The 72,089-nt window shown below is 41.1% G+C and overlaps 2 protein-coding genes across 2 annotated transcripts; both read left to right on the forward strand.

Moving 5' to 3' along the window:
• Window positions 1-10,464: 10,464 nt before the first annotated feature.
• Window positions 10,465-40,897, forward strand: ube2j2 (ubiquitin-conjugating enzyme E2, J2 (UBC6 homolog, yeast)). Its single transcript, XM_034166995.1, has 7 exons — window positions 10,465-10,601; window positions 12,291-12,421; window positions 17,246-17,286; window positions 36,774-36,876; window positions 37,038-37,176; window positions 37,263-37,343; window positions 40,173-40,897. Exons 2-7 carry the CDS (start codon window positions 12,291-12,293, stop codon window positions 40,461-40,463), a joined length of 786 nt encoding a protein of 261 aa, XP_034022886.1. The 5' UTR covers window positions 10,465-10,601; the 3' UTR covers window positions 40,464-40,897.
• Window positions 40,898-52,516: 11,619 nt separating this feature from the next.
• Window positions 52,517-53,497, forward strand: LOC117507187 (E3 ubiquitin-protein ligase RNF182-like). Its single transcript, XM_034166997.1, has 2 exons — window positions 52,517-52,876; window positions 53,016-53,497. Exons 1-2 carry the CDS (start codon window positions 52,609-52,611, stop codon window positions 53,117-53,119), a joined length of 372 nt encoding a protein of 123 aa, XP_034022888.1. The 5' UTR covers window positions 52,517-52,608; the 3' UTR covers window positions 53,120-53,497.
• Window positions 53,498-72,089: the final 18,592 nt, after the last annotated feature.

Raw genomic sequence — 72,089 nt, forward strand, 5'->3', positions numbered from 1 at the left:
AGATGAGAGAAGAAAAAAAACACAATTATTGCATTCTCTGCCCTTTATCCATCATCCTGATTGGGGTTGCATTATTGGAGACTGCAGTTTTTGACATTGGATTTTCTCAATACCACAACTTTTAAAAATACTCAGATTGTTTCCTACTGTTTGATGCACCATCAGACTGTAGTCTCTCACAGCACCTGCAGATGACACAAAACCCCCAAACCCTTTGACCTTAGTGTTCCCTGTTACAGGTCACCTCTCCTGTGCTGATGTCTTTCGCAAATTTTCTGTCCTCGCGTCTCTCCAGCCCGAGAAGTTGAGGAGAAGGAGCATACAGTTCAGCCACTGCAAGACACTACAGTAACTACTGATCAGTACTTCATCTGACTGTTGTACAGGGAGATAAGCCCTGTTTGGAATGGCGAGTGATGCACACATTCATGGTGAAGATGTGGGGCTGAAAGATGGACATTAACATGAATACAGTTCGAAAGATAAAATGTTTAATATAAAGCACACTTTTGATCAAGGTCCCGATGACTGACTTTGGTCATTGCAACATGTTAATTACGAAAAGTCATATTTTTTAACTATGTGCAGACTTTAAGCTTACTGTGTTGCAATAGTAAGTGATATGTAGTCAGTTGTACAGTCAAATCAAGTTGTAGAGCCTCACAACATACTGTGATTTAATTTTTTCAGCTGCAAGTCTGAGTACAGTTGAGTTTAATTATTGATTTGTAACTGATGACAGAAATAAAATAAAAATCAAGGAAATGTGCATTTGTGGATTCCCAACTATTTTCATTTTAGCTAAAATATGGAATTTGAGTATTGAAATGTATACCGCATTATTTGTGTGATCATAAAAATTTTGGACAATGACCACAGCGTTATTGGGTAAAAACAGCAAAAATTGTCATAAAGGCTGATTTTGGTTTGTACATGGGCCAAAAATTGTAGTTACTCCAATTTTGATAAAAAGGATGTAAATTATTGGTGGAGCTAATGTGATTTGGTGGTGTTGTCGTCATACATACATATACAGTGTGTGTATATAGGTGGTTCCAGTTTCCATCCTGATTCCAAAAATGAGGAAATCAGACCCAGTTTATTTATAAATTTGTATTTTCTACTATTCTTGCAAACTACACCTTAGTTAGGACGAGTCCTGTAACATGAGTGCTTGTTTGCATGCACTGCACTTATACTGCTTATACCACTTTTCCACAAAACAAAAATACATCTGTTAACATCTCAACACGGTCTTCAGCAGAACATTTACATAAAGAGGAGATTCAGAAGGTGGCTTCTGCTCAAGGAACGGTAGCTCATTGTCTCTACAAATTGCACCTGCAGGTCCACCATCACCTACTTTCAACACATTATAGGGTATTGTGTGTAGAATTTTGTGAAAAAAAAGAATTTCATCCATTTTGGAATAAGGCTGTAACAACAAAATGTGGAAAAAGTGAAGCACTGTGAAGACTTTTCAGATGCACTATTCCGGTGTTTGCGGTTAACATCATGCTCTGGCGGCTTCTCAAAACTGTGAAAAATCAATTAAGTCTTTGTAAAATAAAAAAAAAGGCTCAAGACTTGGAAAAGTCACTGAGGAAAAATTAAAGTTAAAACTATTGGCATTGAGCAACCCGTTCTTACACCCTGTCTGTCTGCTTTCAAATGCCTTTCATATTATAAACTGCATGGCTGCCTGCCTCGTTTGCTGCGTAATCCGCAGAGAAATGTAGCGCAGAGTTCTGGTTTTGTGCTGCGTCCTAAGTGGATGGAGCCAAAGCGAAGCAAATTGGAGGAGAGCGCCTGTCCACGGTTTCTGCCGCACACAGAGAGAATTCGGTTGCGCTCAGCTCGGGATAAAGGTGAATCCTGTCTGTGTGTGACAGGACATTCTACACAATTCAGAAAAACGTGGTGAAATTATAGGCATTTATTTATAATGTTATGAATGAGATGTGCATTTTTTGGAAGAAAGTCAAAGTGACTTTAGCCCATGAACCCCTCCCCGCTTGTCCCTCCCAGAGGTGAACTGACCTCTGCGCGCGGCGTGCCCCTCCCTTGATTTTTTTGCCTCCCCCCCAAGAAGTCGTCCCCATGCTGCCGCCCCTTCATAAATGCCACCCAGGGCAACGGCCTGCATGGCCCATATGGAAAAACTGCCATTGCAGGGCTGGATCCAGAGTGAAAATCTGACAGATGCATTTTTGCCCAATGATAAAATAAAAGGGTGATTCTTAGACTACGGGCACTTACTATGTCCTTTGATCATATTGTATGAAAAACAGAAAAAAGGGGAAATTTCACAATTTATAGTTATCTTTACAATGAAAGTGTGTTAAGAAATTTGTTCTAGTAGTCTATGATGACTTTTTCACCTTTTTTCAGCATCATTATATGCAAATATTGCAATTGAATAAAATATCAGTTAAATAATCAAAACATAATTGGGGTATTCAATGTCATACAACTGTTGTGATTTTTTTAAACAAACTGTAGTTGTCCCACACTATTGCCGTAATTTCCACCACAACACTGTAATGTCCCTTTTAACAGTTTGTATGAAAGATTGTTTGGGTAGTTTCTATGGAGATAAACAGTGACATCAGAGCACATGTATATAGCGCCAAATCACAACAAACAGTTGCCCCAAGGCGCTTTATATTGTAAGACATGGTGTGGTGGAAATTACATTTACAAGGCCAATAGTGCCCGTAGTTAAAGAATCACCCAAAAATCGTACGCATCTTGTTATTCAATAATCTTCATTCTTTTAATCGTGTGCAACATACACTGTCACACTTCTTTTAATATATTTATTATACTTCATGGACCATAGTAAACACTTCTTGTATAAATATGATGTCCTAAAAAAACAACACTATAACAAAAATTGATATTGTGGATCCTTGATCTCTGGACATAAACAGGAATAAACAAAATCTGTAGTTTTTGTCAAAAGCATTTTCTTTCAGACATTATTGGCATGGATATCTTTCCATATTTCCATATATCTGAACTGAGCTCTTACAGCTGATGTGCTGCATGTCAGGATGTATTTGTAAAGAAATACAGCACGTCTCATTTTGGGTGGAAAAAAACATTTTAGTCGATTGTAGTTTCTTGTCTGTATTACAACGTTTGTAATACGTGTCATTTTATTTAAAGCAGCAGTTCATTTTGAAGTTAATTCTGACCGGACTCTGTCTCAGCAGAGAGCCGCGCAGCATTTGTTGCTGTGCCAACAGAACGGAGGACGATTCTCATTTCTTGACTACAACAAGACAAGAGTACCAGTTAGTGACTTTAATCCACACAAAAGGGACTCTGTATTTGAATGGCTTTGAGAGGGGTTAAGAAGCGGACTTGCCATTTCTGAAGGGCAGCGAATCAAAGGACCAACGAGCTAGTGGATCGAAGCATTGCTTCAATGGTTCACGCTTCAAAGTGGAGTCATACTGCAGAAACAGACCCGCTGCAGACCAAACCCTGAATATCCGACTTTATTTGTACGTCCGTATGACTCTGAAACTCAGAAAAATCCATATAATTTATGGACAATCCGTATCTGACATGTATGGTCGGAAAACCACCGAAAATGCCTTTCAAACACACTATTGTCTGAAAACTATTTATGAACCACTCACCTTTTCTTGCTGAAATTAGCGCCCAATTTTTGTTGCACAACTTTTTTCCTGGATGCCGTGATCATCGACTCAACTGGACTGGCGCTATGTTTGTTTGATCAGGTTTGAATTTTCCTGTGTACACCTGCGTGGTGCATTGTAGGATCAAATCAAAAGCTGTGTTCACCGTGGGGACATGTTTGGCATTATTTGGGATGATTCAAGATTTTTTTTTTTTTTTTTTTTTACCAATGACGAACGATGCGTAAAAAAATCTGACCGATGCAACTGCATTGGTCCAAACCAGTCTGGATCCGGGCCTGCATTGCTAAGTGACTCAATCTGTCCCCTTTTTGTGCCTGCAAGAGTGTGTTTTTTACAATAATTTTCCAGCAGCTGGCAACTCTTTTTGTTGTCACATACACTGACAAAATAATAATAATAATGATAATGAAATTTAAAATTAGGCTTATCATCATCATAATTAACTGGTTTATTTGAGGAAGAAAACGAATCACATTTGATTTCATTGGCATGGGAATGCTAGTAACATTTCAGTTTAGATTTTTGTTTGATCCACAGATGAAGATCAAAAACTGTGAGAAAAAAGGCAAACACGACATGATCAATTTCTGTCAAACCTGAAACTTTTGCAGATTAGTTCATGCTAAGTATTTACACATTTAGCTTAATATGTACAAACATCAAGCTAAATATTTAGCTAAATGTTGAGACAAATATGTACCTTAATAAAAGAGCTAATTGTTGTGTTGTTGGAAAAAGGTGCTTTGCCCTCTTCAGGTCGTGGAGTGTCCTTGCCTCAAGTGGAGGAGTTTAAGTATCTCGGGGTCTTGTTCACGAGTGAGGGACGGATGGAGCGTGAGATCGATAGACGATCGGTGCAGTATCTGCAGTGATGTGGTCGCTGTATCGGACCATCGTGGTGAAGAGAGAGCTGAGTAGGGGGCAGAGCTCTCGATTTACCAATCGATCTACGTTCCGATCCTCAGCTATGGTCATGAGATTTGCTCATGACCGAAGAACGAGATCGCGAGTACAAGCGGCCGAGATGAGTTTCCTCCGCAGGGTGGCTGGGCGCTCCCTTAGAGATAGGGTGAGGAGCTCGGTGTCGAGCCGCTGCTTCTCCACGTCGAAAGGAGTCAGTTGAGGTGGCTCGGGCATCTTTTCCGGATGCCCCCTGGACGCCTCGCTGGAGAGGTGTTCCGGGCACGTCCCACTGGGAGGAGGCCCCGGGAAAGACCCAGGACACGCTGGAAGGATTACATCTCTCGGCTGGCTTGGGAACGCCTCAGGGTTCCCCGGGAGGAGCTGGGGGAGGTGTGTGTGGATCGGGAGGTCTGGGCGGCTTTGCTTGAGCTGCTGCCCCCGCGACCCGACTCCGGATAAAGCGGAAGAAAATGGATGGATGGATGGATGGATAAAAGAGCTAATTGTTCCTTCCTGAAAGACAGATTAATAAGTAATAAATGTAAGACATGTTATTATTCAAACTGGCAATTCATGGATGTTTTGTTTTGGAGTAATATTGTAGTCTGCGGGCTTTTGATGTGAATTTGGATTGCAATTTCAGGGGCACTTCTAAAATATTAATAATATAATAATAATAAAAAATGGCTGTGCAAAATTTTCTGTTTTTTTTTTTTTTTTTAGATGGGGTTGGGGGGAGCGCTCCGACGGAGTGTCACCCAGGGAGTAATTCAGTGTAGAACCACCACTGGCTAAAGGATACTCTGACTACTCGGGCCATAGCCTGGGTTTTGGCCAACTGGACAGAGCGTCTGCGTCCCTGGTTTTGCGTCCTGAGGGAGCAAGTGGGAGGAGTTACAACAGAGACAATGCAGAGAGCACTACCTCAAGAGAAGCACAACACAGAAGAGAGCCGCTACACAAAGAACAACAATTTGGAAGTTTCCAAATTCACTCTTAATTTGAAAGACTCAACAAGGAAATTGTCTTCAAATGCAGATGATTTGACTCATGCCTTACAGTTATTTGGGAAAATTAGTGGAGACATTCAAAAACTTGAGTATCAAAAAGGGAACAGTCACGGAGAAAAGGGAGGAATAAAACATGAAGAAAGAGCAGAGACAGAAAAACTAAAAACAGAGATTGGCAAAGACCTGAGAGAGCAGTTCTGTGTTTCCGTGATCTTTGAAAGGGGGTTCGCACATGGCCATAAGGTCTTTTTAGACCTCCCAAGAATGGTTTGAGGCTCACTGCTAGAAATCCGGGTGTTTAAAAATTAATTTGGGAATTACTTGTGTTGACATGTATCCTGAGTCCAGGCTGATTAGGTAAACACCCTGGTGTCAACTTGGTAACCCTGTGAGTTGAGCAGTGTTTCACTCACTCACTCATCTTCAACCGCTTAGTCCAATTAAGGGTCGCAGGGGATTGGAGCCTATCCCAGCAGTCATAGAGGGTGAGGCGGGGCACACTCTGGACAGGACTGGTCTGTCGCAGGGCCACATATAGACAAACAAACACATTCACACCTGCACACACACCTACGGACAATTTTAAGTTTCCAATCCAACTAACCTGCATGTATTTTGGATGTGTGAGGAAGCCGGAGCACCTGGAGGGAACCAACACAAACACAGGGAGAACACGCAAACTCCACACAGAAAGGCCACAGGTAGGAATTCAATCCATGACCTTCTCGCTGTGAACCATTAGTGCTAGTGCTGGCCAGCAGTTTTCCAGTATGTTCATAAAGTAGGGGGCAAGTAACATTCCTCCGTGGAGAGACTTTGAAAAATAGTGATTTTCCATCCGTGGACATTAGTTACAAATGTAACCAAGTGACATACTCGTATATCTTTTGGCTTCAGGGATTCAAACACCATGCTCGCTTCCAAGGCCAGCGCTCCACCAGGTCAGCCAAAGGGGGGGAATCTCCCACTGGCCAAGTAGTAACATGTGTGTATTAACATGTGTTATTATAACATGTTATATAATGTTGTGTGTTTACAATAACGTGTTATATAATATAACGTGTTATTGTATTAACATGTATAACATGTATTTTACCTTGACACAGTCAACATGAAGTTTTTTCCTCAGAGGGAGTTTTTTCTTACCACTGTTGCTCTGGGGATTAATAAGGTTAGATCTTACTTGTGTGAAGCGCCTTGAGCCAACCCTGTTGTGATTTGGCGCTATGTAAATGAAAAAAAAATGAAAATCATGGCAATTCTTCAGTGGCGAGGAAGATGGTCTCTTAGTCAATTCCTGACAGACGCAGACCAATGTTGCTGCGGGGGCTTCTGCCAGTCAGGATCTTGTTGTCTCTCCTTCCTCTTTCTCTTCTCCACTGTGTTATTAATCTGCACTTTTTTCAAAGACTTCCATGTGGCTCATTGCTCACCAGTTGGCTCGATCACCCGTGTGGTTTTCCCAGGTCTTCCAGTCATGGAAGCAGTTCTTGAGGTTGTGCTTCAGGGACATGAAGATCTGCTTGGGAAACTGGCTATCATCCAGCCTAACAACATGACTCACCCATCAAAGCTTGTTCTTAATGATGACAGACTCTATGCTCTGCAGCTTGGCTTCAGCCAGAATGTTGATCTTGGTATGGTAGTCTTCCCACCTGATGTGGAGGATACACCTCAGGCAGCATTGGTGCAATCGCTCAAGGCTCTTCAGGTGGCGGCGGTAAGTAGTCCAGGTCTCAGATCTGTACAGCAGGATTGGTATGACAACAACTTTGTAGATGAGGATTTTCATCTTGTGTTGAAGGTCTGTGTTGTTGAAAACACAGGTGCACTTCCTGGACACTTAAATCAGCATTGGATCTTGTCATTGATGTCAATGTTTGATGGCACATGGCTGCCCAGGTATGGAGAAGGGGTCACATTCTCCAGGACCTGTCCTTGCAATCTCACAGCAGGAAAATTTGGCTTGACTATGTTGGGTAGAAGCTGGGTATTTGTCTTATCATTAGTGGTTTTTGATGATAAAAGTTATAATAAAAATAAATGGATGAGATTTATTGTCATTGTCATTACAAGTGCAACAACAACGAGATTACATCCACACTCACATTACCACAGACAAACAGCAATTAATCCACAATTATTACTTGTTTACCGTAATAATGGCACACATCAGAATTAAGACCACACATATACATTTGACAATGTGCACTAAAGTTGAAACAGTCAGTTATCCAAATTAAGGCGATGTGAGTGTGTGGTAGCCACTGCAACTGGAGTCGCGCCGTCGCTAGCTTTGGGATAACGGGGACCTACTGCAGCTAAAACCGTGCAGCCCCCAGAGGGGAAAGGGGTGGCGTGAGTGGTGGCCGAGATGGGGTGTGTGATGGGGGACAGGAGGTGAGGTTGAAGGGAAAGTGGATCATGCTTCAGTCTTTGTCCATGTGTGAGTTTGTCTGTCCTTGTGTACTGGAGTAAGAAAGACAGGGAGGCAGCCAATCTTCCCAAGGCCATAGAAATTCTTCTGGAGGATAAACAATGGGCATTTTATCCTTGACAGGCTGATAAGCCTGCCGTGTTTGTGGTTGAGCAGTGAAAAACAAGTAGCACAATGCACAAGTAGGTGATATCAAAAAAGCACATTGTGTTTCATCACTTTGAGAAATTGATCTTTATTAAGTAAATCAAAATATAAACTCACTGTTAACCTTTATGAAGAAACAACTTGTCACTTGTTATTATGTATGAACTTTTATGTACACTGTCAAAGAAACATGACTATTATTTATGAGAGAATTTATTTCTGCTTGATCTTTTTCCAGTGATGGAATTGAGCTGTCTGCTGTCCTGTTCAGAAAATTTTCTTGTGGGCTTTGCACCCATTAATTTGAAGAGAAGGAATATGTACATAGTGTCTAAGTCCCTTCATTTTCACCCCTTGTTTTGCTTGGAGTCGCCACAGCGGATATGAGGTGGATCTGCATGTTGCTTTTGCACAAATTTTATGCCAGATGGCCTTTCTGACACAACTACATCACACGGAAAACACACGGGAACCCGCCCGTCTTTGAAAAAGTGCAGATTAATAACACAGAGGAGAAGAGAAAGAGGAAGGAGAGACATCAAGATCCTGACTGGCAGAAACAGTGTTTGAGCAGTGTTTAGGGTCACTGTCAAGGTGATAATCAGTGGAAACACTGATTGGTGGGGCCGTTCGGTCGGCGACACCAGATTGCCGTCATTGGCATCCTAGTCCAAAGTGCAAACCATTACGCCACCACCTACCATCTGTTGGCTAACTTTTAAAATGAATCAATTCAATGTCTAACACGTTGATCAGGGCAATAAATCAGGGCAGTTTATTTTGTGTCTGCTTGGCTGAGCACACAGTGCTCAGTGTGGCGCTCTTGTTGGAGCAACATCTCTGCTATTTTGGCATTGTGGGATAGTTCGCCGGACTACTTTTGCCTGACCCAGTGCTGAATTTGCCGACATGAGAGTATTGAGTGTGAGTATTGACTTACAATCATTTAGGTGTAAAAACACACGAGATACACAAGTTCTTGTGCCAAATATACTCCTGATGTTTTTGTTACCCATGAAAATGCAGTCATCTCAGGTCTAGGAACTACTTTTTGTGCAGAAATTCATCAAGCCGTGGGCGCATACTAACACAGAATATACAGGAACCAAAATGAGAGCGTCCACTGTTGGCTTGCCATAAGCTAGTGCCGTGCGTGAGAGTACGGGCCGAGCAGATATAACATCTGGCTTGCTAAAATGGCGGTGCTGCTCTGTTGCCTCATACTCTCACGTGTGCCACTAGCTCAGGCAGTGGACTCTCCAGTTTTGGTCGAACAACAATAAACAGTTTCTGTATATTCTGTGTTAGTACGCACCCGCGGCCTATGTGCTTGATGAATTCCTGCGCAAAAAGTAAGTCCCAGATAATTGTGATATATTCCTGCGAGATAATGACTATATTTCATCTAAATCAATTGTAAAATTTACCAGTAATAAAATTCTAAAGATAACTGAAGTTTTAAGAGCGGCCGTAATAAATATTTTCGAAACTTAAAGTTTTGGAGCAACTTCACCTATTATCGCTAAAGCACACTGTAAACATTGACGCAATGAAGTTTGGTGCAGAAGAGTTCAGAAATATACAACTGGAATGGTTTGATTACCATTTACAGTTGGCGATGAAAGACTTGGGTGTTAACTTTGTGTTAAAGTCACAAGAACTTGCACTGAACGAAATCTATCTGGGAATAGACACATTCTGCATGTTGCCCACAGGTACGCATTTGCTTTGATTTCATTTTCATCAGGAAAATCCTATTGATTTCACCACTCATAACACTATGTAACAAAATTTTAATTTTGCTTTGTTCCTGGGTACACAGTGTGTTTTCCTAACCTGTTATGCCTTAAATAAATAGAAAATAGCTGTTATTCCACAGAAACTTTGCTTCTGTGATCAGGACAATGATATTTTGAAATTTGTCTGTTTTCAAGTATATTCTCGATTCGCCTTCACTACTACTGAGTAGTCTTCTAGAATATCCTTTAACTACTAGAACTGTCCAGAATTTTCTAGAAGTTTCCAGAATTATCTAGAAATTTCAAGAAACTTTTAGAACTTTCTAGAACGTTAAAAAAAATAAAATCAAAGTTTGTGCTGAATGTAGTCATTTTTCCATAGACTTTAGACATAAGCAGTTGAAATATAACACTTAGAAGCCAGGAACAAAAATTGTGTTATAGTGTAATCATATATGCTGAGCAGTGTGCTATTGCATGCTTGACTTTGGCCAGAGAGGGCGATCTTCCGTAAATCTAGTATGTTTGATCTTAACACACATGAAGAAGAAAACCCTTCGCGTCACTTTCCCCCAGCTGATGCGTGGCTCGGCTAACTTGGTGTCATTGGCTTAGGTTTGAGAACACAAACATCAATTTTATTTCGGGTCGAGCTGCGGGTGTCTGTTTTCGTTGGGGGGCTTCTACAGAGGTATGTCTGAAGTACACGCTCTGTACTATGTTCAGTTCAGTTCAGTTCAGTTGTAAAGCTGCTTATGTTAGCTTTGGCCTACGTTAGCCGCTGCCGGCTAAAGAGCTAACTTTAGCTCCTAGTAATCGGCTACTGTTGTCATCTTTTGCAGCTAAATGTTTCCCCTGTTTGTTTACAATCTCTGGCTCAGAAATTGTCCGGCATATTTTGTTATCAAAGTTGTTGATCTGAGTTCTAAAGATAGTTACGGTCAACGAAGAGCAGATTAGCAGTTTGTGTGGAATGTTGACAACACTGTAAATACATTAGAAGGTTTCACAATAATACAGAGGGAGTGATGACGTTAACACCTGAGCGACTTTTGGAGTACAGAAGTCGAAATTAGCTTGCTTTGAACCACTCAATTTTATCTATTTATGATGCATGTAATTTGTCACACAGCAGCGCTCTATCTCCGTTTATTGCAGTTTAAATGGATAGAATGTAACTTTTACGAAACAAAAAACAAGCAAAACATTTAATTCCACAAACTGCCGTAGCTTATGCTTTGTAACAGGCTTATGCTACGTACAGTATGCAAATGTGAAATACTCCAAAATTCTGCTAGTTTGAAAGAACACACAAAGCCACATGATTCAAAAGGTCATAAATGTGAGAATAAATCTCTGAAAAGTTGGTGTAAGATCGCAGCTTGCACCATGAGTGCAAATTTAATTATCTGCTTAATTTTCAAAAAGTTTAATACTTTCAAAACTCTAATTTCTAATATTCAGCTCCCTATAAATAAATAAAACACTGGTTTTCATATCATTATTTACAAGCCTGTAAAATTAAGAGAGGTTGCAGATTATGCAGAACAAGATCATTGGCTTTCTCATCTCTGTACAACCTGAGGCCCACATAGGCCTGGCTGAATTTAGAATGGTCAATATGTTGCCTGTTGAACTCAGAGTTCAACAGTTAAATTAATTCATGTGTTTAATATAGTGAATAAGCAAGCCCCGAATTACTTGGTCACTTCTTTTAAATTTACAGCTGCGCAACACAATATTAATACTCGGTGAAGTACCTTGTCTCTGGTCATTCCTCAGGTGAAGACCTGCGGGGCTTCATCCTTCAAGTACACTGGAGCTAAACTATTTAATGGTCCGCCTTGTCAAAATAGTTTGTGAATTGAAGCCTCTCTTTAAAAACAGGATCAGGCAGTTTTTATTCCAGGAATTGGCTCAACAAGAGAACATTCAATTTTATTATTGAGAAAAATAAAAAAATACTATATATTTATGTTTGCATGTGAGTATTTTGTTGGGCCACAATGGAAACAAGCTTTGCTTTTTTGTGTTACCCTGCATTTTATGTATTTGTGTTTAGTTAATACATTTTTGTAGTATTTTATGCATGTTTACATTGTGTGTAATCATACTGTACAGCGTCGTACCATGTATTCTGCGTGCACTTCTGTGCACCAATCCATCGCATGCTTACTGTATGGTTCAATGCAAATGCATGTATTGTGACACCCCTAGTATTAATGGTTTCATTTAAAATGCCAGCAGTAAATAAAAAATACTCATTGACACAGCTTTACAAGGAACAATCTAAACCTTTCGTGCATTTGTAACAAATGAGACCAAGTCACGTTGAGTTGCTGCATTGTGTCACCATGTTATGTGTTCTGTAAATCCGCAGATGAACAACAACGGGAATAAGAGAGCTCCAACCACAGCCACTCAGCGACTTAAGCAGGATTACCTCAGGATAAAGAAAGACCCTGTGCCTTATATCTGTGCAGAACCTCTCCCCTCCAACATCCTAGAATGGTAAATTCAGTCTACACGTCCTTATCACCAGCAAAGCCATCACAGTATAGGTTGCTTTTCATTATTGTAACTTTGTACTAGGGATGAGCGAGTACACCACTGTATCTGTATGTGTTCAACCATCTAAATGATCTGTATTTGTACTCGTAGTGGGCGTGACCTAAACCGGAAGTGGGCGTGGTTTAACACCCATCCCACACACACACCCCCCCCAAAATGGCTGGGGCTTTAATCAGTACATTAAGTCTGAAATTGATATGGATTGATCAGAAGTTGCTATATTTATTGTTTATTTGAAAACTATTTACAGAACAGCCTCAAAATTGAGATTCAAATCAATGTTTTTGATCACAAAAGTAAGAGAACTATTTACAGAACAAGTTTTAACTCAGAACATGAATATTCTTAAGTGTATGAATTAATATTTACAGAACAGCCTCAGAATTGAGATTCAGTGTTTTTGATCACAATAGTAAATTAACTATTTATAGAACAAGGTTTTTTATAAACTCAGAACATGAATATTCTTAAGTCTGTGAATGAATAATAGAACAGCCTCAGAATTGAGATTCATTGTAGTAGGAAATTATGAACTACTAAGTATGCACGAACAAGAGTTGTCATACTCAACACAACTTCCTTTTTTTAAATTTTATGATCAAACTTTTTTTCAATTATTTATTTGTTTTTACTACCTAATGTTCTTGGCATTTTTTTTCCACAAAGTTAAACAATATTGATTAAGGTGTGTGTTTGTGCGTGTGCATGTGTGTCTGTGTGTGCATGTGTGTGTGACTGAAGGAGAGAGAGCGGTTGTTCGACTAACCAGTTTTTTATGAACTGCAGTGAGAAAGTGTCAGATACTGCATGCAGCCATATTCAATAAAAATATTAATATAGGCTACGTTGTGTGTTCAGCTATACGTGTGTATGTGGGTAAGTGGTCTGTAAGACTGTTTATTTTTTAATGATCTGTGTGAACTTGGTGATTCATGCAAACATCCAGTGATGGCAAACAGGGAAATATGTCAGCCTTGTTCACTGTATTCTTCTCAAAACCACCGCGTTCAGTTCGAGCAAAGTTTTCCAACTTTTTTTACTGACTTTTTACTGACTTCAAAGAGCAAACAGTTGAAAGAAAAATAAATACATAAATAACCCAACGCAGTGACCGACACGACAGGAGCCGTTTTCAGCTCTGTCTTGTCAAATGCTCTGTGTATGACACGAAACAAGTTCACCAATTAACTTTAAATATCAAACTGAAAAAGAGGTGAGTTGAAGAAAACTTAAGAGTACTGACAGAGCAATGTGAGGCAGAATCCACCCAAGCACAGAGAGAGATTGTGTGTGTGTGTGTGTGTGTGTGTGTGTGTGTGTGTGTGTGTGTGTGTGTGTGTGTGTGTGTGTGTGTGTGTGTGTGTGTGTGTGTGTGTGTGAGAGACAGCGAGAAACTGCAGACAGACGTGTCTAGGGAGGGGCGGGCGCTGTGTGTGACTGGCCAATCACAGAGCATGAAGACAGTCAGTTAGCCAGTGAGAATTTTCCTTCAGCACGAGTACAGATATTGATGAGTTTTATTCGGATCATGCTCGTGCTTGTCAAAAATGCTTTATCCGTACCGGATACTCGTCTGAAACAAGTATCCGGCTCAACCCTACTTTGTACCCTTTGATCGTGGTGAGTAGGTGCAAAAACATGTAATATGAAGGTAGCATCATGGTCTGTGTTGGTGTGGGGGAGTTGGGGGTTACTGGTATATGCACATATTTTATTTTTCTCCTTGACTTAAAATGCATATTGGATTATCAGTCAATTCTGTTAATCTTATCGTCTGAAGAAGAACAATCCCTCAGACATGTTTTGTGGAAACGGTTCAAGTGTGACAAATGAAAAGCACTGTAATTCATCTTATGGTTTTTAACACCTACAATACTTGACTATTGTAATCAGTGGTGGGCACAGCTCACCAAAAAGTTAGCTTTAATAACTAATCCGCTAACTGAAAAGTTAACTTTTAGAACGCTAAACCAATAAACCGCAAAAAAAAAAAAAAATTAGTGTAAGTTACAGCTAACTACTAACCACCGACTTTTAGTACTGTCGGCTACTGATAAGCCACTTTTGAGTTTAAGCACCACCGAGGCTTCTGAGTAAAATCAAACGCGATTACAAACCTAAAAACGAACAATGAGCCAAAGCTTCTGTCTTACATAGTCAGATGGCTGTGAGCTCAATCCTCCCCCAGCAAAAGAGAATGGAGCGGGCTGGCTGCTGTTGCTCCAAAGGAAAAAAAAAAACAACTTTTCACATGCAAAAAGACAGGCAGTGGGGAGGAGACATGAAATGCAATGCACTTTTCACTCATGGTTTTACTAATAAACAACTAATTCCAGACCATTTATCGATATTAATGGTAACTGTCATTTTTACAAAGTGAAAATATTGCACATATCTTTTAAAGTATTGCGCGAATTCTGAAGGTTTTAGCTTTAACAGACACACGTGCCGGAAGGCGTTATGGGAAAAATGAGTCTCCTTCACTGGTTGGAAAGAATTCATACTATTCAAGGAGAATTTGCTGATGGTGATAACAGATTGTTTGACCCTCAGCTTGTACCAGCACTGATCCCAGCTCGCAAAAACGAGTTCAACTAACTCCTTGTCTAAAGAATTTATTGGCAACACTCCACATTTGCGGGTTTATGCAGTTTTATGGCAGTCACTGGATTTCATGTGCTGCCCCACCGAGCAGGGTTGCATAGCTGTAGCCATCTTGCTACCCTTTCTTTAGAACAGAAAGGTAAAATTCACAAATACTGGTTTGCAGTACAGTTCAAGATACCAAAGTAATGTCCAGTCTCCCACAGTAGAGCAGAGAGTTCTGTTAAGGTACCTTGACACCTGCGCAAATTTGATCCGCGCACTGCCGTGCCAGAGTAAACTCGTAAACTTTGCGTGGATGCGTGCAAGTGCACTAAGATTTTGAAATGTTCAAAATCTTAGGCATGCATTCATTTTGTGAACTAGATGTGAACATTGCACAAACAATTCAAAAACACTGCGACTGTGAGTCATTGCAGCGCATCAAAGCGCAGCTCATCTGAACGATTATGACAATGTTATATCTATAATAAACATAATTTTACAGATACTCATAAGAAGGAATGAAAATGCAACTGTTTTACCAAGCCATTACAATATAAATATTACAAATAATTACCTTTGAGACTATTCCAAATGCTTTCTCCATGTCATGAAGCGCACAGGAATAGCTGCAACTGTAGAAAATTCCTCTGTGATTCCAGAGCGATTAGTGGTGCTCTCATCAGCTAAAGTCTGAGAGCAAATGATTAATCCGCGACAAAATAACTATTTTATATAACGCAGCGTCCAGCTGCACAAACCGCAGCATCCAGCAGAACACAGTGTGTCACATTGGCATGGCGAATTGCGTGGCACTGCAGGTGTTAAATGTGTGCAAGTGTCACTGTGCTTTTTAACTCTGAGGTAGAGATTTTTCAGAACCTGTACCAAACCCTCCCCTTAAAGTAAATCATCAGTATAAATATTTGTGGTGTCCCTAGACTGGGTGTGTTGGCCTCAACAGGTATTCAGTGTGGTTTAATAACATCTGCTTTCTACCTGAGCTGCAATATGACACATTTGATACTTCAAAATTGTATATGTTATATGGCAAAAATGCTGCTCAAAGGCACTTTTTGGCCCCTCTTTGACGTAGATTTTCCATATGAAGGAGACAGAACACCAATTCAATCTTTTGAAGTTTTTATTACTAGAATATGAAGATTGACAGTAAAAAGTTTCACAGTGGTGCTATTTATCACACATGGTGAAAATATGGTTGAAATTTCAGATTTGCCCCTAATTAAAATCTGTCCTGCAGGCACACTACACAGCCGAGTACTTCAACAATGGTTGTAAAATGTTAGTAAAGACCCAGACCCATACTCACTGATCAGATACTATGAATCATGATTTATTGATTTATATGGCATACAGAGAGCTTTAAAGACATGGGTGAAATCAAGATTTTTATTTATTTATTTATTTATTTTTATAGAGAAAACAACCCTCCATACATTTTTTTTTCACACTCAGGCTAGGGCTAAAAATCTAATTGTTTTGTAAACAGCAGGGAAAAATTAAACAATGCTGTGAATTTAATGCCTCTAGCTGTTATATTGAAAAAATTTTGGCCCTGTGAACCTGAATGATGGCCATCAGATGTAGGCCTAAACCTACCCCCATATAATGGGGTGTAAAAGCAAAATGCATACACATATTATAGAAAACCTGTTTTCTACCTTCCTTTGGGACCAAATGACACACAGTGATGGACTATGATGCAAATCAAAGGTTGGTGCTGCTGGAACCTTTTTTGGATATTGGTTGATTTGACATGGAATGACCCAATAGTCAGCTTATTTGACATTTTATTTACGAGTGATATGCACTTTAAGGATTTGCAAACTTGTTTGAATGGGATTGGAGAAACTAGGCAGAGGGCAACTTTTGTCTGTTGCTTCACCAGTTGTATCCTGATGGTAGTGTAGCACAAAAGAACATTTTAAAACTTTAACAAATTAAATATTGGCTCAAGTCTACCCATTGTCTTTTGGCAAATTGCGGCTGAATTTGTGCATCATCTTTTTAACAAAATTCTTATTTGTGCGAGTGTAGCATGAACCTGTCATTGTTCCTCATAGAAATTGATTCATTTGCCTTTCTTAAATTGCCATGATTATTTTTTTTTAATGAATTAGGCTCTTAAATGACAGTCCTGTTGTGCTTCTTTTCTAGGCACTATGTTGTCAGAGGTCCTGAGAAAACTCCATATGAAGGTAAAACCTAATGAATCTTGCAACCCCAGATTGCTGTAATTCTAAAGGCACCTTCACACAGTGCAAAGTTTGGACGACGTTTGGACAAATACGGCTAAACAGTTCAAATTTGAGCACCACCATACATTGCGCCGACGGTGTATTTCGAGCAGGAACAGAGCGAAGTGCACCACATCGCGCCGGTTATGTGGAATAAATAAAAAAAGATAAACGCATACCACCCACTGGACGTGAACATGCGCCTTCCAAAAGCTCTGATTACCAGTCAGCAACTTTACCACTGAGCTACGGAGCTGTTCTTTGAAAGCTGTCCAGATCCACAGATTCTCACAGCTGCTTCTGTCAGAAGCCACTCCTCCTGTGAGTGGAGCGCACACACCCACGTGTCAGTGAGTGTGTTTGCAAAGTCACACTCGTGGGGAACGTAGACAAATTTCACAGCAGTATGACAGTGGTTGTCTGCAGTCTGCTGTCGTGCCAAGACTGCGACTGGACACGCATTTTCTAAGTGTCATGCGAGCGGTGTTAGGTGTTTGTGCATGTCACCTGGAATTTGGCTGGCACCTGTCGTGAGAGGGTGCGATGGGTTTGCACAGTGCACGCTCTCTTTCAGCTGCTGGTGTGTGCAAATAGTTGTAGCAATAGGTGTACGAGGTGTTAGAGGCAGGTACGATTCCACGCGTTTTGCATGAAATTCCTGCTTCGTGCGCACGTCGACCAAACTTTGCACGATGTGTGAATGGGCCCTTACATTTGATTTGACTTTTGTTTAATTGCAGGTTCAACCCAAGCTATTTCTTTTTTTTTTTCTTTTTTTTTGTCAGCTTAATTTCAGTTGTTAATATGCATACATTCCTGCATTTTATGCCTGCACCAAATTCCACTAAAGCATTTACAACCTTGTCATGCAGGGATTAAAGTTCTTCATCACTTTGACTGGTTTCTGTTAATCGGGCTGCCAAAAGGCAGGGTTCACACTGACACAAAATCAAGGCCAGACACAAGACACAAAATTTACCGCGTAAAAACGTTCAAAAATTGAATTTTAGACTAGTATCTCTCCTTTGTTTTTTTTTTCTCCTGTCAGTAAGTCTCTGTATCCTGTCTGTGCTCTGCAGGAGTGGGGGTGGGGTGGTGTTTGAGTGTCTAAGCGCAGTGATGACACAAGTAGAATGCAGAGTTTGACAGAAATATTTTTTAACTTTTCTTTCAAGTGTCTGAGTGTCTCTGTGATTGCTTTGGTTAAACTAAAAACACAGCTGAAGACCCACGGCACATAACAACAAACAGTAATGCTTCTTTTTCCCCCAAACTATGCCTAAAATCTCTTTCTGAGGACTTACCGGTCACACGGCACTAACAAAGGACAACGAAGCCCAAACGAAACAAGAAATCTGGACTTTCGTTGACTTTCATGGGCATTGTTTAACCTTTGTGCAGCCCTCCAGAATTAATCCCTGAACATCACAAAACCTAAAATTTACACTGGGGCCTTCAGTGGTCCCCAGATCCCCTACCAACAAAGGTCCACTTTCACCAAAAAAGTCATCACCCCATTTCAGAACATGGCTTCAGGCTTGAGATTTTAACTGATACTGAATTATGTAAAAGCTCTAGAAAAACTGTCCCCTTAAAATGTGTTAATCCTGAAGTATCTTTATATTAAAACCCAAGTGGTCTCTGTGTGCGTGTATACATGCGTGTGTATGGTTTCGATCACAGAGAAACTGGGAAGAGCCAACATTTGCCGTTTGGTATGCTTATGAATTTTGGGTCAAGGATGAATGCCGCCAAAGCGGAACATTGAATGGACTAATATTTTTGGAGGAACCACGGATATTGGCTAACACTGAACAATGGATATTGATAGTTATATTCTGGACACATGCTGTTCTAGCAGGGTGCGGTAAATCATCTATATATTAAAAGCGGTGTCTGTATGTGTGCCTGTGTGATTTTATTTAGTAAGCTCATAATTGTAAATACATTAAAAATACATGGATGACACAAGAAAGTGAAAACACTTATTTCCATTGTGGTCCACTTAAAAATCAAATGACAAAATAGAAGTAAAAATATAATAATAATATAAATAATTCCAATGAAGGTCACATTGTGTTAAATGTAATTAAAAACAGAATACAATGATTTGCAAATCTCTTCAACCTGTATTCGATTAAATACAACACAAATACAAGATATTTAATGTTCAGACTGATAGATGTTTTTGTGCAAATATCTTCTCATTTTCAAATGGATGCCTGCAACACATTTCAAAAAAGCTGGGACAGGGGCAACAAAAGACTGGGAAAGTTGATGAATGTTCAAAGAACACCTGTTTGGAACATTCCACAGGTGAACAGGTTAATTGGAAACAGGTGAATGTCATGAATGGGTATAAAAGGAGCATCTCCAAAAGGCTCAGCAGTTCACAAGCAAAGATGGGGAAAGGATCACCACTCTGTGAACAACTGCATGAAAAAATAGTCCAACAGCTTAAGAACAATGTTTCTCAACATTCAATTGCAAGGAATTTAGGGATTCTATCATCTACAGTCCATGATATAATCAGAAGATTCAGAGAATCTCGAGAACTTTCTACACGTAAGCAGCAAGGCTGAAAATCAACATTGAATGCCAGTGACCGTCGATCCCTCAGGCGGCACTGCATTAAAAACAGACATTATTGTGTAAAGGATCTTATCGCATGGGTTCAGGAACACTTCAGAAAACCATTGTAGGTTAACACAGTTCATCGCTACATCTACAAGTGCAAGTTAAATCTCTACTATGCAAAGCGAAAGCCATACATCAACAACATCCAGAAATGCTGCCGCCTTCTCTGGGCCCGAGCTCATTTGAAATGGACAGATGCAAAGTGGAAAAGTGTGCTGTGGTCTGATGAGTCCACATTTCAAATTGTTTTTGGAAATCATCGGTGCCTTGTCCTCCGGACAAAAGAGGAAAAAGACCAGATTGTTACCAGGGCAAAGTTCAAAAGCCAGCATCTGTGATGGTATGGGGGTGTGTTAGTGCCCATGGCATGGGCAGCTTACACATCTGTGATGGCACCATCAATGCTGAAAGGTACATCCATGTTTTGGAGCAACACATGCTGCCATCCAAGCAACATCTTTTTCAGGGACGTCCCTGCTTATTTCAGTAAGACAATGCCAAGCCACATTTTGCACGTATTACAACAGCGTGGCTTTGTAGTAAGAGTGTGGGTACTAGACTGGCCTGCCTGCAGTCCAGACCTGAAAATGTGTGGCGCATTATGAAGCACAAAATACAACAGCAGAGACCCTGGACTGTTGAACAACTGAAGTCGTACATCATGCATGATTGGGAAAGAATTCCACCTACAAAGCTTCAACAATTAGTGTCCTCAGTTCCCAAACGCTTATTGAGTGTTGTTAAAAGGAAAGGTGATGTAACACAGTGGTAAACATACCACTGTTCCAGCTTTTTTGAAACGTGTTGCAGGCAACCATTTCAAAATGAGCAAATATTTGCACAAAAACAATATCTTTGTGGTGTATTCAATTGAATTCTACTGGTGGTTGGCTCTCACTGCGGTATTGTATCACTTCCTGTTCCGGAGCACAGCGGTGTTTTGCTGTATCTGTTAGCTGTTTAATCTGCGCAGTTAGATTGATCTAGTTACCTAGATAACGATTTGTTTCACAGTGTAATCTTCACGTGCCTTAACTAAAGCACTCCCTCTGCTGAATCACCTCTAAATTATTTACACATTATTCACTTTGTGTGTTTTTAGGAATCTGCTAGCTTAGCGCAGCTACTAGCTCTTAGCCGGTTTAGCATGGCGGCTTCTCCTGTCTGTCCCGCACTTTTCTGCTCTGGGTGTGAAATGTTTAGTTATTCCTCGGCCTCCTTTAGCAGTAATGGTACTTGTAATAAGTGTAGCTTATTCATAGCTTTGGAGGCCAGGCTGGGCGAATTGGAGACTCGGCTCCGCACCGTGGAAAATTCTACAGCTAGCCAGGCCCCTGTAGTCAGTGCGGACCAAGGTAGCTTAGCCGCCGTTAGTTTCCCTCTGGCAGATCCCGAGCAGCTGGGAAAGCAGGCCGACTGGGTGACTGTGAGGAGGAAGCGTAGTTCTAAACAGAAGCCCCGTGTACACCGCCAACCCGTTCACATTTCTAACCGTTTTTCCCCACTCGACGACACACCCGCCGAGGATCAAACTCTGGTTATTGGCGACTCTGTTTTGAGAAATGTGAAGTTAGCGACACCAGCAACCATAGTCAATTGTCTTCCGGGGGCCAGAGCAGGCGACATTGAAGGAAATTTGAAACTGCTGGCTAAGGCTAAGCGTAAATTTGGTAAGATTGTAATTCACGTCGGCAGTAATGACACCCGGTTACGACAATCGGAGGTCACTAAAATTAACATTGAATTGGTGTGTAACTTTGCAAAAACAATGTCGGACTCTGTAGTTTTCTCTGGGCCCCTCCCCAATCAGACCGGGAGTGACATGTTTAGCCGCATGTTCTCCTTGAATTGCTGGCTATCTGAGTGGTGTCCAAAAAATGAGGTGGGCTTCATAGATAATTGGCAAAGCTTCTGGGGAAAACCTGGTCTTGTTAGGAGAGACGGCATCCATCCCACTTTGGATGGAGCAGCTCTCATTTCTAGAAATCTGGCCAATTTTCTTAAATCCTCCAAACCGTGACTATCCAGGGTTGGGACCAGGAAGCAGAGTTGTAGTCTTACACACCTCTCTGCAGCTTCTCTCCCCCTGCCATCCCCTTGTTACCCCATCCCCGTAGAGACGGTGCTTGCTCCCAGACCACCAATAACCAGCAAAAATCTATTTAAGCATAAAAATTCAAAAAGAAAAAATAATATAGCACCTGAACCATGACCCTGAACCATCCCTTAGTTATGCTGCTATAGACTTAGACTGCTGGGGGATTCCCATGATGCACTGAGTGTTTCTTTCTCTTTTTGCTCTGTATGCACCACTCTGCATTTAATCATTAGTGATTGATCTCTGCTCCCCTCCACAGCATGTCTTTTTCCTGGTTCTCTCCCTCAGCCCCAACCAGTCCCAGCAGGGGACTGCCCCTCCCTGGGCCTGGTTCTGCTGGAGGTTTCTTCCTGTTAAGGGGGAGTTTTTCCTTCCCACTGTCGCCAAGTGCTTGCTCACAGGGGGTCGTTTTGACAGTTGGGGTTTTTACGTAATTATTGTATGGCCTTGCCTTACAATATAAAGCGCCTTGGGGCAACTGTTTGTTGTGATTTGGCGCTATATAAATAAAATTGATTGATTGATTGAATATTGGTTGAAGAGGATTTTCTAATCATTGTATTCTGTTTTTATTTACATTTTACACAATGTCCCAACTTCAATAGAACTGGGGTTGTAATAATAGTGTGTATATGATAACAAGAACCTAAACAATTTATAAATATATTAAGACAGTAAATTAACATAAAAAATTATGTAATTAACAGGAAATAAAAGGGTTGAGGTCTAAGGTTCTAAAACCATTCTGGACTCACACACCATTCCAACTCATTATAGAAACTTTGCATGATTTATTACCACCCTTGAAAAATGTCAGCTACCTGTTTTATAAACAGTACCCAATCTAGAGCCTGTGGGTCACCACGGGCAACGTGCTAGTTTAAATAATGTGCAGGTTGAAGCCTTTCTATATTCTGATGGCTGCATTAGAAAAGACCAACAATGGTTAATGAGTGAAATGTAATCTTGTTCAGCAGGAAAACAATTTGCAATTTTCTTATGTCTCCACCTTGTTTTACCTTAAACTAGGATGCAGTCACAAAAGGGTTTCTATGAAATCGTTGATGGTGAACAGCATGTGATTTGGCCATGAAAAAAGATTTTTTGGTCATTTTTCTTTGCTTTTTTTTTTTTTTGCTTTCATCCCTGGTCATGTGGCCGCCACTTGTCACAACAATAAGATGTTTTGGCATCGGGGATACTAAGCGATGCAGCATTTCAGTTGTTTTGTCCCATTCCTCCTGCAAACAGGTCTTAAGGTGTGCAACAGTATGGGGTCATTGTTGTTGTCCACCAGTTTCAAACTTCTTCATACATTTTCTTTTGGGGATAGGTTAGGACTGAAGGCAGGCCAGTACCCGGACTGTCTTCTTCTGCAGCCATGCCTGTGTAATGTGTGCAGAATGTGGTTTTGCATTGTCTTGGTTAAAACTGCATGAACCTTCCTGAAAAAGATGACTCTTTGAAGGCCACATATGTACGAGATCTATTAGAAAAGTATCCAACATTATTTTTTTTCAAAAACCATATGGATTTGAATCACGTGTGATTGCGTCAGACAAGCTTGAATCCTCGTGCGCATGCGTGAGTTTTTCCACGCATGTCGTTGCGTCATTCTCCTGTGAGCAGGCTTTGAGTGAGGAGTGGTCCAGCCCCCTCATCGGATTTTCATTGCCAGGAAATGGCGGAATTATTTGGGCTTTTTTTTCCCATCAGAATTTTTTTCAGAAACTGTTAGAGACTGGCAGCTGGAAACCATTAGAAAAATTTATCTGGCTTTCGGTGAAAATGTTATGGGTTTGGTAGAGAATAAGGAGTGTTACTGTCGCTTTAAGGATGGCCCCCACCGGCTGTGGGGCGCACTGCGCTCTGAAGCCGCCATCGACAGGCTGAACGACCATTTCATTTCTAAACGGATGGCTGTCTGGATCCGTGACCATCGTGTGCCATTTCTCTGGTTATCACAAGAGCTGGACATCAACCATTTTCCGGCAGATTTCACTTTTAACAAGAGATTTTGTCATGGAAAGCCGAGCGGAGGCTTTGCGCGTCACGATGGATTCGCTACTGGAGCGAGACAAAACCACCTCCGTTTTGGTCTCACAGGACGGCTTTGAGATGGTGTTCAGACAGCTGTCGGTGGTTTTTACATCGAGTGATTATCTGAGAAATTGTGGATGTGCCTGGACATGCCAGAACATGTCCCATGAGGCTTCATCACGGCGTTGCTTTGCGCCATGCGACACCGCCGCGACGCGCGGAATTCCTCCGCATGTCTGTCTCAATATGCTGAAAAAGTGCTGATGTCCACGTCTTTTCACAATTCCTGTGCTAGTCAGACGACGTCCCGGATAAAACACAGCATCCAGTTTGGAAATGAACGGCACATTCCACTGTTACAGGAGTTTTTGTCATGGAAAGAGGAGCAGAGGCTTCGCGCGTCGTGGCGGTGCCGCATGGTGCAAAGCAACGCCGTGATGAAGCCTCACGGGACATGTTCTGGTATGTCCAGGCACATTCACAATTTCTCAGATAATCACTCGATGGAAAAACCACCGACAGCTGTCTGAACGCCATCTCAAAGCCGTCCTGTGAGACCAAAACGGAGGTGGTTTTGTCTCGCTCCAGTAGCGAATCCATCGTGACGCACGAAGCCTCCGCTCGGCTTTCCATGACAAAATCTCTTGTTAAAAGTGAAATCTGCCGGAAAATGGTTGATGTCCAGCTCTTGTGATAACCAGAGAAATGGCACACGATGGTCACGGATCCAGACAGCCATCCGTTTAGAAATGAAATGGTTGTTGAGCCTGTCGATGGCGGCTTCGGAGCGCGGCGTGCCCCACAGCCACTGGGGGCCGTCCTTAAAGCGACAGTAACACTCCTTATTCTCTACCAAGCCTGTAACATTTTCACCGAAAGCCAGATAAATTTTTCTAATGGTTTCCAGCTGCCAGTCTCTAACAGTTTCTGAAAAAATTCTGATGGAAAAAAAGCCCAAATCATTCCGCCATTTCCTGGCAATGAAAATCCGATGAGGGGGCTGGACCACTCCTCACTAAAAGCCTGCTCACAGGCGAATGACACAACCGACAGGCGTGGAAAAACGCAGGCATGCGCACGAGGGTTCAAGCTTGTCTGACGCAATCACACGTGATTCAGATCCATATGGTTTTTAAAAAAAATAACTTACTTTTCTTACTTTTCTAATAGACCTCGTATGCACTATACGATGACCCTGGCTTTGGACTTGTTAATGTCCTGCATTTTCCTTTGGAGCACATGGTGTCCATTTCTTCCAAAAAAAAGATCTGGAATGTTGATTCATCTGACAATGTTTCCACCATGTGATGGTCCAACCCAGATGAGTCAAAGCCCAGGAAACTCAAAATTACTTTTGGACAAGGTTAACATAACGCTTCTTTTTCGCACAGTAAAATTTTAAGTGACATTTATGAATGTAACTCCATATTGACAAAGGTTTTCTTAAGTAATCCCCTGTCCATGTGATAATATCGGCTATTGGTAAATGTCTGTTCTTGATACACTGCTCTGAGAGATTGGTGATCACAGGTGTTGAGCTTAGCTTGTGCCATTGTCCTTTCACACTGAAATTCCTCCAGAGTATCATTAAATGATGTTGTGCACTGTTCAGGAGAAACATGCAAATCTCTTCTAATCTTTCTTTGAGGAAGATTGTTTTTAAACATTTCAATATATTTTTCATTCTCTTGTTGACAAACTAGAGCACCTCTGCTTATCTTCACTCATGGAGCTGTATATAAGAACTAGAGAGCGCAGTCCCATTGCTGCACACTAAACGAAAATGTCCCTTCATGGACAGCGACATGACGTCTCCTAACCGGGCAAAATATTGATGAAGTACCCAGAGCACAGCGTGGGTCATTATAATCTCATTATTTTAAGGTGCAAATTTTTTTTAAAAAATCCCCAGTCTTGTTGAACAATTTTAATCACTAACGACAAGTATTTTAACTAGACATTGGTCTAGCAGTGGAAAATATCAACTAGACATAAGTGAAGAGTTAATGGTCCGTGTCATCGGGCGACACAGGTACAGTAGGAGACATACAGCTGTTTATCATCCAAATATCACGGACAAAGTGACAAGAATAACCAAAACCACTTACTTATGGAAGAAAAGATTGTCTCCCTTGTTCCTCCGTTTGTGGCTTTACCAACATGCGCAGCTTTCCGGCATATTCCACCTGTTTCTTGACAAGACTAAGTGAACTTCTGTGCACGCAAATCACTAACTTGCCCGGAATTAAAATGATCACGCCTCCTTGTCAGCACACGGCTCAGCGCTACTGCGCTCTCTAGTTCTTATATACAGCTCCATGTCTTTGCTCCAGACCCCCCCCCCCCCCCCCAAAAAAAAACCTCACTCTTTTGTGGACACTGCTTTTGTACCAAACTGTGATTATAATCAACTTTTGACATCAGCAGTTAGAAATAATGTCAGCATTCAATTATTTATTTTTTTTAAGAGTAATTACTGGCCCTAAACTGCCCCCAACTTTTTTGGAATGTGTTGCAGGTCTTAAATGCAGAAATGGATGCATATTTACAAATGAAACAAATTAAATTTGCTTACCACACAAAAAAATGAAGTATCTTTATGTTTTGTTCCTTCTGCAATGAAACAAAGTCAAAGTAAATGTATGAATCACTGTTTTTGTTCCCCCACTTTCCAAATGATCTCAGCCTTTTCTGATTTGGATTGGTAAACCAAAGTTGTTCTGTTACTGAAATATATTACCTCAGAGGTCTACATCTTTTTGAAGCATCTACACATTTTCCAGCGCCAGGTAGTCCAGAAATCCCAGCCTGGTCTCAGGTCACCTCCAAACCCAGCCATCAACATGTAATGACATAATGATACAATGTGCTTGTGCCTTATCAACATGACGCTGCACCAAAACAATGTAATGCAGAAACGCATTTCAAGATGACTGCAAAACACAGCACACGTATTACAATGTGCACCTTTACCTGCACAACGAAGGACGACGAGCAGCGTATTGAGCTGCACAAGTTCTCCCACCTATGGTTGATTCAGAGCTCTGTTGTGAGAGAATTAAATAAGTAAAGATGCCATTTTTTTTATTAAGCACTGAAATCTCTAGTGTGCAGAAAACAGTTATTTGCCACATTTGATTAGTTCATATGCGCATAACGCCTTTTGCCAGGTTAAGTGAGCACAGAGACATGAAAGAAATTAACACTCTGAGTTTTAAACATTATTGTTGAGTATTTATGTGTAAAATGAACACAAATACATTGAGCACAGATTAGATGTTTGCTCAGAAAGGTGTATCACTTCTCTGTGGCCTCCAACACTCCACGTACACCATGCACATGTTGGATGTTGGGTTCCTTCAGCTGTTATTTGTGGTTTCATCAACAGAAACGTGCATTTCCACGTCACATGAGTTTTTGGAATTCTGATTGACTTTGGTGTGTCGTTATGGTTTTACTTTTCACTGCTCCTGTTGGTGTGTGCATGCATGTGTGTTTCTGTGTGTACGCTCGCATCCATGCGTACCTGTGCAGTCCTCTTATGTGACTCTGTGATAACATCTATGTAAAACAACAAATTCTGATGTTACATGGGACATACGGTCGCATCACAGAACTTCAGAAACATGTTTGAACTACTGTTTTCCAGTCTCATCTTACTCGGACATCACATTTGTCACACTTTGACGATTTAGTGTATGCTGAACGTATTAAAAACGCTGGCGTGCATCTAATAAGTTATGGGTAAGTTTTGTATAAGTTAAGCGCATGTGGAAGCATGCTGCTATATGTCGTAAACCGCCAAGCACCTCAAAATTCTTTAAAAGTTGAAAGTCGCAGCACTTTATTCATTCACATCAACGTTTACCACAGGCATCAGTCTGCACACTATGAAAATAAATCTCATGATCCGCCAAGACAAAAATAATGTTACATTACTCTGTTTGACCTCCATGAGGAGTGGAGACACCATGTGACAGCGTACACATGCTCGATGACGTGACTGTCAATATTTAAGTGTTCCACCTGCCAAATAAAAGGATTCTGCCGGCGGTAGAAACACAAAACAAGCCAAACTTAACTGTTCTGACCCGCACTACACTGGGCAGTACTGACCCGAACCACTCGGTGGAAACGGGGCTGTCAGCATACGTTGGTTAAATCGTCATGTATGACAGCTGCATTATATAGTCGACATATGCCAACATTTTTAATACAGTCGGCAAACTTCTTTGTCACATATTGCAGTAGGATTCGCATTTTTGTATGATTGTGTATTCCTATTGGGGTCATTCTGTGTCCAATCAACGAAGAATCCCTCCATATTTCCCTTAGAATAGCGATCCACTTTTAAAGACATTTTAGATATATTCCAACTACTAATACAACAATTCTGGGCTAAGTGGAATTGATGAGCAATATAAAGAATCTGTTTAAAAATAAATAAATAAATGAAACAAAGGAGCAGCTTTCATTGAAGGTGAAATGCACATTTACTTTGCATGACAGAGCTGTTAAAACTATGTGGCCTTTCAAATTTAATTAAACTAACAAAGTTTAGTTTCTACTGAAATCCAAGGATTATAGTAGGTTTATTTTTGAAATGTTGCAAAATTACAGCTCATTTTAATTTGGAAAACATATTTGCCTGGCGGACATTCCATGGTAAATACTCTTTTCTTTCTAACTGTGTCATGCAGATGAATTGCAGATACAAAATCAAATCAAATCAGTTTTATTTATATAGCGCCAAATCACAACAAACAGTTGCTCCAAGGCGCTTTATATTGTAAGGCAAAGCCATACAATAATTACGGAAAAACCCCAACGGTCAAAACGACCCCCTGTGAGCAAGCACTTGGTGACAGTGGAAGGAAAAACTCCTTTTAACAGGAAGAACCTCCAGCAGAACCAGGCTCGGGGAGGGGCAGTCTTCTGCTGGGACTGGTTGGGGCTGAGGGAGAGAACCAGGAAAAAGACATGCTGTGGAGGGGAGCAGAGATCAATCACTAATGATTAAATGCAGAGTGGTGCAAAAAGAGAAGGAAACACTCAGTGCATCATGGGAACCCCCCAGCAGTATATCGTCTATAGCAGCATAACTAAGGGATGGTTCAGGGTCACCTGATCCAGCCCTAACTATAAGCTTTAGCAAAAAGGAAAGTTTTAAGCCTAATCTTAAAAGTAGAGAGGGTGTCTGTGTCCCTGATCCGAATTAGGAGCTGGTTCCAGAGGAGAGGAGCCTGAAAGCTGAAGGCTCTGCCTCCCATTCTACTCTTACAAACCCTAGGAACTACAAGTAAGCCTGCAGTCTGAGAGCGAAGCGCTCTATTGGGGTGATATGGTACTACGAGGTCCCTAAGATAAGATGGGACCTGATTATTCAAAACCTTATAAGTAAGAAGAAGAATTTTTAATTCTATTCTAGAATTAACAGGAAGCCAATGAAGAGAGGCCAATATGGGTGAGATATGCTCTCTCCTTCTAGTCCCTGTCAGTACTCTAGCTGCAGCATTTTGAATTAACTGAAGCTTTTCAGGGAACTTTTAGGACAACCTGATAATAATGAATTACAATAGTCCAGCCTAGAGGAAATAAATGCATGAATTAGTTTTTCAGCTCACTCTGAGACAAGACCTTTCTAATTTTAGAGATATTGCGCAAATGCAAAAAAGCAGTCCTACATATTTGTTTAATATGCGCTTTGAATGACATATCCTGATCAAAAATGACTCCAAGATTTCTCACAGTATTACTAGAGGTCAGGGTAATGCCATCCAGAGTAAGGATCTGGTTAGACACCATGTTTCAAAGATTTGTGGGGCCAAGTACAATAACTTCAGTTTTATCTGAGTTTAAAAGCAGGAAATTATAGGTCATCCATGTCTTTATGTCTGTAAGACAATCCAGCAGTTTAGCTAATTGGTGTGTGTCCTCTGGCTTCATGGATAGATAAAGCTGGGTATCATCTGCGTAACAATGAAAATTTAAGCAATGCTGTCTAATAATACTGCCTAAAGGAAGCATGTATAAAGTGAATAAAATTGGTCCTAGCACAGAACCTTGTGGAACTCCATAATTAACTTTAGTCTGTGAAGAAGATTCCCCATTTACATGAACAAATTGTAATCTCTTAGATAAATATGATTCAAACCACCGCAGTGCAGTGCCTTTAATACCTATGGCATGGTCTAATCTGTAATAAAATTTTATGGTCAACAGTATCAAAAGCAGCACTGAGGTCTAACAGAACAAGCACAGAGATGAGTCCACTGTCTGAGGCCATAAGAAGATCATTTGTAACCTTCACTAATGCTGTTTCTGTACTATGATGAATTCTAAACCCTGACTGAAACTCTTCAAATAGATCATTCCTCTGCAGATGATCAGTTAGCTGAGCTAGCTAAGATAGTTGGGTCAAGTGATGGCTTTTTAAGTAATGGTTTAATTACTGCCACCTTAAAAGCCTGTGGTACATAGCCAACTAATAAGGATAGATTGATCATATTTAAGATCGAAGCATTAATTAATGGTAGGGCTTCCTTGAGCAGCCTGGTAGGAATGGGGTCTAATAGACATGTTGATGGTTGGAGGACGTAACTAATGAAAATAACTCAGACAGAACAATCGGAGAGAAAGAGTCTAACCAAATACCGGCATCACTGAAAGCAGCCAAAGAGAACGATATGTCTTTGGGATGGTTATGAGTAATTTTTTCTCTAATAGTTAAAATTTTATTTGCAAAGAAAGTCATGAAGTCATTACTAGTTAAAGTTAAAGGAATACTCGGCTCAATAGAGCTCTGACTCTTTGTCAGCCTGGCTACAGTGCTGAAAAGAAACCTGGGGTTGTTCTTATTTTCTTAAGTTAGTGATGAGTAGTAAGATGTCCTAGCTTTACGGAGAGCTTTTTTATAGAGCAACAGCCTCTTTTCCCAGGCTAAGTGAAGATCTTCTAAATTAGTGAGACGCCATTTCCTCTCCAACTTACGGATTATCTGCTTTAAGCTGCGAGTTTGTGAGTTATACCACGGAGTCAGGCACTTCTGATTTAAGACTCTCTTTTTCAGAGGAGCTACAGCATCCAAAGTTGTCCTCAATGAGGATATAAAACTATTGACGAGATAATCTATCTCACTCAGAGTTTAGATAGCTACTCTGCACTGTGTTGGTATATGGCATTGGAGAACATAAAGAAGGAATCATATCCTTAAACCTAGTTACAGCGCTTTCTGAAAGACGTCTACTGTAATGAAACTTATTCCTCACTGCTGGGTAGTCCATCAGAGTAAATGTAAATGTTATTAAGAAATGATCAGACAGAAGGGGGTTTTCAGGGAGTAATTTCCATACCATAAGTCAGAACAAGATCTAAGGTATGATTAAAGTGGCGGGTGGACTCATTTACATTTTGAGCAAAGCCAATCGAGTCTAACAATAGATTAAATGCAGTGTTGAGGCTGTCATTCTCAGCATCTGTGTGGATGTTAAAATCGCCCACTATAATCTTATCTGAGCTAAGCACTAAGTCAGACAAAAGGTCTGAAAATTCACAGAGAAACTCACAGTAACGACCAGGTGGACGATAGATAACAACAAATAAAACTGTTTTTTGGGACTTCCAATTTGGATGGACAAGACTAAGAGTCAAGCTTTCAAATAAATTAAAGCTCTGTCTGGGTTTTTGATTAATTAATAAGCTGGAGTGGAAGATTGCTGCTAATCCTCCGCCTCGGCCCGTGCTACGAGCGTTCTGGCAGTTAGTGTGACTCGGGGGTGTTGACTCATTTAAACTAACATATTCGTCCTGCTGTAACCAGGTTTCTGTAAGGCAGAATAAATCAATATGTTGATCAATTATTATATCATTTACTAACAGGGACTTAGAAGAGAGAGACCTAATGTTTAATAGACCACATTTAACTGTTTTAGTCTGTGGTGCAGTTGAAGGTGCTATATTATTATACAAGCACATACATGCGGTTTTATCTGTGTCCTAACCACTTGATTGATGTGTGTTCCTGGGGTGTGCATGGTAACATCTGTATGATGTTTGTAAATCATTTCAGCAGTGTTATCTGGTTTCTAATAGTGTTTTTGCATTTAGAAGTGTTTATTTCTTGCTAACCTTTACAAAATATATGAGAAACAGATTTATATAGAAATAAGATGTTTCAGAGCACTTTCCACCATCTTGGTTTATTTTGTTTGAGTGTGCAACGAGCTGACGACACGCTGCCCTTCTTTACTCTGATTGGCCCTGTGTCCTTCCGAGCATTGTCGTGCAGATCAGGGGAAGCCCCAAGCTGCAAAACCCAAGCTCACATTTTTACCCCAACCAGGAAGTACAGTTCCTTGACTGGCCACTTGAGGCTGGCCCCAAAACAGAGCAAATTCCCATAGAAGCCAATTTTTAAAACGTCCAACTTTTTAGCCCATAAGTAAACATGGCGTTTGGTCTCTATAGATAGTTTCCTTCTACATGACAACTCGATGGGAGTGGGGCTTTTTCTCACTTCTTAGTTTAAGGCATTTTAATTAATAAAATTCTGTGTAAATGTGGGCGTGGTTGCTTTGAATGACAGCAACGTGTCCGACTTGTCCTTTTGTAGTTGGAGCCACTCGCTTTTGTGCCTGTTTGGAGTATTTTATTACAAACACCTAAAAATAATGCAGGCTCTGTCCAGCATATATACAGTCTATGGGAAGTCCCTGTGTGGTCTATGCTACAAAATGGAGGTCATGGTGTCTCAAGTTAAGTTTGGGAGCGTGCGCCAGTGCTGCACGTTGTCACATCCACAACACCACGGAACCACCTTGGGTCCTGGATGGCAACCACCCAGGCAGACAGCTGTTCCGTTTCCACATTTCTAAAATATCCATCAATCTGCTGCAGCTAGGTGAAACGTGGGTGTCCCCTTGGGATGGTGTCTGATCACTTGGATTTCTACCCACCAGAGCTGGAAATTCTGAATTGTTTCCAGACAGAGCAGATTTTGATCATAATGACTATATAATATTATGAATCATTGAGTTAAATACTAAGGAATAAAATTATAGTGGTGCCAAGGAAAAATCTTTTTATGACTTAAATCTTAAAAAAAAAACCCAAAGGCCATACACCTTTAACTTGACATGTACGCACAATGGATTTATTCATTTATTATTCTTGTTTTTATATGCTTGCAATGTGTTCTGTGCAAGTGCAATACGTATATAGGAGAATACAAGTACCAGGTCAGGACTCCGTATCGGCAGATACTCATAGATTATTTGGTCGAATTTGTTTACTTTCCATGTAGCAAGTAGATTTGAACCCCAACTTTTGCGACATGCCAAGTGACCTTTGGGGTTAAGCGTAGAACCCTGCTAACTGCTTTACTCCAATCTGGAAGTAAACTGAGTATCTTTGAGCTGTTGACAAAACAAGACATTTGAAGGTGTCATCCTGTGTTCTGAATAACACTGATCAGAATTTCTCACCATGTATTGGCATTTTAAGGACAAAACAACTAATCAAGAAAATAGCTCAATTATGAAGATAATTATCAGTTGCCACCCTAATCCTAACTCCAAAACTGAAAAAGGATCAGATTTCAAAATTTTCTAGTTAAAGGGGAGGTTTGCCTTTTTTGAACCTGGGGCCTATTTTTTTTTTTTTTTTTTTTTTAGATTGTTTTGGGTTCAACTTTTAACTCAAGACTAAAAAGAGTTTAATCAGTCCAGTATTTAGTTTGATTATTAAAACCATCATGGGTTAAATGACTGAACACAGTTATACAGAAACTATACACGGCAACGGGAAAGCACTGCAGTAAAATCCTTCCTGTCACCTCTGAATAAGCTGCGGTATCATTAGAGTTGTCGGGAAATGCGACGTTTCCTTACCTGTGCATCTTTACCTCAGTATATATATATTATGACTGATTAGCTCCTCACTTCAGCATTAGCGCAATATGCCCAAGTTTGGGCAGCACTGGACGGTATCACTTACTGCTTGATCTGTGTGCCCAGTACCTACTAAGAGCACCCTGCACTGTCCAGACTGCATAGAGTGAGTATGCACGTGACGTAGTCAAACTCGGAAGTCAGCAGTACACCAGCATGCTGGATGGAAACAAATTGACAGCAAGTTGTGTTCGCTTGTCCATAAATGGCCTTGTCATCTCTCACAAGGTGGATGGCGGGACAGTCCACATAGTGAGAACAGGAAACAAACAGTTTTAGACTCAAACAGAAAAAAAACATCATGAATCAAACAGTTTCCAACTGCTTTAAACCTGTTGGAACTGGGGCTGTTTAATTGATTGTTGAAGCCGAACCATTCTATGAATGAATGCCACAAATTGCCAAATTTGTGATAAAACAATGACAATCATTGAAATAAGTTACTTTGGCATGAGAAGTATTTAGCATGTACCTTACCTGCATGTCTCGCTAAGCAGGAAGAGCAACATAAAATAAACCCATATGCTGTTGATGTGTAGATGGTATGATTTTCCATGCTGCCATTTTAAAAAAACAAAACAAAATTGTTCACAAAGCAACTCACATTTGCCATGATGAGATGATTATCTGAGGCACATCGATGTTCTTGTTCTCAGACACCTCAGTGAAGTATTTGTGTCCCTAACCTAAATAGTTGTAGATGTCTTGGTACTGAATATCAAGGACAGATTCACATGCTAGCAGCTCAGAAAACATCCACAAAAAATACAATATGTCCAGTTCAAGACCTATAGCTTCACTATTTGATTGTTGGTTTTGATCTACTAAATCTCAGTTTCTTGTTCTGTGGAATTTGCATGGGTGAGATGTGCTTGTGTGGTGTGGGTTTGCATATACTGTATTTAGTTTTTATGCTGCAAACTGGATTAGTCCAATGAATTTTCATTGTATAGCCTGCATTGACAGTAGAGCTCTATCTGTGTTCAGCTGTGTGGGATTGGCACTCTGGTCACTGTAAAATTATGGCATGGTGCTCAGACATCATCCCCGTAGCGGCAATGTGTAAATGTATGCGTGCACTCCTTGGTCTGATCTGTGATATCTCTGTAACTTTTAGCCCCCTTTACACAGGACGGCAGCAGTTGTGAGTCTGTCGCACGGCTTAAAATGTGCCTGATCGGCAGAGGTGACACGATAACACCTTTCTGTGTAACTGCTTCAGCGGCCCTTGTGGGTGTTGTTGTCTCAGGTGGAGTTTGTGCACAACAGATGACTTCACATTTCCACGGAGATCTGCCGCTGTTCTACATACATGTTGGATTTTTAGCATTTTGTGCATATTTCCTCATTGTTTGTGTACATTGAGAGAGAGAGAGATAGACAGCAAAATGTGATAAATAGTAAATGGTTAACGTCTCACTCTCAACAGCTTGGATTTTGTCTTGTGTGGGCGTGTGCGTGTTTCCCCGTCATTTGCGGGCAGCATTGGCTAAATTTGCAGAAAAGTTACATCACCAAACAAATAACACCTTTCATTTTACTTTCTATGGCGGGAAAACAACTGAGCCATAAGTAAAAAAAAAAAAAAAAAAAAAAAAAAAAAAAAAAAAAAGTTTTTTTGTTTTTTTTTTTTAAAACCATTGCAGGGACTGAAAAAAGTTATGTAACTGTTGTGCTCTTCAGAATACAAACTTTTTTGTCGTCTTCATGGCACTCTGTGAGTCAAACTCTGCATTATACAATTCATGAGAGGAAAAAAGGGCAAAACTGTGGCGAGTCCAAAATGAACTAAATGTACCTACTTGTATATTAAATCGTTCCATGCAAAGTGTTTCAGGCGGGTGCTGTCAGGTGCACAACAGTTGAAAAAAAACACGTATAATTCAAACTGAATGTGCATGTACAGAAATGTGGAAAAAAGATTAATATTTAGCTGGTATCATAACAGTAATCGGGGCGCAGCTTACTTATCTGACGTGAAGCGCGCTTTTGGGGACAAAAAAGTAGATGAAAAGTAGATGACAAATCTCTCTGCCTGATCTCTCTGTCACAAAAATTTCTGATGAACTCTGCTGACATCAGATGACAAGGAACTCATTTTGCGCTTTATAAAATAAACTCTAGTCATAAAAATCACAGCACACAGCCCCAATCATTGCACACCTGTTGTCTGTGATATTGAAATATTGCTTTTTTTTTTTTTTTCTTTAATGTCTGAACTTGCGTCACTCCAGTTGTCTTACAGTGGAGGATCTGCTGTTGCCGCGGCAAAAAAAAAAAACATAATCTTTGTGTACCCATCAGGCGGGTATGGGGTGTTGTGTGTGGTGTTTTTGTATGGCCTCTATGGTATTTGTGCGTCTTCCGGGCTTGGCGGCTCGTCTGTGGAAATTGTGCAGCTTCATATTTCCCCGCGATCATGGTGGTTTGTGGGAGGATGCAGAGAGAGGACCTTGTAAGGTTCTGGCAGCAGCTGAACGCATCTTTGGCGTCATGCGGTGTACGGCACAATTTCATGACCGCACAAGGGCTGCTGGATAGACCCCGTCCCTGTGTAAAGGGGGTTTTAGAAACACTGTCCTGTTCATCCAAGTTATGCTTTAAAGGAAAATGTTCTAAGCTTTATTAAAGTGACTTTTACCATGTCTCACATGTTCTGTCTCAAGTTTACAATGTCTGTTGACATCACAGTGTGACATCATCCTAAAATAATCTGTTGTCCACAGGAGGATATTATCACGGAAAGCTCATATTCCCTCGAGAATTTCCTTTTAAACCACCTAGTATCTATATGATAACACCAAATGGGAGATTTAAGTGTAATACAAGGTAAGAATGTGACGGCTGCTGCTTTTTGTATTTTAATTGAACCGTTGACTTCAGAATTTTTACAGTGGATTATAAGAAAGAAAAAAAATTGAAATGCTTGAGAAACTGTGTATACCCTTTTGACAAACTGCTTCATCGTGATATTATCGGTTTGTCCACAGGTTATGTTTATCCATCACAGATTTCCATCCTGACACGTGGAACCCTGCGTGGTCTGTATCCACTATTCTCACTGGTCTGCTTAGTTTCATGGTGGAGAAAGGGCCCACCCTTGGCAGCATCGAGACCTCTGATTACACAGTGAGCAAACACTTGAGCTGAAATACACGACAGTAGGTTGATGGAAATGTAGTTTTTGAATATTAAAACTTTTTTTCTTACTCCAGAAAAGGCAGTTGTCAGCCCAAAGCCTGGCCTTCAACCTTAAGGATAAAGTGTTCTGTGAGCTGTTTCCTGATGTAGTTGATGTAGGTGTGCGATATTACTATGTAAAAAGCCCTCAGCCCTTAATGGTACTGTCATCACTTGTGGTGTGTGTATGTCTGTTCTTCTCTGTCCCATCACCTGTCCCATGTCCTTATTAAAAATAAAAGAAAAAATTATTCACATTTCATACCTGCTTTCCCTATACAATGTTGTTAGAGCCATGGTGGGTATAAATAATAAGTGTTTATGGATCTTTGGAAGAGTGCTGTGAAAGAGTGTTTGGTTTTTACCTTGTACAGTCAGTTGTGTATGCTCCCTGACATTATCCTGACCTGACGTCTGTAACGCACTGACATCAGCAAATGCTGAGCTTCCTCCCCTGAGTTTTTTCACCAGACTCTTACTGCAGACGCTTCACTAGCTGCATAAAACAATCATGGTAACTTTTTGAAAATGTTGCTGATGTGTTATTTCTGCAAATTTTCACTGCGCTGCTTTTGTTAACTTTTCCCATTGAACAAAAAGCTTTTTCTGGTCATTAATGTGTCCCAGTTAATGAATTAAAGCACTTACAGCACTCATTTTGATTTAACATATACAATGGCAGGAAGCCTGTTAGTTTAAAACACAGGAGAATGACTTTTTTCTGTCTGTCACAGCAAGGACTTTGTTCATCTCCAGAATGTTTTATTCAGGCGATGACTTTTCTTTATCAGTGTAGCACGTACCCTGATATTTCTCTGGGTGTGCTATTTATTTCATTTTTCTTTCTCTTGGAAAATTTGAAGTAGCATAGATTAAAGTCATTCTAACTTTATAATGACAAGTACAGAATCTAATTTCAAAATGTTCAAATCCTGCTGTTCGTTTGAAATTTAGAAATCTTCAGCATTGAATAGTCTATAATTTTGATTTGCGTCTTTTGTATTTACCTCGGCACTACATCATAGTCTGTTAACTACAACCCCTGGCAAAAATTATGGAATCACCGGCCTCGGAGGATGTTCATTCAGTTGTTTAATTTTGTAGAAAAAAAGCAGATCACAGACATGACACAAAACTAAAGTCATTTCAAATGGCAACTTTCTGTCTTTAAGAAACACTATAAGAAATCAGGGAAAAAAAATTGTGGCAGTCAGTAACGGTTACTTTTTTAGACCAAGCAGAGGGAAAAAAATATGGAATCACTCAATTCTGAGGAAAAAATTATGGAATCATGAAAAACAAAAGAACGCTCCAACACATCACTAGTATTTTGTTGCACCACCTCTGGCTTTTATAACAGCTTGCAGTCTCTGAGGCATGGACTTAATGAGTGACAAACAGTACTCTTCATCAATCTGGCTCCAACTTTCTCTCATTGCTGTTGCCAGATCAGCTTTGCAGGTTGGAGCCTTGTCATGGACCATTTTCTTCAACTTCCACCAAAGATTTTCAATTGGATTAAGATCCGGACTATTTGCAGGCCATGACATTGACCCTATTTGTCTTTTTGCAAGGAATGTTTTCACAGTTTTTGCTCTATGACAAGATGCATTATCATCTTGAAAAATGATTTCATCATCCCCAAACATCCTTTCAATTGATGGGATAAGAAAAGTGTCCAAAATATCAACGTAAACTTGTGCATTTATTGATGATGTAATGACAGCCCTCTCTCCAGTGCCTTTACCTGACATGCAGCCCCATATCATCAATGACTGTGGAAATTTACATGTTCTCTTCAGCCAGTCATCTTTATAAATCTCATTGGAACGGTACCAAACAAAAGTTCCAGCATCATCACCTTGTCCAATGCAGATTCGAGATTCATCACTGAATATGACTTTCATCCAGCCATCCACAGTCCACGATTGCTTTTCCTTAGCCCATTGTAACCTTGTTTTTTTTCTGTTAAGGTGTTAATTGTTGTGTGGGCCGCTGAAGAGGAGGTACTGCTGGCCCACCACCACTAGAGGGCGCCCTGCCTGGAGTGCGGGCTCCAGCCACCGGAGGGCGCTGCCGCCTTACGGGATGATGGCTTTCGTTTAGCTTTTCTGTATGTAAATCCCATTTCCTTTAGGCGGTTTCTTACAGTTCGGTGACAGACATTGACTCCAGTTTCCTCCCATTTGTTCCTCATTTGTTTTGTTGTGCATGTTTGATTTTTGAGACATATTGCTTTAAGTTTTCTGTCTTGACGCTTTGATGTCTTCCTTGGTCTACCAGTATGTTTGCCTTTAACAACCTTCCCATGTTTGTATTTGGTCCAGAGTTTAGACACAGCTGACTGTGAACAACCAACATCTTTTGCAACATTGTGTGATGATTTACCCTCTTTTAAGAGTTTGATAATCCTCTCCTTTGTTTCAATTGACATCTCTCGTGTTGGAGCCATGATTCATGTCAGTCCACTTGGTGCAACAACTCTCCAAGGTGTGATCACTCCTTTTTAGATGCAGACTAACGAGCAGATCTGATTTGATGCAGGTGTTAGTTTTGGGGATGAAAATTTACAGGGTGATTCCATAATTATTTCTCAGAATTGAGTGAGTCCATATTTTTTTTCCCTCTACTTGGTCTAAAAAAGTAACTGTTACTGACTGCCACAATTTTTTTTTCTTGATTTCTTATAGTGTTTCTTAAAGCCAGAAAGTTGCCATTTGAAATGACTTTAGTTTTTGTGTCATGTCTGTGATCTGCTTTTTTCTACAAAATTAAACAACTGAATTCCATAATTTTTGCCAGGGGTTGTAGGTTTGCTATATCTTAAGGGTCACATGATGGAGTACATTGTATGCACTGGGCAGTCTATCAAAAAAAAGTGGATGATTACTGTTTCATATTTAGACTTCGTATTTCTCAACCTCCTCTTCATATTCCACCAACAGGAAATGAAGCAAAAACAAAAAGCCCAGGAGGAGTTAAGTGCCCGTACTCAACCCCTCCCCTTACCCGATGTGGTGCCTGAAGATGACCCTCAACATGCCCCCTACGGTCTCCCCGCCCTCAATGGAGGCCCTGTCCCACTGGGGGCCGGCAACCCTGCTCCTGGCCTACAGCAGGCCAATCGAAACCATGGACTTCTAGGTGGTGCACTAGCTAACCTGTTTGTGATTGTAGGCTTCGCAGCGTTTGCCTACACAGTCAAATACGTGCTGAGGAGCATAGCTCAGGAGTGAGTGCCATTTTCAGGGTGATGACCTCCCCCCAGGTGAGCCACATTGAGGACTCCACTTTTTTAAAACGCACTGTGGGGAGGGATGTTCATTCCTGGGTGAAATCCCTCTACAGCCACTACCACCTCGGACTTTGAAAGTCAGAAGCTCAAAGCCAACCCACACAGGATGGACAGCAGGGGAGGTGGGTGGGTGTGGCAGTAGGGCCGGGGGATTCAGAGAGACTCGACAAACCGGTTGTTAGCCACTCTGTCCTTCAGTTGTTTGCCACTTGCACAACAGCTTTGGCTCATGGGTTGAGAATGAGTTTACAACCCATACAGGTCATAGTTTGTTGCCCGCTAATGGTGGCTTGTTATAAATTTGACAACCTTCAGTCTTTACAACAAAAATGCCATCATTTCTTTCTGGCACCATGCTGAGCATCACCAATAAAAACGTGTTTCATATTTCTGACATCTGATGGATTTATGTCCTTTTGGTCAGTGTTTACTAGTCTTTCTGTGGGCCACAGAGAATGAAGTTTGTGTCTAAAACTTGTTTTTGTGTGTCATGTTTCCAAACTGTCAGATGTTTTGAGGATCCCCTGTACACATTGTGATGCCCATTTAACTGCAGTTCATTAAATGTCTGATAACTGAGCTGTTTACCCTGGAACACGGTCCCCTTAAGACATCAAGTTGTGTGGAGTTTTCTTGTCCATAGAGTGTAAGAAACAGTTTGTGTAGCTTCTGTCTGTATCACAGGCGATGTGCAGCTCTTCAGTAAATAATTCCAATGCATCAGTCATACAGACTGAGTTCTAATCCATTCTTGAAATATAGTAGAAATAACTTATTTCCCAGGAGTGCCTTCCTTGCTTGCTTGTGCAATATAGTTAACCATCTCTCCGGTCAATGCAGAGTCATGATTGTCTTAAGAATATCACTCATCCAATCACCCGACTATGATTTTTCTCTTTAGCTCACTATAACCATGCTTTCTTCTGTTAAGGTTAGTGATGGTTTATGTGTGGCCTCACTATAGTGTATGTAAACCTCTTTATTTATATTTTTCCAGCTCTGTCACAAACTGACTCCTGCCCCCCCCCCTTTTTTTTTTTTAAATGCATACTTGGTACTGCTTTGAATTTTACATCCTGACCCATTGAATTCTTTCCGGGTCGACCTGTGTGTTGACCTTCCCAGGTTATTTATACTTGCACCAAAGTTTAGACACAGCTGACTGGGAACAAACAACAAATTTTGTCACACTTGTTGGATTTCATTATTGTGGAGTTTTACGACAATTTCCCTTTTTTCAGTTGACGTCCCTTGTTTGAGGTCATGTTTCATTTTGATTCGTCGAGCCCAACAGCTTGTTGTGGTCTGTTTACACTCGCAACTGCAGGCTAATTCGCATTTTTTAGATTTGTGCTAGTATTTATTTTAGAAATGCAAACTACAAAATGATTCCCTAATATCTCTCCCCCTACCTGATCTGGAAAAGATATGGCTAAAGGTATGGCAGTAACTAAACTTCCACACATGTCCAATAGTAGCACTGAGTGTGTGTCATTCTGACAATGTGTGACTACAAAAAGCTAGTATTTTAACATTTTTATTTTTTCAGTCTTGAGTGTTGAAGATGTGAAAGATTATCTCTCGACAACAACCGATTGTGCAGCAGATAACTGAAACAATCCTGCAAATGGTGATAGAAGCAACAAATTTGGGACAAATACTCCTTAGACATTACTCTTTTGAGGGAAGAAACTGGTTGGCCACTCGAATTACAAATACACAGCCAGGTAGGGGTCAATTGAACAATTATACAGGGGTCAAAATTAAAAGATGCTCCAGTCATTTTGAAAACTACGCCACATTATTTGAGCATAAAAAAAAAAAAAAAAAAGGTATAGTTTGGACTGTCTGAATGTTATGGGATAGAAAACAGCAAAAATGGTGACAAAGGTCAATTTCAATTTGTACAGGGGTCGAAAGTTAAACTTGCTCCACTTTTGGTAAAATGTGTAAATAATTGGTTGAGCTAATAAGATTAGTAAATGGAATAGTTTTGACTGTTGAATGTTTGGTCTGCAAAGTAAAGAACAATGTCTACGTCCGTTGGATTCTGTGATATGTGACATATCTTAACCCATAACATAACTAAGCATGACCCATGGTGCAAACTATTCCTTTTTGTAACCCTATTAACTAATAATTTGCATCACTTTTTACTAAAATGAGAGCAACTTTAACTTTTTACCCCTGTACAAACCAAAATTGACCTTTGTCACCATTCTTGCTGTTTTTACCCCATAACTCCATAACATTCAGTCATAGTCAAAACTATATCTTTTTGGAATCTTTGCTCAAATAATGTGTAGTTTTCAATATGATTGGAGCATCCTATAATTTTGACCCCCGTGCAGTTCAGTTGACCCCTGCCTAGCTGTCTACTGAAAATTCAAATGGCCAATCATTTTTTTGACAAGAATAATGTCTACGGAGTATTTGTGCTGAATTTGGTGCTTCTATCACCATTTGCATGATTCATCTGTAATCATTCTGTTATCTGCTGCACTAAGAGTAAAAATTGACACCACTGAGCCGGCTGTGCTCGTGATGTCTGCAGAAAAAATAAAAATAGTTTGAGGATTAAAAAAAATTTAAGTTTAATTAAGTTTAATTTTACTCAGGTGAAATGTGCAGAGCACACGTAGCAGTAATCCAAACCTGGCAGCCAAAAGTTATTCCTGACCTTTTTTACAGCGTCATTGCATCTCTAGTAATTATTGTATAGAAATACATTGTTAGTAGTACCATTAGGTTCTTTCGTAGCACCACATAATGTCTTACTACCACTGGGCATACATGAAAATGTCTCATACCCGTAACCACTTCCACTTGGCCCATTTGGAAATCAATACACCACTATTTTCAAATGATTATACTTTGTGTGTATGAGGTGTGTTTCGTGGAGCTCAAATGTCCATTAGTAAGTGGAAATGGTCAGAGTGATTTGTTCGTTTGCTGCAAAGTAAGCAAGCTGAGTGAAGTTCCTCGCTGTGTCATGGTTACATAGTTTTTGCTAGGAATTGTATGAAAGATTTAAGTAATTTCAGCACTGTTTTACTGGAATTCCATTCAACTTGAATTTGATGTATAAAAACTGTAGTTAAAACATGCAAACACTTTAGAGTAATGTTAATTTCTAAATTAACTATTATTTACAGGCAATGAGTGCTCATCTTTCAAATTGATTATAACGCTAAAGTGTCTAGTACCAGAACCGTAAATGACAGAATCAGGATTGAGGGAGAAAATTAGGTGCAGCAGACTTTGGGGGCTTAGGAGTCCAGGTGTTCTCTATCAACCCATGAGCCAAACGGTGACGCCAGTGTGCGCACATGATGACCAGTACGTGTTAAATTGACTTTGATCAATGAAGGCCCATTTTGTAAAGGTCCATGAGGGGACGCAAGAAGAAAACCAGGAGTTTGTTTCGTTTTTGTTTTTATATAATTCTAGCCTTGGCTCAGTTATGTTCTTCAGAAGTTTGCTGAGCAGGACTGTAAAAGTGAGGCCGGTAGTCCAACCGTGGATCCAATCCTGCTTTACTGTACACTGCAATCAGTAAAAGTGCAATCACTGTGTATCTTCTGTTTCAACTCAAAACCATTTGATCATTCACTTTTTTTGTTTCTCTGCACATTCATGGAAAAGAAAATCTGATGACAGATGTGCCTGTCTGGCTACACATCAAATGCACAGACTACCATGCTTTCGTTATCTTGTGACATTGTAAGTTTTCATTGTAAATGCAAATAAATTACCCTGTTTGACAGGGCATTTTAGGAAGCCATTTGTGTAACTCTAACGCTTAAGTTTTCCTTTATTACAAATTTGCTGATTGCCTACCCCAGGGCGGGTTTCATTCAGAGAATTTACACAGAGACTGAAATGAAAACTTCATCTTAACCAACAAAGGTATCGCCTCTAACCTCTCCAGAATTCCACAGAACTGTTAGGGGGCAACTAAAGCTGCCTCAAGAACCAACAGCTGCTATTATTACTGCTACTAATACCTGAAAATGAATTAAGTAAAAAGTTGAAAGGAAAAAGAGAATAGAAAAGTACGATGCCAACCTTTTAGCACAAAAGTGTCTCTCCTCTTAACAACTACTAGTACTACTACTAAAGTGCTTAATAGCTCGTCACTCCCCATATACAGTGCATCTGGAAAGTATTCACACTGCTACACTTTATTGCACATTCTATGTTAAAACCTTATTCCAAAGTGGATTAAATTCATTTTTTCCTTCAAAAATTCTACTCACAACACCCCATAATGACAACATGAAAGTTTTTTTTTTTTTTTTGCAAATTCATTAAAAATTAACCAAGAAATCACATTAGATGAGATTTATTGTCATTGTCATTACACAAGTGCAACAACAATGAAATTACATTTACACTCCAATTACCTCAGACAAGATACGGCAATTAATCCACAGTTATTACTTGTTTACTGTAATAATGACACACATCAGAATTAAAGACAACACATATACATTTGACATTGTTCATGTGCACTAAACTTGAAGCAGTCCGTCATCCGAATTGAGCTAAAGTGGGTGAAGACTGCAGCAGGAGGGGCCTGCGTCCAGCTTGGGGAGTTGAAGGCTGCAGCAGTAAAAAAAAAAAAAAAACTGTGATGCCTCCAGGGTGGCAGGGAGGAAGCCAGGGTGAGGGGAGTGGAGAGACACGAGAGGGGGTAATAGGGATGGAGGGAGGGAGACGTGTTGTGTGCAGATGTGTTAAGTTTGTCTGTGTGTGTAAAGTCTGATGTTGCTAGGCAACAGCAGGCTGGAGGGGGGATAGACAGATGAGAAGGGGGAGCAGAATTCCTTCACCAAGGCCATAGCAGGGTATTTGGACTTCAGGAGCCGATAAGGCTGCCATGTTGATGTTGGGTGGAGAGATACAGAATTCCATTTACTGCACCTCTGACTGTCTAGAGTCCAAATTTCTGAAGAATATTCAGCAGCACATTCATTTGCAACACTGCGATATGCTCCAAATGGTATCCATTTTGCATTTGAGTTCAAGAGTTCATGCAGTCAGATTTCTTAGCATTGCCCAACTCATTAATCACGACGGATAGATGAGGGGACGAGATTCTGGAAGCAGCTGTCTTGCTAATATTCCTGTGGGTCAGGGCAGCGCACAAACCAATCAGCGCCAAACCTTCCACCATAAAAGCGAATAGAAATAAATCCTTAATGTCTTCCACAGAGAGTGGAGCCAAGCATGTAACACTCCATTCTCTCAGGCATCGAGAGCATAGCCCACTGGGTATGTTCCATCAGGGCACGCAGGGTCCCCCAGCCCTGATTACCTTGTCGAAAAAATGGTGTCAATAGTTTGAGAGACCAGCTGATCAATTCCATAGTTGATCCAAATCTTAATTTGAAGAATTCACAGTCTGGTGAAGCTGGGACTTTGAAGGTCGGAGCAGAGACAGAAAACAGAAAGGAGGAGAGGAGAGGGGAGGAATGCAACTGTCCTTGCCGGAGTCCCAAGCTGTACTACCTGTACTACATGTACATAAGTATTCACACCCGTTGCTCAGTACTTTGTTGCACCTTTGGCAGCAATTACAGCCTCAAGTCTTCTTGAATACGATGCCACAAGCTTGGTGCACCTATCTTTGGGCAGTTTTGCCAATTCCTCTTTGCAGCACCTCTCAAGCTCCATCAGGTTGGCTGGGGAGCATCGGTGCACAGCCATTTTCAGATCTCTCCAGAAATGTTCAAGCAGATTCAGGTCTGGGCTCTGGCTGCGACACTTAAGGACATTCACTCCTGTGATATCTTGGACGCGTGCTTCGGATCATTGTCCTGATGAAAGCTTAACCATTACCCAAGTTTGAGGTCAAGAACGCTCTGGAGCAGGTTTTCATCCAGGATGTCTGTACATTGCTGCATTCATTTTCTCTTAATCTTGACTAGTCTCCCAGTTCCTGCTGCTGAAAAATGTCCCCACAGCATTATGCTGCCACCACCATGCTTCACTATAGGGATGATGACTGGTTTCCATGTCACCTGGCATTCACACAAGGGTTCAATCTTTGTCTTACCAGACCACAGAATTTTGTGTCTTGTGGTCTGAGAGTCCTTCAGGTGCTTTTTGGCAAACTTGTGTGAGGTGCCATGTGCTTTTTACTAAGGTGTGGTTTCCATCTGGCCACTCTACCATACAGGCCTGATTGGTGGATTACTGCAGACATGCTTGTTCTTCTCTCTACACAGGAATGTTGGAGCTCTGACAGAGTGACCATCAGGTTCTTGGTCACCTTCCTGACTAAACTCCTCCCCCGTTCGCTCACTTTAGACAGGCAGCCAACTCTAGGAAGAGACCTGATGGATCTGAACTTTATAAATTTACAGATGATGGAGGCCACTGTGCTCATTGGGACCTTCAAAGCAGTAGAAATGTTTCAATACCCTTCCCCAGATTTGTGCCTCAAGACAATCCTGTCTCAGAGGTCTGCAGACAATTCCTTTGATTTCATGGCTGGTTTTCGGCCTTGCCGCTTACGTGTAGAAAATTCTTCAGATTCTCTGAATCTTTTGATTATATTGTGGACTGTCGATGATGGAATCATCGACAGTCGGCTGCCTTTCTCTGGCGTTCAGCTGAGAGGCGCCTGTTTAGGCCTCTACTGGTGGTTGGCTCTCACTGCGGTATTGTATCACTTCCTGTTCCGGAGCACAGCGGTGTTTTTCTGTATCTGTTAGCTGTTTACTCTGCGCAGTTAGATTGATCTAGTTATCTAGATTACGATTTGTTTCCCAGTGTAATTTTTACGTGCCTTAACTAAAGCACTCCTTCTGCTGAATCACCTCTAAATTATTTACACATTATTCACTTTGCGTGTTTTTAGGAATCCGCTAGCTTAGCGTAGCTACTAGCTCTTAGCCGATTTAGCATGGCGGCTTCTCCTGTCTCTCCCGCACTTTTCTGCTCTGGGTGTGAAATGTTTAGTTATTCCTCGGCCTCCTTTAGCAGTAACGGTACTTGTAATAAGTGTAGCTTATTCATAGCTTTGGAGGCCAGGCTGGGCGAATTGGAGACTCGGCTCCGCACCGTGGAAAATTCTACAGTTAGCCAGGCCCCTGTAGTCGGTGCGGACCAAGGTAGCTTAGCCGCCGTTAGTTCCCCCCTGGCAGATCCCGAGCAGCCGGGAAAGCAGGCTGACTGGGTGACTGTGAGGAGGAAGCGTAGCCCTAAACAGAAGCCCCGTGTACACCGCCAACCCGTTCACATCTCTAACCGTTTTTCCCCACTCGACGACACACCCGCCGAGGATCAAACTCTGGTTATTGGCGACTCTGTTTTGAGAAATGTGAAGTTAGCGACACCAGCAACCATAGTCAATTGTCTTCCGGGGGCCAGAGCAGGCGACATTGAAGGAAATTTGAAACTGCTGGCTAAGGCTAAGCGTAAATTTGGTAAGATTGTAATTCACGTCGGCAGTAATGACACCCGGTTACGACAATCGGAGGTCACTAAAATTAACATTAAATCGGTGTGTAACTTTGCAAAAACAATGTCGGACTCTGTAGTTTTCTCTGGGCCCCTCCCCAATCAGACCGGGAGTGACATGTTTAGCCGCATGTTCTCCTTGAATTGCTGGCTGTCTGAGTGGTGTCCAAAAATGAGGTGGGCTTCATAGATAATTGGCAAAGCTTCTGGGGAAAACCTGGTCTTGTTAGGAGAGACGGCATCCATCCCACTTTGGATGGAGCAGCTCTCATTTCTAGAAATCTGGCCAATTTTCTTAAATCCTCCAAACCGTGACTATCCAGGGTTGGGACCAGGAAGCAGAGTTGTAGTCTTACACACCTCTCTGCAGCTTCTCTCCCCCTGCCATCCCCTCATTACCCATCCCCGTAGAGACGGTGCCTGCTCCCAGACTACCAATAACCAGCAAAAATCTATTTAAGCATAAAAATTCAAAAGAAAAAATAATATAGCACCTTCAACTGCACCACAGACTAAAACAGTTAAATGTGGTCTATTAAACATTAGGTCTCTCTCTTCTAAGTCCCTGTTGGTAAATTATATAATAATTGATCAACATATTGATTTATTCTGCCTAACAGAAACCTGGTTACAGCAGGATGAATATGTTAGTTTAAATGAGTCAACACCCCCGAGTCACACTAACTGTCAGAATGCTCGTAGCACGGGCCGGGGCGGAGGATTAGCAGCAATCTTCCATTCCAGCTTATTAATTAATCAAAAACCCAGACAGAGCTTTAATTCATTTGAAAGCTTGTCTCTTAGTCTTGTCCATCCAAATTGGAAGTCCCAAAAACCAGTTTTATTTGTTATTATCTATCGTCCACCTGGTCGTTACTGTGAGTTTCTCTGTGAATTTTCAGACCTTTTGTCTGACTTAGTGCTTAGCTCAGATAAGATAATTATAGTGGGCGATTTTAACATCCACACAGATGCTGAGAATGACAGCATCAACACTGCATTTAATCTATTATTAGACTCTATTGGCTTTGCTCAAAAAGTAAATGAGTCTACCCACCACTTTAATCATATCTTAGATCTTGTTCTGACTTATGGTATGGAAATAGAAGACTTAACAGTATTCCCTGAAAACTCCCTTCTGTCTGATCATTTCTTAATAACATTTACATTTACTCTGATGGACTACCCAGCAGTAGGGAATAAGTTTCATTACACTAGAAGTCTTTCAGAAAGCGCTGTAACTAGGTTTAAGGATATGATTCCTTCTTTATGTTCTCTAATGCCATATAACAACACAGTGCAGAGTAGCTACCTAAACTCTGTAAGGGAGATAGAGTATCTCGTCAATAGTTTTACATCCTCATTGAAGACAACTTTGGATGCTGTAGCTCCTCTGAAAAAGAGAGCTTTAAATCAGAAGTGTCTGACTCCGTGGTATAACTCACAAACTCGTAGCTTAAAGCAGATAACCCGTAAGTTGGAGAGGAAATGGCGTCTCACTAATTTAGAAGATCTTCACTTAGCCTGGAAAAAGAGTCTGTTGCTCTATAAAAAAGCCCTCCGTAAAGCTAGGACATCTTTCTACTCATCACTAATTGAAGAAAATAAGAACAACCCCAGGTTTCTTTTCAGCACTGTAGCCAGGCTGACAGAGTCAGAGCTCTATTGAGCTGAGTATTCCATTAACTTTAACTAGTAATGACTTCATGACTTTCTTTGCTAACAAATTTTAACTATTAGAGAAAAAATTACTCCCATCCCAAAGACGTATCGTTATCTTGGCTGCTTTCAGTGATGCCGGTATTTGGTTAGACTTTCTCTCCGATGTTCTGTCTGAGTTATTTTCATTAGTTACTTCATCCAAACCATCAACATGTTTATTAGACCCCATTCCTACCAGGCTGCTCAAGGAAGCCCTACCATTATTAATGCTTCGATCTTAAATATGATCAATCTATCTTTGTTAGTTGGCTATGTACCACAGGCTTTTAAGGTGGCAGTAATTAAACCATTACTTAAAAAGCCATCACTTGACCCAGCTATCTTAGCTAATTATAGGCCAATCTCCAACCTTCCTTTTCTCTCAAAATTCTTGAAAGGGTAGTTGTAAAACAGCTAACTGATCATCTGCAGAGGAATGGTCTATTTGAAGAGTTTGTCAGGTTTTAGAATTCATCATAGTACAGAAACAGCATTAGTGAAGGTTACAAATGATCTTCTTATGGCCTCGGACAGTGGACTCATCTCTGTGCTTGTTCTGTTAGACCTCAGTGCTGCTTTTGATACTGTTGACCATAAAATTTTATTACAGAGATTAGAGCATGCCATAGGTATTAAAGGCACTGCGCTGCGGTGGTTTGAATCATATTTGTCTAATAGATTACAATTTGTTCATGTAAATGGGGAATCTTCTTCACAGACTAAAGTAATTATGGAGTTCCACAAGGTCTGTGCTAGGACCAATTTTATTCACTTTATATATGCTTCCCTTAGGCAGTATTATTAGACGGTATTGCTTAAATTTTCATTGTTACGCAGATGATACCCAGCTTATCTATCCATGAAGCCAGAGGACACACACCAATTAGCTAAACTGCAGGATTGTCTTACAGACATAAAGACATGGATGACCTCTAATTTCCTGCTTTTAAACTCAGATAAAACTGAAGTTATTGTACTTGGCCCCACAATCTTAGAAACATGGTGTCTAACCAGATCCTTACTCTGGATGGCATTACCCTGACCTCTAGTAATACTGTGAGAAATCTTGGAGTCATTTTTGATCAGGATATGTCATTCAAAGCACATATTAAACAAATATGTAGGACTGCTTTTTTGCATTTACGCAATATCTCTAAAATCAGAAAGGTCTTGTCTCAGAGTGATGCTGAAAAAGTAATTCATGCATTTATTTCCTCTAGGCTGGACTATTGTAATTCATTATTATCAGGTTGTCCTAAAAGTTCCCTAAAAAGCCTTCAGTTAATTCAAAATGCTGCAGCTAGAGTACTGACGGGGACTAGAAGGAGAGAGCATATCTCACCCATATTGGCCTCTCTTCATTGGCTTCCTGTTAATTCTAGAATAGAATTTAAAATTCTTCTTCTTACTTATAAGGTTTTGAATAATCAGGTCCCATCTTATCTTAGGGACTTCGTAGTACCATATCACCCCAATAGAGCGCTTCGCTCTCAGACTGCAGGCTTACTTGTAGTTCCTAGGGTTTGTAAGAGTAGAATGGGAGGCAGAGCCTTCAGCTTTCAGGCTCCTCTCCTGTGGAACCAGCTCCCAATTCAGATCAGGGAGACAGACACCCTCTCTACTTTTAAGATTAGGCTTAAAACTTTCCTTTTTGCTAAAGCTTATAGTTAGGGCTGGATCAGGTGACCCTGAACCATCCCTTAGTTATGCTGCTATAGACGTAGACTGCTGGGGGGTTCCCATGATGCACTGTTTCTTTCTCTTTTTGCTCTGTATGCACCACTCTGCATTTAATCATTAGTGATCGATCTCTGCTCCCCTCCACAGCATGTCTTTTTCCTGGTTCTCTCCCTCAGCCCCAACCAGTCCCAGCAGAAGACTGCCCCTCCCTGAGCCTGGTTCTGCTGGAGGTTTCTTCCTGTTAAAAGGGAGTTTTTCCTTCCCACTGTAGCCAAGTGCTTGCTCACAGGGGGTCGTTTGACCGTTGGGGTTTTACATAATTATTGTATGGCCTTGCCTTACAATATAAAGCGCCTTGGGGCAACTGTTTGTTGTGATTTGGCGCTATATAAAAAAAATTGATTGATTGATTGATTGATGGAATCCCTAAATTCCTTGCAATTGAACGTTGAGAAACATTGTTCTTAAACTGATGGACTATTTTTTTCACGCAATTGTTCACAAAGTGGTGGTCCTCACCCCATTTTTCCTTGTAACCCTTTATAAAAGGAGCCTATTGGGAATGCTCCTTTCATACCAAATCATGACACACAATTAGTCAGTTCCCGAATGCTTGAGTGTTGTTAGAAAGAAAGGTGACGCAACACAGTGGTAAACATACCACTGTCCCAGCTTTTTTGAAACGTGTTGCAGGCATCCATTTCAAAATGAGCAAATATTTGCACAAAAAGAATAAAGTTTATCAGTTTGAACATTAAATATCTTGTCTTTGTGGTGTATTCAACTGAATATAGGTTGAAGAGGATTTGCAAATCATTGTATTCTGTTTTTATTTACATTTTACACAACGTCCCAACTTCACTGGAATTGGGGGTTGTACTTTCATAACTATAACTTGACGTCACGGAATTCCAGAGAAGCTGGTAGTTGAGCGGCTTCCTCTGAAGAGGCGTGACATCATGCACACCTACAGCTCTGAAAAAGTGAGCAGACAGCAGCGTCAACAATATTCAGTTGAAGCACTGCCAAGCAGCTCAAGGTAAGATTTCGTCTCAAACTTGACATTTTATTGATTGAGCTTTACACTTCTTTTTTTTTTTTTTGTTAATTCCCGCAACACTTTGTGTAAAATGAGATGTTCTTTGGTGTTTTTTGTCTTGTTCCAGGTTGTCACCCGACAGTCTCAAGTTAAGGGCACTGTGACTTTGGTCAATCCTGTCCGTCTCTTGTGCACCATGCTGGTGAATGAAGAACTGGAGTGCATCGTGTGCTGTTACAGATACTCCAGGAGGGGTCACATCCCACGGCTGCTACACTGCAAGCACACGTTCTGCTCGCCCTGCCTGCTGAAGCTGTCTCGACTGCAGGGAGCCCTCTGCTTCATTCGCTGCCCGCTGTGCCGCTGGTTGACATGCAAGTGTGCTTCCCTGCCCCTGCCTGGCTCTCTGTACATCAACACACAGATCTGGGATCAGATCGCAGAGGATGAGGATTGCGGAGTGCGTATGGAGCACACAGCTGTGACACAACTTCATGTGGAAACGTTCTGAGTGGCTTTCACAAGTTTTTGTTGTTTTGTTTAAATCGTACTTTGTGGTACATGAGTGCTTTATTAATTAGTTCTTTTTCTCTTCTGCTCCAGCCCCCATTCAAAGAATTCTACTTATAGGTGATGATTGCAGAAACTCTGGAGGTGTGTGGAGCCCAGCTAACAGACAAACAGAACTTTTCTTCTTTGAAGAATAAAAATATGAAACACAGAATCCTGCAGAGCTTCTATTGGTTTAGTAAATTTATGAAACTTTAAAGGACCATATTTTATGCATTGTAAATATTAATTCATTTTAATAATGTAGTGGTGAGAATGAAATTGTGTCCAAGCAGCAAGTAACATACTTAAGCCCCTTTCACATTGGCGTATTCGTAGAGCTGCTCATTGCAGCGTATCGTCTACGCTGAGTTTTGCAGCTCTACGTCGAGTTTTTTCTCTCTACGCAGCAGTATGTTGAGGGCTTCCTGTGCAGGACGGAAGAAATTAAACATTTAATTTTCTTCGGTGTAGAGCACTGGACACAGTTTTAAGCAGGTCTGCGCAGCACAGCCTTACTGCATGCAAGACTGCAACACTGCGCTTCTGTACACAACCAAAAACTGAATGCTGCATCCAGCTGGAGATCTCGCTCTCTCTCTGTGTGTGTGTCTGATCAAACCTGTGACTTTAAAATAAAAGCGCTTTGTGTCCCTAGGGTTACGAAAATTCAGCGGGTCAAAGAGCCTTCTTTTACCGGGCCCCTGCTCTGTGGAACAGTCTCCCCATGTCATTGAGGCAGTCTGATTCTGTGGAAATTTTTAAGTCTAGGCTCAAGTCACATTTGTTTTGTCATGCTTGTGATTAGCATTTTATGTTTTTACAGTTTTTATTGTGATATTTGCCTTTTATTTATTTTATTTAATCGTGTCTCTTTAATTGTGCTTTTTAATCTTTGAATTCTTTCTAATCTGTTTCTAAATTGTTTTTTATGAAGTGCCTTGAGACAATGTTGTTGTGGACACGGTATAAAATGAATTGAATCATTAACTGGTGATGCCATTGCCAATGAAGCTGTTTCTAAATGTTCTAATAAAGTTAAGTTCTTATACAGGAATACTTGAAATTTTGACTTTAATACTTGTGGTGGGTGGATCAATCCAAATATTGATATTGATACCGATGTTGGTATCGATATTGATTGATACCAGTGTAATGAGATTGATATTTTATTTTTAGTTTCTCTGCTGTTTTACAATTCCTGTGAAGTGATAATTTTACTTTGTACTTTTGTTTATTTCTGAACAAAAAAATCCAGGAAACAAGTGCAATGAAGGGAGAGATTTTATTTCATTGTGTTGTAGTTTCTGAACACTCTAACTGAAAAAATAATTTGTTTTAATTTGTTCTCAAGTGATAATTTTATGCACTTTGTTTATTCAAGAAAAAAAAATCCAGACATGACAATGTATGGAGAAAAATTGTTTTGTTACGGTTTTGTTGTTTCTGAACAAAACATTTTGTGATAATAAAGTACTTTCTAGTTACTATAAACTTTGCTCAAATTCTGTCCTCTCAAAGGACACTCAAAGGTCATGAAAATCCATTCAGATTTAGCAATTTGACTATGCATTCACCTTAATTATTAAAAGGTATCGGCTGTATTTACTTGATATGGGATCAATACCAAATCGTGCATTATTGCACCCCACTACTGAAGGGCACAATTTAGAACTAGAAATTGGGCCGAAGCCCATAGGCCAGGGGTCTGGGGGCCACTTTAGGCCCCCAGAAGCCAATGGTTTCTAGATAAGCTCAGATGCATTCTGAGCATCCAGAACAGTAATTTTAATGTTTTGAGAAGACCATAAAGTGGACACCATTTGACTTGTGCAATTTGAAACTGTGGATATAAGTAACTTATCATGAGAATAGCTAGCATTGATTTTATTAATATCCTGGTGTAAATAAGGTATCACCACATGTGTAGAACTCAAAAAGAATGATAGGTTGAGTTTTCATTTAAAAAAAAAAAACTGCAATGTGGTAAAATTTATTCATAAATATGAAAGAACAGGTTCTTAATAATTATTTACTATCGCATACTGTATTTTTTTTTCTAAAGATTTGTTTTTGCTTAAGTTTGAAAAACAAAAAACCCAACAGATCATAAGTTTAGGATAATTACTTATCATGAATTTAATTTTCGAAGTGGCACTAATGACAACACTCATACTGAACATAATTTCGCTTGCATAGACTGATTTTGGAGATCAAGCAATAATTGCAGATGGGCTTTCTGAGGTCCCAGATAGCTTTTCTGATTTCATTTTCTTATGTTACTTATGATACTTATGTGTAGACACTAGCCCCTAGAGGCAACTATTTTTGGTTTCAAATCTGGGCAAATGCAGTCCCAGAAAATTCCAAATGTGACAAACAAGAAACAGGTGTTGTAAACAAGTCAATGCTGCTAAAAATACAAACTTGCAGAAACAAAGATAGTATTCTGACATGGTTTGCACATAAGACTGGCATAGCATGTTTCAAGTACACACACATATATGTCAGAAGGTGGGGGGGACATACCATATTCTGTCCCCCCTGGTTGAAAAGGTGGGGAGACATGTCCCCCCTATCCCCCACCAAATTGCACCCATGCCACTACTTAATACCAAGTAATTACTTGTCTTAGCTCTGTTCCAGCCATGTGATTGTGTTTGTAGCTCATGGTATCATGGACTCACAAAGAAATCTCAAGATTGCAAGTGGCTCAGCATAAGGTCATTAGATTCATGTTGAACCTTCCTCCTCGTCATATTGGTACTGAAGCATTCAGAAAAGTTAATGTTACCTGTAAAGTATAGTGTTAAACAACTGAAACAAAACTGAATCGTTTTCAAAATTTATGATAACACTCATGACTGTATGAAAGTAACTTCTAGTTGAATTCAGTTTGTCATACTATATATAATCTTGGATGTTCTGCTATTAATCATCATCTATATATTAAAAGTCAAGTGGCCTCTGTATGTTCACGCGTGCTTGTGTGTATGGCTTCAATCACGCACAAACTGGGAAGAGCTGACATTTGCCATTTTGTATGTTGGTGCATTTTGGGTGAAGCATGAACGCTGTGAAAACAAAGTTGATAGGACTAATACTTTGGGAGAAATTAGCGATATTAGCTGACAACAGTGAACAATGGACATTGATACATTCTGGACTCACGTCATTCCAGCAAGGGGCGGTAAATCATCTATATATTAAAAGCCAAGTGGCCTCACATGGACAGCTATATGTGGCTTTTCCAGAGCAAGGTCACTTGCCGAGGTAACATAAAATACTGTCTATCCTCAAGCGCTATAAACATTAAATCAAAGGAAATATCTCAATGTTTCCTGTTTTAAAACATGACATCAATAGGAATAGGCTTTATTGTCATTGTACAAGTGATACACAAAATTACAGGAGACTCATCACAGTGGCATAACAACACACACATACACATAGTGCAATAACACACCCACACACCCATAATGCAATGATAACAATCAAGAATAAATAATACAACCTTAAGTGTCAAGTGCATGACTAAGACATAGTAAAACTAATAGGTTAAAAACATTATTGCACAGTCCCTATTCTATATTGTCCCAAGGTCGTCAGTGTGCTTGTAGTTTGTTTAAATGTTGTATGGCTCTGGGGTAAAAATTGTTCAAGAGTCTGTTCGTGTGTTTTTCTGGCTCTGTACCGCCTGCCTGAGGGCATAAGATTGAATATTTTGTATCCAGGATGTGAAGAGTCTTTTAAGATGTTTTTGGTTCTGGAAAGGTATCAAGCACCTGCAACTTCTTCCAGGGAGGGGAGGGGGCAACCAATAATCCACCCTGCTCAGAGTGCCACTCTCATTGGACCGACATCTCTGGAATTATGGAACTGTGGGATAGCTCGCCCACAGGTTGAGCTCCACGGACTACTTTCGCCACCCTGCTCAGAGAGCCACTCTCTTTGGAGCGACAACACACAGAATGTGTCTTTTCCCAGATAGATCTCTTTCAGTGCAGCTTCTTGTTCTGACTTTAACATGAAGTTAACACCCAAGTCTTTCATCGCCAACTGTAAATGGTAATAAAACTATTCCAATCGTATGTTTCTGAACTCTTCCACAACAAACTGCATCGTGTCAATGTTTACAATGTGCTGGAGCAATAACAGGTGCAGTTGCTCATAAACTTTAAGTTTCTTAAATATTTATTGCGGCCACTCTGAAAACTTCAGTTATCTTTATAATTTTATTACTGGTAAATTTTTAGAATTATTTTAGATGAGATATACTCATTATCTCACAGGAACTACTTTTTGCGCAGGAATTCACCACGCACGTCGGCCGCGGGCGCGTACTTAACACTGTGTTTGTGGTGTGTATACCCAGAAATGTATGACTTTGAACAATTTCCACAGAATCACCTTTTGGAAGGTGGTCGATCTTCTTCTTCCTAAAGTCTATTATCAGTTCTTTTGTTTTGTTTGTGTTCAAGCTGAGATTGTTTGCAGAGCACCACATTGTCAGATTTTGGACTTCCTTACGATATGCTGTGTCATCTCCCCCTGAGATGAGGCCAATGACGGTTGTGTCGTCTGCAAACTTAATTATTGTATTGGCTGTAAAAATGGGTGTGCAGTCGGATGTATATAGGGAGTATAGAAGAGGGCTTAGCACACAGCCTTGAGGGGAGCCTGTGCTAAGAGTTAGTGAGGAGGAGAGATGAGAGCCAAGTTTAAGAGACTGGGGACGTTGTGTAAGGAAGTCCAGGATCCAGGAACAGAGATGTGAGGAGAAGCTGAGATGGAGAAGTTTCCTGATGAGAATGTCTGGAATAATGGTATTGAATGCTGAGCTATAATCAATGAACAGCATCCGGACATACGTATGTCTTCGTTCCAGGTGCTGCAGGGCTGTGCAAAGCGCTGTATTTATGGCATCCTCTGTGGATATGTTTTGTCTATATGCAAACTGATGGTTGTCGAATGATGGAGGGAGATTAGCTTTTATATGCTGCACTATCAGTCTCTCTAAACATTTGGTGACAACGGGTGTGAGAGCAAGGGGTCTATAATCATTCAAATTCTTTATGTTGTGTTTTTTGGGTACCGCAATGATTGTAGCTGTTTTAAGGCAGGAGGGGACTGTGGCACTGGCAAGGGACAGGCTGAAGATGTTTGTGAAAACCTTTGCAAGTTCGTAGCTGCAGACTTTCAGGACCTTCCCGGGTACACCATCTGGGCCTATGGCTTTCCTTGGGCTGACAGCTCTAAACACACTCCTTACCTCATGTTCCTGAACAATCAGAACCCTTGAGTCCATAGCAGGGATGTTTGTATGTGAGGATAGAGAAGTTGCCTCAAACCTTGAGAAGAAGCAGTTCAGCTCATCCACCAGGGAGGCACTGCTGTCGGAGATGGTGGCAGTGTTTCCCGCATAATTGGTGATTCCTTTCAGTCCCTGCCATGCCTGTATTGCATTGTTATTCCTGATGCTCTCCTCAATCTTCTTTGAGTGCATCTGTTTAGCCTTCCTGATGCCTCGTTTTAAGTTTGGTAAATGGTAAATGGACTGCATTTATATAGCGCTTTTTCATCTGCATCAGACTCTCAAAGCACTTTACAATAATGCCTCACATTCACCCTAATGTCAGGGGTGAATGTGAGGTGAATGTCAAGTTTGCCCTTGCACAGCTATATAAGGCCTCATCTCCTGACTTGAAGGCCCTATCACAAGCTCGTATGAGCATGGAGACCTCCTTTGTAATCCATGCTTTCTGATTTGGAAAGATCCGGACCCGTTTCTGCACTGTGACACTGTCCACACAGCAGCTGATGTAGAAAAGAACCTACTGTGTATATAATTCCAGGTCAGAATGGTGGAATAAATCCCAATCAATTCATTGGAAGCAGTCCTGAAGTTGTTCGAGAGCTCCATTGGGCTAGGTTTGAACTGTCTTTGTCACGGTCTTTGTTTTCTTCCTGCAGGGGGTGTAGGCTGGAACCAATAGAAGAGAAACATGGTCTGACAGGCCAAGATGGGGCTGTGGTACAGCTCTGTAGGCATGCTTAATGTCTGAATATACATGATCAAGTATATTACTACCTCTAGTAGGACACTTAACATACTGTATGAATCTTTGAAGCACTGTTTTCAAGCAAGCCTTATTAAAGTGTCTCCAGCTATAATGTGTGTTCCTTCAGGGTACGCCTTTTGCTGGACGGTGATGATGTCATACAGGTAACTCAGAGCTGTGCTCACATTGGCCTCAGGTGGCATGTAAACAGCAGTGATAACTACAGCAGAAAATTCCCTTGGTAGGTACAATGGTCTGAATAATACAGTCAAAGTAGAGAAGCTTGAATCTTCGACTGGACTGGGTTGCTTGACATGAGGATGTTTCATTTCAAATCGCAGAAGCTTCCTCATCTAAAATTCTTGCTCTGGTAGTCTGACTTTGAGGCCAAGATCAACAACTTGCTCAGTGACTCCAATACATACAAGCGTCTGAAGAGAGACCCCACAAGCGGCTATAAGAAGAAAATCATTAGCTACCTCCAAAACCTGGAGAAAGAGGGACTCATCGACAGGCAGACATACTACAGACTGTACCCTGGGGACACCACTCCATGCATCTATGGACTGCCCAAAATCCACAAACAGGACGTGCCACTCAGGCCTATTGTATGTAGCACAGATTCCATCACGTACAGTTTGGCCAAGCACCTCAAGTGGATTTTGGCTCCTCTAGTGGGTAACTCAGAACACCATGTGGAGAACACGCAAGATTTTGTGAACAAGATCAAGGACCTGCAGCTGGAGCCAGATGAAACTACGGTGTCATTTGATGTGACATCGTTGTTCACCTGCATCCCTACCGCTGAGGCCGTCTCAGCTGTGAGGAAGAGACTGCTGGAGGATGTATCTCTACTTGAAAGGACCAAACTCACACCAGACCACATCTGCCAACTCTTGGAGATCTGTCTTAACACCACATATTTCCTGTTTAAGGGGAATTACTACAGGCAGATCCATGGTTGTGCGATGGGGTCTCCAGTATCCCCCATTGTGGCCAATCTGTACATGGAGCTAGTGGAGAAGAGAGCCTTAACATCTTTCACGGGCATCCCTCCCAGTCACTGGTTCAGATATGTCGATGACACATGGGTTAAAATCAAGCAACAGGAAGTTGAGGACTTTATAGAACACGTCAACTCGGTGGACTCCAATATCAAGTTCACACGTGAGGATGCCAGAAACAACCATTTAGCCTTCTTGGACTGTGATGTTACGATTGGAGAGAACAGGCAGCTCCAGACAGGGGTTTACAGAAAACCCATTCACACTGACCAATATCTGCTCTTTGGCTCAAACCACCCCCTTGAACACAAGCTTGGGGTGATCAGGACTCTTCAACACAGAGCCCTACAGGTGCCCACAACTGCAGAGGGAAGGGCTAAAGAACAACAACTTCTCCGGAAAGCCCTCACGGCATGTTGGTACCCATGATGGTCCATGGACAACGTGCAGAAGTCCCAGAGAACAAAGAGACCAGATAGACAGGAGACAGAGACAAGAAGAGTGTGTCTCCCTTATTTAGCAGGAGTAGGGGAAAAACTACAGAGGATCTTCAGACAGCATAAAATCCCAGTTTACTTTAAACCTGTTAACACCTTGAAACAGAAATTAGTTCACCCTAAGGACAGGATCCCTAGTTACAAACAGAGCAATGTCATGTATTCTATCAGATGCCAGGAAAACTGTAACGAACACTACATAGGTGAGACTAAGCAACCTTTACACAAAAGGCTATACCAGCACCGCAGAGAAGGCACCGGTGGACCTCAGTCTGCAGTTCATCTCAACCTTAAAGACACTAACCACAAGTTTGAGGACAAGGAAGTTAAAATCTTAGCCAGAGAGAAGAAATGGTTTGAGAGAGGGGTGAAAGAGGCATTCTATGTGAAACAGTTGAAACCCAGCCTTAACCGGGGAGGGGGTCTGAGACACGCTACCAAGCAACCCAGTCCAGTCGAAGATTCAAGCTTCTCTACTATGGAAATCACCTGGACAACTGAGAGCCTACACAGAAACAATACAGTCAAAGTTTCTATATCTGGTGAACAATGTTTGTTAATAACACAGCTCTGCGAGCACCAGTCGTTATGTGCATACATACAGAGAGCACCTCCCCTCTTCTTACCGGAGCTGCTGTCTCGGTCCTGTCGGTAAAGCATGCGGCTAACTAGCTGCACACCAGCGTCCGGGATCGATGGATGAAACCAGGTCTCGGTTATAATAAGCACGCTGCAGTCCCGCACAGTCTTATTAGTGGCAATAAGGAGTTCCATTTCATCCACTTTGTGCATGATGGATCGAGTGTTGAGGAGAAACAGGCTGGGAAGTGGAGGTTTTTGTGGTTGTCTCCACAGCCATGCTAGTAGGCCTGAACAACATCTCCACTTTTTCTTTCTGTCCCTCCTCCGCCTCCCGCATTTGGTCGAGCTGCCAACAATCCAGGGAGTCCTGGCTGGTCGTGTAATGTCCGGGTGAATCTTGTGATCCCACTGGAACTGTTTTGTCACGATGGCGCTTAGCTGTAATCCAATGCAACTCGGTTCTTGGCGGCTGAAGATATGCTTTGTATAACAAAGCAGAAAAGGACAAAAGACCACAAATAACACAAGCATACACCCTACACCATACTGGAGAGCCAAAAGCCGCAGCACTAGTGCATGCAGCCATCATAATTTTATACATCAACTAAATGGGCCAAATAATAAATACAATTATTCACAAAACTTTCTCATTTTAATTTCCTGCACTTTCACTTAAAATCATTATATAAACTTTGTATAATTTATTCCCACCCTTGAAAAATGCCAGTCACCTATTTTATAAACACTACCAAATCTAGAACCCGTGGATTCCCATGGGCAACACGCTAGTGTTGGTGGTTTTAGTAAACCATTTTTATCATAGTGATGCTAAGTTATAAAATGACGTACTTGCTACCAGACTGTTAGAGACTAAATACTCTTAGGAAAAGTGTTAAAGAATTACAGTATGTCAGAAATTCTAGTCAATAAGCAAAACAATTTTGTTTTCTATTAGTCCTAGTTTGTTAACTCATATCTTGCATGCTTGATATTGTCATTTTTTAAATCAATCACTCAATCAATCAGCGTTTCTTTGCTGTTGCTACTGTAAAACCAGTTGTACTTAAAGTTTTTTTCAAAATGGTATCCAGTTTTGCAAATATTCCACTTTTTAAACACAACTCAATACTCTGCAATTCCTTGAATGTGTTATTTTTGCCCAAAACATTATTCTTAAGTTAAAATTTCTTATAGTTACTTGATATGATATATTTTCTGAATGCAAAATCCAAAATGGTGTCCAAAGTGGCAGAGAAAAGCAAAATATAAAGTGTCTGTCTCATCAATCAACCGTCACAAGGACCAAGAACCTAGTTTGATGGCTGCACTATTCAATCAATCAATCAATCAGTCTAATGCTACATCTTATCTTGGCTGACTTAACATTATATAACTAACTAAATTTCTTATAACTACCTGCATAATACGGCTTAAAAGAACTAGTTCCATTGACAGATGACATAATCTAAGTGAGCACCTACTTTCAACTGTTTGTGGCACTAGAAAGTCATCTTTCGAGTAAATACTTGTAATATTAAGGAACATTTTTAATTCTACCGTTTCTGAATAAGTAAACTATGATCCACATGACCTTCATGAATTTCCACGTGGCTCAGCTAACAGCTTAACTATACAAGTTTGTGATTTCAGTGATCACATTCTCTCATGCCATTTGCATAGTGCAGTGCACTTGCACATGGCCTTCTTGCATTTGCATCTGGCTCTGCAAGCTTTCTGACAGCCACAGGAGATGAGTTCTCTGCAGGCATCATTAGCCTCAGGCAGAGTTGTCCACAGTGGTCTCCAGCACTCTGGGTTGGTTGAGCCCCATTTGGCAGGGTCTGGTACTGTGATGTTTGCTGTCAGAGTCTGGCTCCAGATGAAGGCTCCCAGGTACATAGCACTGTAGATGTGCTGATGAAGGGCTGCTTGGGTTGGGGTTGGGATGTTCTCTATCTTTCTGCCCTTCTGGGCAATTGAGAACTTTCTTGCAGCATTGACTGTCTCAAGCTCACTAGCACGATACAGGAACACAGTGTACCTTTCCCTAGCCAGGCATTCATCAGAAATGTCATCCCTTTTTTGACTTTGAAATGTTCATGTTGCCACTCTGACTTATTAACAACAACAAGCAATTCCACCAACACAACTTCTCTCGATTTTCTGTGTTCGCTTCATGGGTTACTAAAGCATGTATTCAGTTTTAACTCCACTTCTCCATGTTCAGGGTTAGCAGGCAGAACTGATATGTTCCGCTGCATCTTTGTTATTCAGCAGTATCAATAAGCCTGGACATAAATCCATGCACACACCGTACCACACAACAAGATAGGATCACGATACACAAAATATAACATCTATGGCAGTGATCAAGAATGTACCAACACCTTTCCATTTTCCAAACCAGGAGCCCATAAAGCTGAGGAAGGATGTGTCAACAACTCCACCTTCTTGTATCAGATCAGAGTGGTCCTTCATTTTCTGTAAAATACCACGTAATGGACCATCAGATCCAGAATTATTGGGTCACCAAACATTTTACACAGGCCTTCCTCATTGGCTAGCAATGTCAACAGCGATAACTAAGTCATTTTGGTATTAGCATGTAATTGCTCTTTAATCAGAAAGACAGCTGCCCTGGTCATATTATCGTGGTACATTTGGTTATAATAGATGCAATTCATCCAATCCACATTTTTGTTGTTAGTTATCAAGGGAATCAATGATTCGCCTCCTGCTGCTATTAGATTCTGTAGAAGAATTTTTAGGTCCATATTTGAACTGTGATGAACTATCAAGTGTCCTGATCCGAACTGTATGTCCTCTGGTTGAACTAGCAGGTGTTCAACCCAAAAAAAGGGCTCTATTAGTCATTTAGTCTGTCAGGGGCTTTCCAAGGCCTTTTAGGTGCTTTCCCGCAGGCCGCGTGCAGGGGCCTCAGGCCAGCTGCACGTGTGGCTGAGGCCACGTGCGGAGGGGGCCTCAGGCCAGCTGCACCTGTGGCTGAAGGTCTTTTAAAAAAAATCAGTTGTAAATCCTTCATGTTTTAATGGGAGCATTTGTCACATTGAAATAATGGCCTAACACCTGCTTAGGGTTCACTAGAGGACGCTTCCAATAGAAAACCATGTCTTGGGAATGAAATAAATAAAAAAGTCGAAGGAGGAGCGATGCCCGCGGGTCTCCAATAAATAGACGAGCGCGGTTGTCATATTCAGTCTCTCTAGAGGACTCAGTTTGTCTAAGCTTTGTGTCGAAGGCTTAAATAAACTTAAAAACTCTGTGCATTTTATCTTGCTTAAGGCTGAATTATTCTAAAGTGTTGTATCCTTTTTCTAGCATATCACTTGCAATTAGTTTGTGTTATCTAAAAGACGACATCCTGAGAAGACTAAAGACGAGCCGCGACAGAACTTGGCGAGCCAGCTTCAGGAGGGTCCAGGGGCATTCCGGCAGCCTGGGGCAGTCCAGCTCATCCCTCCAGACCGTAAATAACAGTGATCACGACTAAAAGGTAAGCAAAAACCTTTTATAATTTCTGCACGATCTGGAGGAGTGAGTCGGGATTTCCGCCCAAGTTGACAGGTGATATTTTTAATTGCCTCTTACCCAAAAGAACCTGGACTAAGAAAATTGATAAGAGACTAAAAAAAGATAAGATTGAAAATTATCAGGCCTTGTAGATAAAATGCTCAGAAGGTGTGTGTGTTCCCGGGAAAAAAAGAATGTCTGTGTGAGTGAAAGGTCAGGAATGTTCATGAACTCTGGTGCAGAAAGAGTGCGTGGAGAACTAACCTGGATGCTTGGGGAATAATTGGTGTTGAAATTCATTACTAACGTGCCGGCTGATAGCATGCGCTGTAGGGGTTAATTTAGGGGAGTATACTGACAAATAGATACAAGGTAATACAAGGTTATTTAAAGAGTTTAACAGAGACTGAAGTGAAATAAGTGAGAAAAAAGAGTTTAACAAGAGAATACGTGCAGAGAAAGCACAAGATAAGCGCCTGAGGGGGCGCAGTAGAAATACCGTACGTGATAAAGAGATTTAAAGAGAAAAGTGCAAAGAAGCACAGCTGACAGTAAGTAAAAGAGCTCAATAAAGGACGTCATTTTTTAAGAAAAGAGAAAAACTATAAAAAAAATAATAAAATAAATAGAGAGTTAGTGCAGAATACATGAGAATTAATGAAGCAGAAAATAGTGCAGTAAGGCACCAAATACACGCTTGTGGGGCGTGGGAGAAGAATAAGTAATTAAGTACACAGTAATATGAGTTTTTTATAAGACAAGAAAAAGAGTATTTTCAGTGCAAAGGCACATTAAGCTCACGAGGAGCTCAGTAAGTGAAAAAAAAAGGTAGAAGAAAGTGCAGAAAGGCACAGGATACGCACGCGAGGCGCGGTAAGGCGTAGAAATAAATGAAATATTGTATGCTCAGAAAGGAGCTTGTGAAAATAATATAGTAAGCACAGGATACGCACGCGAGGCGCGGTAAGGCGTAGAAATAAATGAAATATTGTATGCTCAGAAAGGAGCTTGTGAAAATAATATAGTAAGCACAGGATACGCACGCGAGGCGCGGTAAGGCGTAGAAGTAAATGAAATATTGTATGCTCAGAAAGGAGCTGGTGAAAAATAATATATTAAGCACAGGATACGCACGCGAGGCGCGGTAAGGCGTAGAAGTAAATGAAATATTGTACGCTCAAAGAGGGCTTGAAAAAAGTAATATATGAAGTTGCTGACAGCGCCGGAGAAGCTGTCTAACGTGAAGAAGAGATACATGCTTAAACAGAACACATTGGTGTTAAGTGAATAAAAAGGTTGTTTAAAGCCGCGGAGTGAAAAGTGGCAGAAGTCTAGATAGAGATATATAGAAAGTTGTTTTTAATAATTTTTGTGTATAAAGCTGTTGAAAATTGTGTGTGGGAGAGTGGAGAGTAAGCGGGGAGGTGCAAGCAAAGCTGTGAGGGCTTGCAAGCTGGCTGACATACAAGATTAATGTGAAAGAGTACGAGGGGGAGGTATTTAGACCCAACAGGAGGACTTGGGAGGTGCATGACAGGCAGAGAGGAAAGTGTGAAACAGAGACAGTGAAGAAAAAGACAGGAGAAGAGTGCTATGTAAATACAGAGAAGGTAGATATTATTTCAAAGAGAGAAAACTAATAAACAAATATAGCAGAAAAAGACTAGAAGCAGAAAGTTAAAAAAATTAGAAGGAAAATAGAAAGTCGGGAGCAAAGACATTAGGAAGTGTTAGGGTTGTAAGAGGATCAAATAAATAAAATTGGTTATAAATCGAAAGAGATAAAGCTTAGATTATAGTGAAAAAGCTGACAGACTGATCAATGCTTGGGACAGTCATTGATGGGAGACTTAAGTGATGATGAAATAATACTCCCAGAACATTACTTGACTGACGGAGACATCGAAACCCAGGGAATGGAAATGGCTGGAAAGGACCTATTTTGACAGGGTAGGAGCAGAACATTGGCAGGACGAACAAGAGATCAATCAGAAATTATGGCAGATTACTAAGGTAATCAATCTGAAGCAAAAGAAAGAACAATTCCCTCTAATTAATTGGGAGCTGCTGATAAGACGTCTGTGGCATCAGGGTTTAACCCCGTGGCTGGAGCTGCTTTGTGCTGACCCTAATAAAGAACTTAGCATACCATTAAATCATTTAGTAACACTACCAACCGATCCAGGTGAAGAACTGTTTCCTAGGTTGACTCTGACTGTGGTCCCAAGGAAGGTTCGGTGGGAAACAGGTAAATTTTCATATTTAGTTAAAGAAAAAGAAGACGGGCATAGCAGTTGGAAATTGAATCCTTTTAAGGGTTTAAAATACAAAACAGGTGTTACAGCCAGCAAGTTATTGGTCTGGATCAGGACAGCCCCTGAGGGACTACCAGAACACCATAGAAACACCTCACATAGCGTTTGTCAGGGTTACATGGGTAACTCTCAAGGTCAAGGTCGGGAAAGTACGAATTAATTTAAAAGTAAATGATGAGGCTATAGCTCAAAAAGTGGAGCTCAATCCTAGACCAGAGGGACAGATGGTGTTATCGGCCCAACAAGAGAAATTGTTAGAGCAAATACCACCAGTGGTGTGGTCCAAAAGCAAAACGGATGTAGGACTAGTAAAAACAGCCTTACCAGTAAAAATAAAAGTAAAACCGGGAGCAAAACTGCCTCACCAAAGGCAGTATCCATTAAAACCTCAGGCTATTGAAGGCATAAAACCAGTAATTAAGGGACTAATGGCAGCTGGAGTTCTAATAAAAACTGCAAGCCCATGCAATACTCCTATCTATCCTATCCCTAAAAACAATACCAAAGAGTATCGGCTGGTACATGATTTGCGTCCTATCAATGCAATAATAGAAATGGATGCACCTATAGTACCTGATCCGCATACTATACTATCAAGCATCCCTGCTGGAGCAAAATGGTACACAGTAATAGATCTGTGTTCAGCCTATTTCAGTGTGCCTGTGCACCCAGACTCACAACATTTGTTTGCATTCACATTTCTGGGACAACAGCTAACGTATACACGGCTACCTCAGGGACTGAACCTGTCCCCAGCCATCTTTAACAAAGTCCTGGCTGAAGATTTACAACACCTTGACATACCCAGTACATTGGTGCAATATATGGATGATCTCCTTATTGCATCAGAGACTCAAGAACAGTGTGAAAAAGATTCATTAATTGTATTGCATGCATTGGCAGATGGAGGTCATAAAGTAAGTAAGGACAAATTGCAGTTCTGCAAACAACAAGTAGAATACTTGGGAAGACAGTTGTGTGGGACCACGCGATGTATAGCCCCAAGCCAAGTGGAGGCTATAATCAAGGCTCCCAAACCCCAAACAGTGGGACAGATGCTTTCACTCCTTGGGATGGCAGGGTACAGTCGGCCGTGGATTTGTGATTATGCTATAAAACCTGCACCTTTGCGTGCCATGATTAGAGCAGTGGGGCAAACAAGCAATGCAGCTCTCCTCGTCTGGACAGATCAGGCAACGGGAGCTTTTGAGGCCCTAAAAACAGACATGCAATCTGCTCCCGCGTTAGGTAACCCAGATTATGGGAAACCTTTCCATTTGTATGTTACTGAAAAAGCTGGTTATGCTTGTGCTGTACTAATGCAGGAAACAAATGAAGGAAAACAACCATTGGCCTATTATAGTACAAAGCTTGACAACATTGAAACAGGATTGCCACCATGCTATCAGGGTCTAGCAGCAGCTGCTTTTGCATTTCAAAAAGCATCATCCATAATCATGGGACATGCAGTAACGTTGTACACGTCGCATCAGTTACATGCCCTGCTAACCAGTCAACGTTTTGTCTTAACACAAGCTAGACGCACTGGATATGAAGTTGTGTTGTCCGCTCCAGAAATAACAATACAACGTTGTCACACGGTGAATCCCGCCACCAAATTGACCACACCGTTAGATGGTACTCCACATAACTGTGTGGCAGAGACAGAGAAATTTTTGAGAGCCAGAGAACATTTGTATAATCACGCCATAGATGCAGATCTAACCCTGTTCGTGGATGGCTCATGCTTTCGGGATGCCGCGGGATTGCATGCGGGTATGGGGATTGTTAAACTAAACACGGATGGCGAGACCTTTGAATTACTGGAGTCCCAAGGAATTGATCAGCCTTGTTCAGCCCAACTGGCAGAAATCAAAGCCTTAACTATGGCTTGCCAGATAGCTAAAGATCAACGTGTTAATATCTACACAGACTCAGCCTACGCTTATGGCGTATGTCATGTACATGCAAACATTTGGAAACAAAGGGGATTCCTGAGAGCAGATGGCACCCCTGTCACTCATGGAGAAGCGATTTCCCAACTGTTACAAGCTCTCCAATTACCGTCTGAGGTAGCCATCATTAAATGTGCAGGTCATCAAAAGAATAATAACATCATAGCTCAAGGTAACAACCTAGCAGATGACGCAGCGCGCAAAGGAGCACAAGGAGAAAATGTGTTTCCCCTGCTAACCATCCAAGATTGTGCCCCACTGGTTTCACTTGACGCACTGATAGTGGCTCAAAGTAGGGCCAGTGGAGAAGAAAAACGAATGTGGGTTAAACGAGGCGCTATTGAGACATGCAGTCAGGGGCCAGCAGACAAGCTGTGGCGCAGTAGTCATGGACATTTTGTGTTACCCACCAATTTATTACGACATGCAATCATTTGGGCCCACGGACCCGATCATTGTTCGCGAGTCCAAATTATGAACAAACTAAAAGCTGTCTGGTGGTCACCATATATGGCAGCTACAGTGGACCGTTTGTTGAATGAGTGTGAGGTATGTGCACAGTACAATGTCCGGAAATCATTCACAGCCCCTTTAGCCCACATTCCGGTCCCTGATGGGCCATTCAGACATCTTATGATGGATTTCATAGACATGGGAGCTGAAAATCGAGTTAAACGAATGAGATATGTTTTGGTAGTGATATGCAGATTCAGCCGATGGATTGAGGCAGTAGCCTCTGCAAATCAAGACCATAAAACGGTAGCCAAATTCTTGTGCCGAGATGTCTTTCCAAGATTTGGCATTCCAGATACTATCTCATCTGACAACGGTAGGGCTTTTGTAGCCAAGGTTACACAAGAAACATTCAAACAATTGGGTATCAAACAGAAGTTTGGGTGTGTTTATCACCCTCAATCAAATGGGGCAGTGGAACGGGCTAATGGCATTTTAAAGAACAAACTAGCAAAAATCATAGCAGACAGCAATGGCAAACTAACCTGGCTGGATGCGTTGCCGCTTGCTTTATTGTCAATGCGCTCACAAACTAACCGACTAACCCATTTGACACCATTTGAAGTTCTTACAGGTCGGCCGATGCCTATTCCATACCTGAGAGGACCCTACGAAGGACCATCGCTGGAGCAGCTACAAGACGAATGGCATAATTATCTGAGACAGTTAACCCAAATACACAAAACTATCTTTTTGCAGGTCAAAGGTGCTACAAAAGACAGAGAAGCAGAGATTCCACTCGAAAATCAGAGCATCCAGCCTGGTGATCTGGTTTACGTCAAGGTGTTCAAAAAGAAGTGGGACAGGCCCCGCCGAGAAGGTCCTTTTAAAGTTATTCTTGCCTCACGTACAGCAGTCAAAGTAGACGGTAAGGACACTTGGTTTCATTTAAACCACTGCTGTAGGGTTGGTGGCCCAGCGCCCCTGCGGCCTCGGCAAGCTCGTCTTGGCAGAGCCGCCGGGCCAAGGGAGGAAGCAGGAGAAGCCAGAGACCCTACAGCAGCACCGAGGGACGGCCACGCCTCCCTGCAGCCAGAAGAAGCACCAAGGGAAGGCCACGCCTCCCTGCAGCCAGGCGAACACTGGCCAAGGCGCTCACAGAGACTGATTGAACAAAGACGACGCACAGCTTCAGAGAGTAGTGGATCCCTGCCAGATAGAGCAGCGACAGACTCAGATGCAGACTCAGAAACAACTGGAGACGCAGGCCAACAGACAGACAGAAATACAGACCGACAGATAGACAGGCCACAGGAGACATCAGACTCGGACAGCAACTCAGTAGATTTACCGACAGAAGAACCGCAGGAAGTACAACCCAGACAAAGCACAGATACACCACACATCCCTAGTGACAGCTCATCTAGTGACGGCTCACTTAGTAGCACATCTAGTAGCACATCTCAACAGTCATCAGAGCAATGATTAAGGAATTATTCAAGGGATTGACAATACTACTGGTGGTCAGTATGGGAGAAAATAGACATCCAAAACATACAACGGACTGTGCCGTGGCCATGGCCGCAATAGCAGCTAAACAAGGCATTCTAAACACAGGAAAAACATATAATTTGGTATACATTAAATCAAAAGCCTACAAGAACATAGGAATACAGGGAAAGCTGGGGGATTACATATTAGGCGAAGCCATTAGCATCAAATGTGAAGAGGAGGGAACACTCAACATAGAGGTAATTTGTGATAAAAGAGGATGCAGGGAAACCAAGCAAGACGTAACTGTTACAGTACATGAAGCCACAAAATGGGTAAAAATCAAACCAAGGAAAAAGAGGACAATTAGAAGCCTAGAAACAAGCAGTCACTTAGGGAGATGGGATCCCAGTACAGACCTAGCCCACACACAAGGGTTGAAGACCAATTTATTTTACCAATGGTTGAAATTTTCGGCTAGGCAGATCAGTGAAAAGCCTTGCATAGCCTGTCACCGGAAAGGTGTGATACCTCAGGCTAAACCCCTACCTGATATCAACAACTGTTATAGGAGTCCCCAACATAACTCAGACCAAGCAGAATGCTATACACAATGTGTTATGAAAATGGCAGTAGGTGATGAAAAATATGCTGCCGACAGTAAACTTTGTCCAGTGCCCCTAAGTACAGAAGGAACCGTTCCACCTATGATTAAAATAGAGAAAGGGATGATACACCCATTCTGTATAGCTAAAGGCTTAGTAGCACAATACATAAGCGATTGGCAGGTAGGGACGACCCAGCCAAAACACCACATACAGTGTATGCAAAAGCAGCAAGAATACAAACCGGCCAAAACAGCATGGAACATTACCGTCTGTCACACCCTGCCAGCAGCAGGCATACAGTGTGAACAAATAGTACCGGCCACAGGGGGGTCTGTAATTGGACTGAATCTCACCCATGCTTCATGGGTATCTACTCCAAATTTAGCTAAGGGAACGGTACCCTTAGCTGACATCTTTTGGATATGCGGACAAAGAAGGAAACTCCTGTCATCGCTGTCCCCTAATTGGAAGGGCCTTTGTGCTCCTGTGATGCTCACAGGAGCTATAACAGTAATTGAAATGCCAAATTCAATACAACCCATGCCACAGAAACTTCGTAAGAAAAGAGGAATAATGACGTTTAAAACAGACTACAACATCACAGTAAGAAACGGGATACCAGAAGGGATA

This window comes from Thalassophryne amazonica, chromosome 3 (genome assembly GCF_902500255.1).
Source record: "Thalassophryne amazonica chromosome 3, fThaAma1.1, whole genome shotgun sequence".
In the NCBI taxonomy this organism is placed as follows: Eukaryota; Metazoa; Chordata; class Actinopteri; order Batrachoidiformes; family Batrachoididae; genus Thalassophryne; species Thalassophryne amazonica.

What these genes read in the sequence shown, in the direction of transcription:
- LOC117507187 (XM_034166997.1), top strand. Translation starts at nt 52,609, where the DNA reads ATGCTGGTGAATGAAGAACTGGAGTGCATCGTGTGCTGTTACAGATAC. An exon ending in GGATGAGGATTGCGGAGTGC is followed by an intron (nt 52,877 to 53,015) that starts GTATGGAGCACA and finishes CTTCTGCTCCAG; the next exon opens with CCCCCATTCAAAGAATTCTA.
- ube2j2 (XM_034166995.1), top strand. Translation starts at nt 12,291, where the DNA reads ATGAACAACAACGGGAATAAGAGAGCTCCAACCACAGCCACTCAGCGA. An exon ending in CCCTCCAACATCCTAGAATG is followed by an intron (nt 12,422 to 17,245) that starts GTAAATTCAGTC and finishes CTTCTTTTCTAG; the next exon opens with GCACTATGTTGTCAGAGGTC. An exon ending in TGAGAAAACTCCATATGAAG is followed by an intron (nt 17,287 to 36,773) that starts GTAAAACCTAAT and finishes TGTTGTCCACAG; the next exon opens with GAGGATATTATCACGGAAAG.